Raw genomic sequence first — 60,948 nt, 5'->3', positions numbered from 1 at the left:
CTTGTTCCATTGACTTCTCTATCTGAATTTCAGTACTATTATTACTGACTCTTTGGAGTTTGGAAATCTTTTAGAGCAAATCCTCAATATTTATTTTTTTTCAAGATTTTTTGAGTGTTCTAAATCATTTGCATTTCCCTAAACATATTGAAATCAGCATGTTACTTTCTAAAAAGAAAAAGCCTGCAAATTGATGAACTGTTTATCAACTTGGGTCAAATTAATATCCTAACAATATTCATCTTTAGTCTTTAAGCTCTCTCAGCATCCTTTTTAAATTTATAATTTATCTTCAGATAATACTTACGCTCTTCCATCTCTTGCCTTTGTGCTGTTTTTGTCATATATTTTGCCTCTGTCTGGCTTACACATTTCATAGTTATTATTTTGCCATCAGTTAAGTATCTTTTTTTAGTGGTAAAAATCACATAACAGCATTTACTACCTTAACCATTTTTAAGTGAGCAGTGCATGTACCTTGTGCATAAACCCCTAGAACATTTTTATCTTGCAGAACTGGAACTCTGTACCCGCTGAATGACTCCTGTCCCCCTTCCCCCAGCCCCTGACAGCTCTCATTCTACTCTTCGTTCCTACCAGTGTGACTACTTCAGATACCTCATATAAGTGGAAGCAGGCAGTGTTTATCTTTTTTGGGACTGACCTATTTCACTTCGCACAATGTCCTCGAGGTTCATCCACGACAGGCTTTCCTTCTGTTTTATTTCCTTCTCTTTTAAAGCTGTATTCCATTGTATGTATATACCACATTTTCTTTATCCAGCCATCAGTCAGTGGACCTTTAGTTTCCACCTCTTGGCTATCCTGAATGATGTTTCAGTGAACATAGGTGTGCAAATATCTCTTTGAGATCCCATTTTCAATCATATTGGGTATATATAGTGGAAGTGAGATTTACTGGATCATATGGTACTTCTATTTTTAATTTTTTGAGGAACGTTCATACTGTTTTCCGTAGCAGCTACACTATTTTACATCCCCACCAGTGGAGCACAAGGGTACCACTTTTCCCAAACCGTTGCCAACACTTTATTTTCTGCTTTGTTTGTCATTAAAGTGACCATCCTAATGGGTGTGAGGTGAGAGCTCATTGTGGTTTTGATTTGCATCTCCCTGATGATGAGCGATGTGAACATCTTTTTCACATGCTTGTTGACCATCTGTGTTTCTTCTTTGGAGAAATGTCTATTCAAGTCTTTTGCCCACTTTTAAGTCAGGTTATTTGGGGTTTGCTGTTGTTGTTGCTGAGTTGTAGTTCTTTATATATCCTGGATATTGCTGCCTTATTAGATATATGGTTTGCGGTATTTTCTCATTCTGTAGGTTGCTTCTTCATTTTGCTATTCCCTTTACTATGCCAAAGTTTTCAAGTTTGATAGTCCTGATTGTCTGTTTTTGCTTTTTACACCCATTCCTTTGGTGTCATATCTACAAAATTGTTGTCAAATCCAACGTTACAAGATTTTTTCCTGTATGCTCTCTTCTACAAGTTGATAGTTTCAGGTCTTAAGTTTAGGTCTTTAATCTATTTTGAGATAGTTTTTGTATATGGTATTAATGTAAGGGTCCCACTTTATTCTTTTGCATGTGGATATCCAGTTTTCTCAGCACCATTTGTTGAAGAGAGACTGTCCTTTCCCCATTGTGTAGCTCTGGCAACTTTGTCAGAGATCGTTTGATCATATACGTAGCCGCGCACTTATTTCTGTCTCTTCTGTTCTGTTGGTCTGTAAATCTATTTTCATACCAGAAACATGCTGTTTTAATTACTGTCACTTTATACTGTGTTTTGAAATTAAGAAGTGTGAACATTCTAGTTGCGTTTTGTTTTGTTTTTCCGTTAAGATTGGGCTATTTGGAGTCATTTGAAATTCCATGTGAATTTTACTACGGTTCTTTCTATTTCTGTAAAAAATGCCACTGACATTTTGACAGGGATTGCGTTGAATCTGTAGTTCACTTTGAGCATATTATGGACTTTTTAACAATATTAAATCTTCCAATCCATGAACACAGAGTGTATTTCTATTTATTTGTGACTTGTTGAATCACTTTCAGCGATGTTTTGTAGTTCTCAGTGTACAAGTCTTTTGCCTTCTTGGTTAAGGTTATTTCTGATTATTTTTTTCTTTTAAAATGCTATCGTAGATGGGATTGTAGTTGTAATTTCCTTCAGACTGTTCATTGCTACTCTACAGATTCTGTGTTGATTTTATACTGTACCACTTCTGCTGAATATTTATAAGTTCTAATAGGTTTTTCATGGAATCTTCCTGTTTCTACATATAAGATCATGTATCTGTAAACAGAGACAGTTTTACCACTTCCTTTCCAGTTTGGATGCCTTTTATTCCTTCTTGCCTAATTGCTCTGGCTGGGACTTCCAATACAGTTTTAAGTAAAAGTTTCAAGAATGGGCATTACTTACTTACCTACCTTATTACTTACCTTAGAGGGAAAGCTCTCAGTTTTTCACCGCTGAGTATGATGTTAGACGTGGGCTTTAATATATGGTTTTTATTATGTTGAGTTAATTTTCTTCTAGTTTAGTTTGTTGAGTGTTTTTATCATGAAAGAGTGCAGGATTTTGTTAAACGCCAACGAAAGCAGACCCTAGCATGACCATTTTGATCAAAGAACCAATGACTGAAGCTTCTCCCTGGCCTGCTGTGGGGTCACATGGACTCTCATCTCTGCTCTCGCTTGGCAGATTGAGTTCTGCTGTGCTTGGACTTAGCCCGTAATTGGTGCCATCAGAGGTGCCCTCAGCCCCACTGCTCAGTTATCGGGCTGTTCATGGGACAGGTTGTCTGAGAGGGGAACGTAGGGAAAGGGAGGAGGACATGATGAGCATCTTCAGTATAGTGTCTTTCTTTTGGAATATATGAATTCTAGGAGGATTTGTTGGCAATTGTATTTTAAAACCATAAGAATTTAATGTTTAGTGAAATTAGTGGAGAATTAGGACATTTCAGTATGTATATAGTTGGAATAACATTTGATTTGGTGTCAGTGTATGAACAATGCACTGTTTCATTTTTCAAGGTTATCAGGAACAAAATTTATATGGTTGATACAATGAATTGTGGATCACTACATCAAAAACTAATGATGTATTGTATGATGAATAACATAACATAATAAAATAAAATTTAAAAAAAATTAATGGTTGATAAAATCTTTAAATGGTTGGTAAGGTCCTATGCCAACAAGGGTACAAGAAAGTGTTGCAGGCAGGATTATGAATTGTTACATTTTGGAGACCAAATTGCATCTATGTATTGAATGTGAAGATTTGTTTCATCACTTTTAACCCAGTGTTTTCACTTTGGGGAGTCTGTCCCCAAAATACAAGTAGATGAAGGCATGTGTAAAATTATATTTTAACGTAGCATTTTTGGAGTAGCCAGAAAAAACAAGCAAGCAAACAAAAAGCCTACAGAACAGCTTGAAACTCCATCAATGGGAAATAATAAATTACAGAAGGAATTAACTCTTTTTTTTTAATCTGCAAAAATACTTAACGATATTTTTACTGAAGCAAATCCATTGCAGTGCAATGTGAATAGTAATCGTCTATTAGGAAGCCTATACATATATAAAATCTGTGTGTGCATACCAACCCTTGACCCAGTGACACACCAAGCAGTGTTCTTGAGCTTGATACATATTTTTCTCATTAAAGGTTCAAAACAAAAATACACACACGGAGGTGTTGGTATACAATTTGTATATGTTATCTGATTCATATGTAATATACACAGTAATAATGTTAAACTGTTGATATTAGTTACATGTAGAGAAAGCGATTGCTGTAGGTAGGAGAAAGAAGAGATCATTAGTTGGTATAGGACTCAAAATTGTATTGACCTAAGGTTATAAGTGAAATAATGTTTAATAAAAAGGATCTTTAGACAAAAATATGGGTTTTGTTGTACTTAACATTGAAAAGATAAAGCTGTGGCATGGGGTGATTTTGTATGTGATTGCTTTAATAGTTTTCCCCTCCCCTAGTTCATAGAAGAAGTCTTTCTAGTGATATGGTGTTAGAAATTGGGGCATAGTGGCTTGTAAAATTGCCCAAAATAAAGAAAAGGTATTTTAAATATGTCATTCATGAATTACCAAACAAGTCATTATGTATAAACATACATATATACATGCATACGTACATCTGTATCTGTAATATATTCCATAAATCCCCTATCTGTCTCTCCACCCCCACTGATCTCTTCTTAGAGAAATGGTAGCATTCTATACATGATTTACTCCACTGTGCGTTTTTCACTTAATACATTTAGGAGTATTTAGAAAAACATAAGAGAAGCACTTTCATATTGTTAAAATTTTAAGGATCTAAGCACAATTAGAATAAATAAAAGTTTATATTGAACGTCAAATTTCTTTTTTTTTAAAGATTTTATTTATTTATTTGACAGAGAGAGAGCGAGCACAAGCAGGGGGAACGGCAGAGGGAGAGGGAGAAGCAGGCTCCCCACTGAGCAGGGAGCCCAACACCGGGCTGGATCCCAGGACCCTCAGATCATGACCTGAGCCAAAGATAGATGCTTAACCAACTGAGCCACCCAGGTGCCCCTGAACTTCAAATTTCAAGTCCTTTTAACAGAGTTTTGAAATTATTTTACTAGATCATCAGCTATAGAGCATCACACAGCGTATACTTGTATCTATATTCTCCAGCTGTTAGAGGTAGAAGCCCATGAGCCCCAGCCCCTCCATCTAGCAGCCAAATAGGAAGTTAGATGAGAATGCCAGCCTGAACTCTTCCAGGTGCACAGCTCTCATTGTCAACAGCCATGGGCACATTGGATAGAGCAGGGAGGCACCTTTCTTGGCCCCTTGGTACATCTGACACCCCGATCAACGGGTCACTCCATGTTGTTTGATAATGTTTTGAGGCAGGATCAGCATGCTTTGTGGATCAGCAGCTCAGACAGCAGGATTTCCCTTGAAATGGAGAGATACAAGGTTAATAGGATCCATGCCTTCAGAGCACTATGATGGCTGGACCTGTCAGCTTCTTATCCTTGTAGGTGCAAAGGCAGTGGGTCCTGTCATTCCACGCCTCATGATCACATATCTTGAAGTCCACTCATTTTGCCAATTAAAAGTCATTTTTTTAGAAGATTTTATTTATTTATTTGACAGAGAGAGAGAGAGCACAAGCAAGGGGAGCGGCAGTCAGAGCGAGAGGGAGAAGCAGATTCCCCGCTGAGCAGGGAGCCCAACATGGGGCTCCATCCCAGGACTCCGGGATCATGACCTGAGCCAAAAGCAGATGCTTAACCAATTGAGCCCCCCAGGTGTCCCTAAGAATCATTTCTGACAATCTTTTTTTTTTTTTCCAAGATTTATTTATTTATTTTAGGGAGAGAGAGCAAGTGCCTGCGAGTGTGGGGAGGGGCAGAGGGAAAGCATCTCAAGCAGACTCCCCACTGAGTGTGGAGCCCCACGTGGGGCTTGATCTGAAGACCCTGAGATCATGACCTGAGCCAAATTCAAGAGTTGGCTGAGTTACCGACTGAGCCACCCAGGTGCTCACATATCTGACAGTCTTTATGTTTCTTATAAAACCTAAGATGTACAGACAAGGTCACTCTATATAATAGTTAACCAACCTTAATTCATTAAATCTGATTAATTGGCATGCATCACGGTTGGCATACTGAAGTATAATAAACTACCAGAAATCTAACATTGTCAATCTAACACATGCTGGTAAGATTTTGATATATGAATTCCCATAAATAGACAACTGTACATTTAGATAAGCTAGCCTGAATTCTTGACTATATAGATATGGCCACATTAAACACATGTGGCCTACACAATGGATACTGTTTATCACCTTCTTTCCATGAATGGAGCATCTACAATACATCTGTCACTGTGCTAGATTTTGGTTCTGTAAAGGCAAATAAAACGGACACAGCTTCTGCCTTCATGGAGTATGGGTAGGTGAACAATTAATAGGTAAATAAACAAACATATGCACATGCAATACAAATATGCAATAAGTGTTGCAGTTGGAAAGAATAGATTTCCCTGAAAAAGAATTGTCTCCCTTCTACTTGGGAGCAGGAAACATCATGTGTCCTTGTTTTTCTTTGTTTCTTCTTCTTTTTTTTTAAGATTTTATTTTTCAGTACTCTCTACCCCCACCATGGCGCTCAAACCCATGACCCTGAGATCAAGAGTCACACACTCTAGGGACTGAGCCAGCCAGGTGCTCCCCTTGCTTTCCTAAATCAAATTAACCTGCCTCAGCCCTCCCTGACCTATCTGGCTGGATTGTCAGTCTGGGTGATTGGATGGAGAATGGTTCTGGTATCAGGGCATACTAATCTCTTTTTGGGGTTGGTTGAAGAGCCATCTGACTTATGGGATCTAAGGCAACTGGAGCAGTGCCTCTGATTTTCTATACATTATGACACCTGCTGGTGTGCTTGCTGTCGAAGCCCGTATCGGGTGATTCTGATCCCGAGAATTCATTCTAGGGCAGTGTCACTCCTTCCATACCAGCCTCAGCCAGGACATCATTTTCCATGGCTTCTAAGGACACCATTTGTCTCTGGTGCCCACCCCCACACAGACGCCCATCAGAGGTCCTCCAGGGGGGCAGACACCCCCTTGCCTCTCCAGTCTCTATTCTGACTGCCTGTCTATTGGAAACTGACATGAATGCTGTATAATTTGAAAACCCACATCAACAAAGCATATGATGGGCACAGACCCTGAAGGGTTAGAGTAGAAAAAAGTTCATCTGCCTTCTGGGAAGAAAAACAAAAGCAAGAGAAAGCATCATTGAAGCTGACCCAGTTGTTTAGGTGGACTGTTTTCAAACCAAAAACTCAGGTGCAAACGCAATGCTATAAACAAGAAGTAATGGCTGAATGAAAAATCTGCTTTTTATATGATGATCAGCTTTGTATCATCATTTTACTTTTGAGAAAAGGATTGTTATGCACATGGACAAAAGACTGAGGTGTGACCTCCAAAGTTTGCTTTTCCTGGAACTTGTAAATAGAAAACGGTGCTTCACCTTTAGTTTCATTTTGGGGAGGTTACAAAATTTTCATTCCTTCTGAGATGTTAAAATAATAATAAAATGAATAAGCATTCACTTGTCACTTAGATTCAGCATTGGGGTATATTTTGCTTTACTTGTGTCACTCTGTTACATCCATCAAGTACCTGTCTTTTATGTTGAACTGCTGTAAAGTAACTTGCAGTATGATGACACTTTATGCATTAATACTTCATGGTGCATCACCTGAGGACGAGGATGTCCGCCTGCATGAGCACATTATCAGTAATACACCTACGATGATGGACAGTGAAGTAGCCAGTTCGTATTCAGCTCTCCTCATCTTCTTCCCATATGCCTTTGAAACTTTTTTGTTTTTGAACTGGGATCTTCATCTAGTTGTACATTGCATTTGGGTTTGTATTTTATATTACAGAACAAACTATAATAAGTTAAAAATATGCAAAATCACCTTAAAAAGTAGAATATCTATGGGACAAGACTAACAAATCCAGAGGAAAACAATTCTTCAGTTAGAGAGAAGAGTGGTCAGGCACTAGGGTTTAGAAAGTGGAGTTCAGATTGTCGGCACATCCCCTGAGTGACCAAGGACATGGTGACCTAGAGGGTGTGGGTGTTAGAACAGATGTGCTCTTACAAAGGATGTAGGTTTGTTTTGCTAACACGGGTTGATAACAGTAACTATGAAATCAATCCAACTAAATCCCCTGGTCAACTCAGCAGCCTTGTGTTTCTAATTTTGCTTCACCGGTGTGTTTGCAAATGAAGCAGCATATTTGAGAAAAGTTGCAGATCAATGATCAAGAACTGTCTCTAGTTTTATTTTACCATGTAAATAAATAAGCACACATTATTTTTTAAAAGACTTTAGAAATATATATATATATATATATATATATACACACACACAAATATATATATATATTGGTCTTTGACCCCGGATCCTAAATCCCTTGGGATATCCTAGGTGATACCCGTGTCTTCTGTTCTAATGAGGTGGCTCTTGGTGGGCTCCTGGATGGGGCTGGTTACTGAAAAGACCAAGCTAGGATTAGAAGCTTGGGATTTTCTGCACCCTATCATCCCCCTTCTCCAGAGAGGAGAGAGGGGCTGGAAACGGAGTTAATGATCCATCATGCCTAAGGAAGCTTTCATAAAAATCCTAATAAGTATGGGGTTTGGAGAGCATAGAGGTGCTTGGAGAGTGGTGTTCCCGGAGAGGGCATGGAAGCTCTGCACCCCTTCCCACTTACCTTGCCATGTGCACCTCTTCCATCTGGCTATTTCTAGGTATCCTTTATTATAACCTTCTGCAACAAACTGGTAAATAGGAAGTAGACTGTTGTCCTGAATTCTGTGAGCTGCTCTAGCAAATTAACCGAACCAGAGGAGGGTTCGTAAGGACCTCTGATCTATAGCACCTCCATCAGAAGCACAGGTGACAGCCTGGATTTGTGATTGGCACCCTTCCCCAGATAGAAGGTGTCAGACTGAGTTAAATTGTAGGACACCCTGCTGGTTTTGCGGAGAATTACCGATGGGGGAAAGCACCCACACATCTGATGTCAGAAGTGTGAGTGTGGTAGTCATGTGAGATAAAAGAGATACATGGGAAGAAGACAGAGGTTTTCTTTACAAGCAGATTTGAGCAAACACTATGTGTCTATCTGTAGCTTTATTTCATAGTGTAAACAAGTTAATATGTATGCTGTTTTTTAACGTGGTTTTTTAAAGAGCTTTAAAAATTGTCCATAGTTCTTCACTAATCAGGGAAATGGAAATCAAAATGACAGTGACATATCACCTCTCATCCATTAGGATGGCTACTATCAAAAAATAGAACGTAACAAGTGTTTGCAGGGATGTGGAGACCTTGGAACCACTTTGCAGTGTTCGTGGGAATGCAATCTGGTGCAGCCACTATGGAAAACAGTATGGAGGGTCCTCAAAAGATTAAAAATAGAAATATCATCTGATTCAGCAATTCCACTTCTGTGTATATATCCAGAAGGTTTGAAAGCAGGACCTTCCAAGAAGTATTTGCACAAGAACATTCTAGCAGTATTATACATAATAGCTCAAATGTGGAAGCCATCCAAATCGACCATCCTCCCTCACTGATGGGTGAGTGGATAAACAAAATGTGGTATTACATCGGCCAGGGTTCTCCAGAGACACACAAACAACGGGATATGTACATGTATGCACAATATTCTAATACAAATCCGAAAGCCCGAGAACCCAGAGAGCTGATGCCGTAAGTTCCAGTCTGAAAGTTAGCAGGCTCCAGACCCCAGAAGAGCCAGGGTGAGTTCAAGTCTGAAGGCAGGAAAAGACCTATGTCCCAGCTCAGCAGTGAGACAGGAGGAGTTCCCTCTTCTTTGAAGGAAGGTCACCCTCTGTTTTATTCGGGCCATCAATGGAGTAGATAAGGGCCCCCTACATTAATCACAGATGTACATACAATGGAATATTGTCCAGCCTTAAAAAGGAAGGAAATTCTGATATAAGCCATAACATGGATGAACCTTGAGGACATCATGCTCCATGAAATAAGCCAGTCACAAGAAGACAAATACTATATGATTCCACTTATCTGAGGATCTAGAGTGTCAACATCATAGAGACCGAAAGTAGAATGATGGTTATCAGGGGCTGGGGCAGGGTAGTTGTTAGTTCAATGAGAATAGAGGTTCAGTTTTGCGAAAAGTGCTGGAGATGGATTGTGGTGATGGTTGCCCAACAGAGAGAGATGGTAAATTTTATGCTGTATGTTTTTTGTCACCATAAAAAAAAAATGTAGGGCCAGAAGAGGCATTATAGGCAAAGGACAGTCCTGGGACTCAAAATACCTTTCTCTGTACTAAGTAGAGTGGAGTGGTCCACACACACATTGCCACCTTCTGGAGCCTGAGATGATGTATAAATCCTCTTTGTGCTGCAAAATCCATGACATGCAGAGGTTTCCCAAAGTGAAATAAGTTTCCTTGTCTGAGTTTGGGTGAAAATTATAAATTCAAAAGTCCAGCTATGTTAAAGAGAAATTGAAGAGTGCCTTTATAAAGGGTAAGGTGGTAAATTTTATGTTATTTGTATTGTAATGCAATTTTATGACCTATAGTTAATGATTTAAGGTTAGTGTTCTGAAATGGTGAAGGATTTTTTAAAAAACTTTTATTTATTAAGTAATCTCTACCCCCAATGAGGGGCTCGAACTCACCACCTCAAGATCAAGAGTCACCTACTCTATGGGCTGATCCAGCCAGGTGCCTAAAATGGGGAAGGATTTTAATAGTCACCAGCAGATACAGTTTATACTTTATTCGCTTTCACTTGTCATCCTTGGTTAATTATCATGAGTACTGCTGGTTGATAAGTGACAATGAGAATTTCACAAGAATTTTGCACTGCATCGTGATTGCTTCTCCTGAGCGTGGAAATACCAACATGGGTCTGGATTGTGTTTAATTTTTGAAACTATTAGAAACCCATTATTCAGTTTAAAATATGTAAACAGCTGAAGCCGTGAGATAACAGATTATGCTTTTGGTTAAAATTCTGGAAATCACCCTCGTTTTTTTACCCTAGTGGTAGAACAAACAGACCTATTTTTAAGAGGAATAGACAAAAAAAATCAGTTCATTTTAAATGCAGAAAATACAGGAGTAATCAACAATAAGACGAATTTTTACTAACGTATTAGATAAGTTTTATGACTCCCCACAATTATCTAATATAGCTTTTACAAATTTTCTTATAAATTTGTTGGGCAATCAGACTTGGTAATAAAATAGTTTGAGAACATGAGAGTCTTCAGCTTTATATTTTGAGTAGGAAAACAACAAAAGAAGTTGCCAATTGCCGATAAAAGACTAAACATAACGAGATTTAATTTTCCTTGAGACCCTGTCTCTACCTCCTTTGCTACTCTTTCCTCCCCCCATGAGTAAGTTCTCAGTGGCAGGACTGTTGAGTGGAAGTGCGAATGTTACTATGTTACAATGTTACTACGTATTGCCAGATGGTTTCTACAACAACTTTTTTATTTTGCACTTTTGAAAGAGTTCTTTTCTCACATTCTAACTAGCAATACATAATTAACAACTAACCATCAATGCTTATTACCTTTATTAACTTTCACTTCCTGGGTTATTTTGGCTTATTTTATTCCTTTTCTGATTTCTTCAGAATATTCTTGTGTTTTGATGATAGCTTTGTTTTCAGTGCTCTGATTTCATTAGTGACTAATGCCTTGCTGTTTTAATATAAATTGTTTCCCTTCTCGGTGCTTTCCAGGTAGTTTCTAACTTCAGTTTTGCATACCTCTTTGATTCAGATTTTATCTGTGATTGTAGTTTTACAGTTTCTGGGCTTTCTTTTTTTTTTTAAGATTTTATTTATATACTTGAGGGAGTGGGGAGAGAGAGACAGAGAGCACAGAGGGAGAGGGGGAAGCTTATTCCCCACTGAGCAAGGAGCCCAACGTGGGGCTCGATCCCAGGACCCCGGGATCATGACCGGAGCCAAAGGCAGACACTTAACCCACTGAGCACACCGGGGCACCCCTGTAGTTTTACATTTTCAAGTAAACAACTCTGATCAGCTTTTTAAATGATTTCTGTTATTAAACTATAATCAGTGAATGTGATATTTCAGTTATCTATTGCTAAGTGACAAACCACCCTAATTTATTAGTGGCTTATAACAGTGATGATTTATTATTTTTGTGATTCTGTGGCTTTCTGGCAGATGCATCTGCTGGTCCCACCTCAGCTCATTACTGTGGCTGCTTGTATCTGGGCTGCAAGGCTCCAGCTGGCCTCCCTCACACATTTGACACTAGATGCTGACTCTTGGCTGGGACACTGGGGTGCTTCTCCATGTGTCTGCCCATCCCCAGTGGATACACTGACTCTCTTACATGGGGGTCTCAGGAAAGCAGCCCAAGAGAGTGTAAACTGGAACTGGATCGCATCTGCCATATTCTGCTGGTCAAAGCAACTCACAAGGTCAGCTCAGATTCAGGGGGCAAGGAAATAGAGAAACCTTTTGATAGGAAGAGCTAGAGTCTCATGGCAAATGGACTTTCACCAGAGGATTTATTCTCACAGTCTTCCAAAGCTACCCATCACAGCAGCTTATTAAAAACTCTACCTTTGGAGCACCTGGGTGGCTCAGTCGGTTAAGCATCTACCTTTGGCTCAGGCCATGATCCCAGTGCCCTGGAATCTAGCCCCGCATCCGGCTCCCTGCTCAGCGGAGAGCCTGCTTCTCCCTCTCCCTCTGGCTGCCATTCTGCCTACTTGAGCGCGCGCTCTCGCTGTCAAATGAATAAATAAAATCTTAAAAAAAAAAAAATTTAAAAAAACTCTACCTTTTTGAAAGTTGTTAATGTTGACTAAATTTTGTGTTTCTTGTATGTTGGAAAAAAAATCTCTTTTTCATAGATATGAGTCATTATCTTCCTGTTTTTTTGAATATCTTTACACTAATAATGTAATGTTAAATAATATAAAAAAAGAAAAAGAAACTGTAAAATAATAAATATTATAGCATCAGTACTCATAAACCTAAACCCCAGGAGGAACAACTGGAAATACACAAATAAAACATTCGTTGTAGAGACTTTAATCCATCTCAGTCTGTAACAGATTACATAAACAAACAAAGGATATTGTGGACTTTAATAAAAGTATGTGTGTTATAGTCACACAAATGAAAGTATTAATCTACAAAGAAACTTTAATTTTTAGAAACAGGAAGAGGAAATGATAATGCAGTACAATAAGTGAGAAATTAGTAAGAAAAATGAAAAAGAAACTCTGGCAAATTAAGACAAATTACCAAATATCCCTTTTTTGTTTTGTTTTGTTTTAAATTTTAAAGTGTGGGTTTTTTTTTTAATTTTTTTTACTAACATAATGTATTATTTGACAGGTCTGTGAGTCATCAGTCTTACACAATTCACAGTGCTCACCATAGCACATACCCTCCCCAATGTCCATCACCCAGTCACATACCCCTTAACTGACTTCTGAGTCAAAGTAGAAATCCAAACCAAATTGTGAGATTTTCTTGAAAATAGTAATAATAAAAACATTGCTTATCAAATACGATTGAATTTTGCTAAGCAATGCTCTTAGGAAATTTAATAGCCTGTTTGTTTATATCAAATAAGAAAGGAAATGAATGATTTAAGCATTCAACTGAAGAAGTTAGAACAACAAAACAAACTTAAGAAAAGCAGAACGAAGCAAATCCTAAAGATAACAAGTAAAACCATCTGTTGATTACTTAGATAACAGTAACTAAATAAGTTTTAGCTATCTTTTCATGAAATAAAGGGAGAAATCATAAGTAGACAATTTAAAAAAATAGTAAAAAAACAACCACAGATACTAACGTTGAAAACCAGATAGAAACTATTTTGTATAAATCTATTATAATTTGAAATTGTTTGAAAAGGATGATCTCACACAGCGGAATTTAACCTCCAGGAAACAGGAGTTTTCAACCTTTCTTTTTAAATTTCTTTCTTTTCTTTTTTCTACCTTCTCTTTCTTCCTTTCCTTCTCATCCCTGGCACCTGGAGCATTAATGACGGACTGAATGGTATTTCATCTGCCGTGCTTTCCCTGCTTTATTATTTCATTTTTCTTGTACAGAAAAAATATATACAACTCCCATTTCCCCTTATTATTACTGCAAAAATTTGTTCATCAAACCCTCTTACTATCTTTTTGGCATCTGCAGTTGCTCTAGAAACGTCCCATTTGTCATTTTTGTTAGTGTGAATTTGTACTTTCTTTTTTTCTTTGTCTTCCTAAAATTTACTCATTTTTTGTTTCACATAACCAGATTCTTTTATCCTCTCTGTTGTGTGGTTACTTGCTATCTATTCTTTTTTTAAAATATTTTATTTATTTATTTGAGAGAAAGAGAGCACACAAGCAGGGGGGAGAGGCAGAGGGAGAGGGAGAAGCAGACTCCCAGTTGAGCAGGGAGCCCAATGCGGGGCTCGATCCCAGGACTCTGGGATCATGACCTGAGCCAAAGGCAGAAGCTTAACTGACTGAGCCACCCAGGCGCCCCTATTTTATTCATATCTTATCTTCCTTTTATCTTCTATTTTTAAGCTTAATTTGCTGTGGGTTTTTTTTATTATTATTTTTTTATTTTTCAGGACTTTGGGAACTGTATGCTTATTTGCCATTATTTGCCATTGTATCATTATTTGCCATTCTTCTTTGCCACAGTGCTCAACCGGAATACTCTGCTTTCTCTTTAGATCACATAAATCTTCCACCTCTTACTAAAATACACAATCGAAGCTGTCATTTCCCCATAAAAAGAGTTTGAAGTGCATCTTCCAGGGTTTGGCGTATTTCCTGCAGGCCCCACGGACTTCGCTTGTGCAGGGATTTCAATAGGCTTCCTTGGGTCCGTTTCTCTCGGAGCTACCACTTGGTACACACTTTCACACTGGTGTTAGGTCTTTATTGGATTAAGAAAGGTTTTTTTTCCCCCTTCATGGTTTCACATCACTGTGTCTTTAATCCACCATGTTACGTCTCCTCTCTTTTGTACTCCGTGTTCTGAGGCATGACGTCCCCTCGGGCCTGCAGGCCAGTAATTCAGAGCTCCGAAGTGACCATCCTTGCCTTGGATTCATCTCTTAAACTGTTTTACTGGAAAATTATGGGAACCTTTCTCAGTTCCTAAAAAATATTACCTGCAATTGAATCTTCTATCAATTTTAAAAATTCATGTTGTCTGCCCCTACCCCCTTTGTATATGTGCAGGGGGATTTCTGTGTCCTCTTTCTTTCTGGGACCGCTCACCTTTCCTAAACATGTCCTTGGATCCTTTAAAGGCATGGCATGGCTTCAGTCTCATCGGCCCCGCTGGTGGGAAGCCAGCCAGCGCTGTGCCCGCAGAGAAACTGCAGTCTGCCCCCGAGGCACGAGGGCAGGCTCGCCTTTCCTCTCATCTGCTTCCATTCTCCCAGCCCCAGGCCAGGAGGACTAAGTGTCCCCATCTAGTTCCTTCATACGTGCTCAGGGGTCCAGGAAACGTGGCCCGCTCCTGTGGGGCTGATGGCGGCCGCCGCCTGGACCACAGCTCTCTGCTCACCCTTCACGCACAGACCACTGAGCCTCCCGTCTCACATGGAGACTGTAAACCATTACTTGCAAGGAAAGCCTCACACCGTCTTTCTGTCTCAGACCAGTTAGAGCCCCAGGCATCACTACCATCCAGCTGCCTCTGGGCCCCCCTGCCGTTTGGCTCCCGAAACAGGTCCCTGGGAGCTAGTAGGAAGGACAGAAGGATGGACTCACACTGTGTTCCCCTTTGTGGCTCCCCTTTGTGTGTTTGAGTTGCTCCCCTCCCCACGCAGAAACCTACAATTCTGATTTCATATTTTCCCTTCGGAACAGGTGACTGAATGTCCTCTGGTTCCACACAGAAAAGACAATCTGTGACCTACATCTCCACACGGTAGCACTTGTAAAGGTCTTGTTTTCTTAAGTTTCCTAACGCTACGAAATAACCGAAGTCATCAAAAAATAACTTCAAGTAAAACTGGGAAGAAGACTCTTAATGAATGCATCCAGTTTTTTCCAGCTGTGGATGCTGACCTTTTCTCTTTATATTGTAGTTTTTAAAATGTGGACATGTGGAAAAATTCTGAAAGAACATTCAAAACTGTTCTGTACAAAAAGTCTTTAATTGCAGGACTATAAATATCCCCAAGCTAGCAGAATTAGTTAGGACATCTCTGGGAGGCTCAGCATCTAATCATGTAGCAAGTTGGCTTAAAGAAGAAGGAAAATGTATTACTTAATATAAGAAGTCCCTGAATACGGAACACGAAGATTGATTACTTCAGCAGCACAGTCATGGGGTTCGAGACCAGGTCTCTTCCATGACCCGGCTCTCCTACCCTCAGCCTGTCAGCCTGGGCATCCCAGCAATTGCAGACTGCTGGCACCATTCTCTGTTGTCCTGTGAGGACGTGTGACAGAGCGAGTGTTTCTTGTGTTTCTCTTTAAAGATGACGAACTCTTTCTCATGAGCCCACCCCCACCCCATCTGCTTGTAAGAAACCTCGCTAGTACGTCCACGCTTAGCAACCAAAGGCAATGTATGTGGAGTCACCAGAGCTGCATTTCAATGATTAGGATTTAAGCATGCAATTGGTCAGAATCTCACAAAGACAGACATCTAAGCAAAATCAGTTTCTACCCTACCACCCAGCAATGCACTCCTAGGTATTTATCCGAAGGATACAAAAATACTGATTCAAAGGGGCACATGCACCCCAATGTTTATAGCAGCACTATCAACAGTAGCCAAATTATGCAATAACCTCTTCGACCTCGGCCACAGCAACTTCTTGCTGGACAAGTCTCTAAAGGCAAGGGAAACAAAAGCAAAAATGAACTACTGGGACTCCATCAAGATAAAAAGCTTCTGCACAGCAAAGGAAACAGTCAACAAAACTAAAAGGCAACCCATGCAATGGGAGAAGATATTTGCAAATGACATATCAGATAAAGGGCTGGTATCCGAGATCTATAAAGAACTTATCAAACTCAGCACCCAAAAAACAAATAATCCGGTCAAGAAATGGGCAGAAGACGTGAACAGACACTTCTCCAAAGAAGACATACAAATGCCCAACAGGCACATGAAAAAATGCTCCACATCACTAGCCATCAGGGAAATACAAATCAAAACCAATGAGATATCACATCACACTAGTTAGAATGGCTAAAATTAACAAGTCAGGAAGCAACAAATGTTGGCAAGGATGTGGAGAAAGGGGAACCCTCCTACACTGTTGGTGGGGATGCAAGCTGGTACAGCCATTCTGGAAAACCATATGGAGGCTCCTCAAAAAGTTGAAAATAGAACTACCCTACGACCTGGCAATTGCACTACTGGATATTTACCCCAAAGATACAGATGTAGTGAAAAGAAGGGGCACCTGCACCCCAATGTTCATAGCAGCAATGTCCAAAATAGCCAAACTGTGGAAGGAGCTGAGGTATCTTTCAACAGATGAATGGATAAAGAAGATGTGGTCCATATATACAATGGAATATTACTCAGCCATCAGAAAGGATGAATACCCACCATTTGCATTGACATGGTTGGAACTGGAGGGTCTTACACTGAGTGAAATAAGTCAAGCAGAGAAAGACAGTTATTATATGGTTTCACTCATATGTGGAAAATAAGGAATAGCATGGAGGACCATAGGGGAAGGGAGGGAAATCTGAATGAGAAGAAATCAGAGAGAGAGACAAACCATGAGAGACTCTTAGACTCCGGGAAACAAACTGAGGGTTACAGAAGGGAGAGGGGTGGGGGGATGGGGTAACCAGGTGATGGGTATTAAGGAGGGCACGTGATGTGATGAGCACTGAGTGTTATACACAACTAATGAATCGTTGATCATCAAAAACTAATGATGTTTACAAACTAAGTTTCAACTCTTTAATATATCAGTATAATATAATCTATATTCCTTTAACCACAATCAAATTAAAGCATTGTGATATATTATTGCTAGCAAATGTTCTTTGCCCTTCAGAAGGGATGATACCTACTGACTCCTTAATTCCAAATTTTGCTATTTGATTTGCTTTGGGGAATTAATATGTTATTTCAACTACATGGGAATTTTCTCTTGTATGTACAGAATATTATATAGGTTTTAAATTAACTAGATGAAATCTCACATAACCTTGCTATATTTATACATCACATTCTGAAATGTGTATTAAAATATGACATTCTATGTGGATTTTCCCAATTTATAATGAAATTATGACTTTTTTTGCATTATATACATGTGTATATGTAGAGGTCATATTTGTTGATATATAAAACACAAGAACTTATTTCTCTCATAAAAAAACTAATGATGTACTATATGTTGGCTAATTGAACATAATAAAAAAATATATATATTTTTTAAATAGCCAAATTATGGAAAGAGCCCAAATGTCCATTGACAGATGAATGGATAAAGAAGATGTGGGGGGTATATATATACACACACATATATATGTATATATGTATATATAATATGTATATATATGTATATATATAACATGTATATATATATCATATATCTCATATATATATGAATATTACTATATTGGAATATTACTCAGCCATCAAAAATGAAATCTTGCCATTTGCAACGACGTGAATGGAGCTAGAGGGTATTATGCTGAACAGAATAAATCAGTCAGAAAAAGACAAATACCATATGATTTCACTCATGTGGAATTTTAAGAAATTTAAGAAAACAGATGAAAATAGGGGAAGGGAAGGAAAAATAAAATAAGATTAAAAACAGACAGGGAGGTAAGCCGTAAGAGACTCTTGAATATAGAGAACAAACTGAGGGTTGCTTGGAGGGGAGGGGGGTGGGGGGATTGGGTAACTGGGTGATGGGCATTAAGGAGGGCACTTAAAGTAATGAGCTCTAGGTGTTACATGCAACTGATGAATCACTACATCCTACCCCCCTGAAACCAGTACTACACTGTATGTGAACTAACTTGAATTTATTTATTTATTTATTTATTTATTTATTTATTTATTTATTATGAGACAGAGCATGAGTGCAGGCATGCAGGCATTGGTGGAGGGGCAGAGGGAGCGGCAGAGAGAGAATTTTAAGTAGGCTCCACGCCCAGAGTGGAGCCCGGCTTGGTGTTTCAATCTCACAACCCTGAGATCATGACCTGAGCCAAAATCAGGAGTCGAGTCGGATGCTTACCTGACTGTGCCATCCAGGTGCCCCTTGAATTTAAATTAAAAAAAAAAAAATGAAGTAGTGCTCAAGTTAGAAAAAAATCAGGTCCTAGATTTGGGGCAGGAAAGAGTGTTAAGGTGGTGAAGTAGCCTCGGCTGGGCATGCAGACATGTCTGACCTGCACTCCCCACCGCCATCATTTTACTTCTAACATTTATTGAGCAAAATTTCAAATAAGTTATTTTAAATGTTTGCGAGTTCTGCCTTATTAATTTTTAGAGGCAGAGAGTAATATTTCTTGCATGGGTAGAATCACTCTATCATTTCTCCCAATGTTTTTGAGGTGGGTTGAATCTGAGCAGCTTTTATTCAAGTGTTCCTAGGTGTCAGTGTGTGTTCTGTGTCTGTGTATGTGACATGGACAAATTCATTCCTGTATATGAAATAGGTAGATGATTGCAATGACTGACACATATCCATCTTAATACTAAATAAAATTTTATTCGTGTTGGTGTTATAAAGGTAAAGAGGAGCAAACTATACTGCACTATCATTGAAAATATATTGAAGTCAACAGAAATTTCTTGAAAGCACACCCTTAAACACTGTTATTCGAGAGCATTACATCTGAAAGCAGTCCCACAACAAACTAAAGATCCATCTGCAAATGAAAATGAATACTGAACAAAAGTGGATGTTTTTCCCAACAATGACACAATTAAGCTCCAGTAAATGCACATGCTCCTATTTTTTTTTAAGATGTTATTTATTTGACAGAGAGAGACACAGGGAGAGAGTGAACACAAGCAGGGGGAGTGGGAGAGGGAGAAGCAGGCTTCCCGCAGAGCAGGGAGCCCGATGCGGGGCTCGATCCCAGGACCCTGGGATCATGACCTGAGCCGAAGGCAGATGCTTAACGACTGAGCCACCCAGGCGCCCCTATTTTTAATATAACTATTGAGAATTAGGAATCAGTATTGCCAGCATTACTTTTTGTATATGAAATGACCAGAAAACTATACCATTACTTCACAGTTAAGTTACCAAGTGATTAGCATTTAGCCTTACAAATCCATTTCACTGGCTGCATATATATTTCCAACAGAAAACAACGTGATTGTTTCTCAAAAGTAATAATTATTTGTATCCAACTGTTTACCATATTTTGAGCACTTTAGGAAGCCGGTTTTACCGAGATCTATTATTACCTACATCCACATGTCTAGAAGAGTTGTCTACCTGCTTGAGTGGTCCAAATCCTCAGGAAAGACAATTTGTCCTCAAAGAAGGGGTATAAGAGAGGTGTCCTAAAGGTGCTAACTCTTCACAATACTATTAAGCCAGAAGTTTCTAATTAAGCTTTTTGAATATTTTTGAGGTTTTCAGTATAAGCTGCAGGCAGCCAAAGAGTGCATGTTTGTTTTATTCTCTGGTTCACACCCTTGGATAAACTCGTAACTTAAATTCTTTTCACATATACTCTCACACGTTCGTATCTGCCCAATCCTGAGTGGATGGGACAAGGAACATGGATTCATGTATTACATCTGGTAGAGCTGTATTACCCGGGAATGTTTTCTATGCTAGGTGAGAAAAAGAAGTGGGTAAAAATAGCTCCATCCTGGCCGAGAACACTCTGTGGCTCAGGTACGCTGGCTTCCTTCCCTGAATAAACTTGTGGCATGGCGTGTTATTCAGTGAATGGCATGCTATTTGTTGAACAGAATTTCAGTTAAATTATTGTCAAACCATTTCCTCAGCAGGAAACAGATCCTTGATTTATGGAGTAATAACTTCCTTTTGTTCCTCTAGTAAGAAACTCGGGAGCACATGACTGCCACTTGGTTTCTACCTGTCTCCAGAGAAGTTCAGTGGTGGCATCGCTGTGGGCGACACGCACGTGGCCTTGGCCGCGAGCTCACACCTGGGTCGGGGAGGCCGCTGCCCGCTGTCCTCTCCATGCTTAGGGCTGCCCACTGCTTGGTGCGAGAGGAGACGCGTGTTGCACGCCGACCTGCGCGGAGGCTGCTCAGTGGCTCTCTCCGGAGCCCGTCGGCCATGAGGGTCTCTGCCCCAAAGGGCGACGGAGGCAGGGCTCATTCTCTAACACAGTCAGATTAGTCCCTGTCTTTGGACTTTTTACAGCAGAATGTGGAGAAGCGTGGCCCCCCCGGAAGTGGAAGAAGGTCGGCTCACAGGGAGACGCAGTGGCTGCAAGTGTCCTGAGTTAAAGAAGAGAGCGATGGGTTTCTAGCTGTGCCTTGAATTCCTTTATTTCTGTGTGTAGGTAGGTAGTACTAATACACGGGACCTGCGTGAGTCTCCCTTACTTCCACCCAGAGGGTCTGAGTCCCCAGACGAATTCTGTTTTTTTCTGGAACGTGACCTACTGTGTGTCACCCAGATGGGCCTGCTGACGGGCTGGGACAGGAGATGCGGTCACCTGACGTCTGGCACACACAGAAGACAGGCGGAAGGACGTTTCAGAGATGTCTGAAAGAACTTTGTGAAGTTTTCCTAAAGTTCTTTAAAAGTCATTTAAAAAGGTCTTAGAACTCATAGACACAACGAAAAAAAATAACAGTCCTAATAGGTAAAAATGAGTGTCTGATGACGTCACCCGTAGCGTGGGGAAGCCCTCGGGGGGGCTCCGTGGCCCCTGGTGACGGTGAGGAGGTGCCGACTCCCCGCAGGCGTCTGCTGTCAGAGCCGGGGGACGGGGGACGCGCACAGAGGCGTCTGCAATAAGAACACTTCACGTAATGGGTGAACATGGAGGAGCAATGGAAGCAGCTTAAATAGAGTTTGTTCTGTGTTCCTCTAAGGCTCGTTAGAACTCTCAGGGACAGCCGTCCTCCCATTCCACAGATGAGGAGACGTGTATTTTGCCCAGAGAGATTCACAGCCTGGCTCTGGAGCCCTTCTCCTTGCTCACACGGTTCCTGCAACTTGCCCTTGGAAGCTGGCACAGGAGCGGGAGGGGGGACGGAGCACACAGAGGACTCGTGTGTCCTGGCCTCGGCTCGTGCCCAGGAATGCCGTGGAGGTGGGAGCTCCTGACCACACACCCGTGCTGGGGGCAGAGCCGCTGAGAAACGTCCAGAAGCCCGCCATCGAGACGGGGCAGGACTGCCGTCTTCGCAGCCAGACCAAGTCCAGCAGCAGAGACTGGAAGCCAGAGTGTCTGCGGGCCGAGTCAGGTTGTTCGCACGCCCGTTAGGCTGGGGCAGAGTCACCTAACGAGGACTGCAGGGAGAGAGCAGCTCACGGGGGGGCTGGGCGGACAGAAGGCTGGCTTTCCCAGACCGCGTTGCACTGAGCGGCCACTTGCAGCTCGGTGGGAGGGCTTGTCGGGGTGGCCAGTCCCAGGAGGGAGGGCACGCACAGGTTTCCCCTCAAAATGCATCCCCCGCGGAGCAAGAACGCCTCCGATGGACTCTAAATACACCTCCCAGATTCGGTCACATTCTGTGTGTTGCGTTGCTGAGACAATAAGAAGGCGACTGTGCCCCAGTGGACTTCCGTGCCTCCTCTGAGGACGGCTCATTCTGTTTCCTACTTAGAGACCGTTCATAAGTCACTCTCCAGCTGAGTACAGTTCAGGGCTGCCACTTAGCTTATCTGACCTTCACATTAATTATTTTTATTACCGCACCAGGAACCTCAGTGTTCTTTTCCCCCTGCCGCCCGGAGCCGTGTGGCCCCGAGTGGGGCAGCCCTGCCATGCTCGTCCCGCACCTGCACGGCCGCAGGGCTCTCCCCAGTGGGCCAGCCCACGCCCCGAGTCCCCTCACGTAGGGGGATGCACGGGGCCCGTGTGTGCGTGTGTGTGTGTGTCTTGAGATGCCATTAAAATTCTTACAAAAACTGAAAGTGAAATGAGGAAATGATTGGGCAATCGGATTGAAGGGCCAGTGCCAGGAAGACCTATCATACAGTGGGGGCCGGGATGCAGCGGGGCAGACGGCGGGAGGCTCAGGAGAGCTCTCCTGCGGGCGACAGCAGGGCCAGGCCCTGGAGTCAGTGCAGGACACCAGCAAGCACAGCTCACAGGAAATGATCCATTCCCTGCGCTCGCTCACTCGAAAGGCCCGAACCTCCGAAGTTCCAGGAGTGCCATGGATGGCTGTGCAGGCCGGCGGTCATGCCTCCCTCCCTGCCTGCAGAGGGGAGAAGAAATGAAACCGAGGGAGTGTGTCTCCATCCTCCCCCTGAAGGAAAGCCCCTCTGTCCCGTTCTCCAAAGATGGAGCGCTGCTGGCCGTGACCCTGCTGCTGGCCCTGACGGCCAGCTGCCTCTCGGTGCTGGCTTTCTGCAGGGTGGCCGCCCTGCAGGCCGAGCTGGGGAGCCTCCGGGCGGAGCTGCAGCAACACCAGGCAGAGCGGCTGCCAGGCCCCCCCCAGGCCGGAGCCGCAGCCCCCGGGGCAGCCGTGCGGGAGACTCCAGCTGTCACCTCGGCCCTGAAAGTGAGTTTGCAGCAAGCAGCTGCAGCCCCAGGCGTGGGCTCGCCCCGCACCGCCGCCTCCCGCACCTCAGATGTCTTTGCAGTAACTTGGGGTTTCTCTCTTCTTAGGGGATCTTCGCACCACCCGATGCAGGAGAGGGCAACTCCAGCCAAAGCAGCAGGAACAAGCGTGCCCTTCAGGGTCCAGAAGAAACAGGTAAGTTTCGGGCACAGAGGCATTTATGAGTCAGGGAGCCTGGCGTCCACAGGTGTGGAGGGTGGCCTCCGCTCTGGGGCCCGAGAGCGGACCAGTGCACGGAGACTGTGAGAGTTGCATCTAAACCGGAGGGGGCTTCCGGGCGCAGCGCGTGCACAGCACGTTCTGTCCTGCAATGAGCAGAGCCTGAGGGCTGTCCTGTCCCACAAGCAGAGTGGAGGAGGAAAGGGCCACATAGTCTTCCTCATAGATCATGCCTGTGTCAGAAACTTGTCTAGCTTCCAGGAAGAACTTCCTTGTCTAGCCCTCCAGGAAGAAAGCACCGCATGTCTACCCGAGTCAGAGAAGGCCAGGTAAAGGTAAACACTTCTCAGGGCGCATGGCGTGCCCTGCCGCCCAGGGAAGCTCATATTGCAGCAGGTGTGCGTTTGTGATTTTTTTGTTTGTTGCCTTAGTTTTTAAAAAGTTCATTTTACACACACATGTACACATGCAGAGATTTTAATGCTTTTCCAGGAAATCCACAAGTTTATGATCTTCTTGTAAGAGTTCTTGAGTGATTCCTGCCTTTGTTCATGTCCCACTTATTCCAAAGAGTCTTACAGATTCCTGAAACCTCGGATTGGGCAGGGCCTCCCCAAATGCTCAACTCTACTTCCTGCATTTCAAAGAAGAAAAGGAGTATTTACATTATATTCAATAGCAGCACACCTTAAGAAATCCTTGGGATTGTTTCTCTTTTATTTTGAAGGAACATGTTTGGAGCACAGAATGTGCCAGGCAGGCACATGCTGGGATAGTTATTGTCACCGCTACTGTGTCCTTAACCCTCCCATTGACCGTGAGGTGAGCAGAACAGGTGCAGTTCTGTACATACAGGTTTGCACTTGTGAAGGGAAGTGCGTGACTTACTGACTAGGTGCTCTTCTGTCAGATAACACTCACACACACACTCACACACACACTCACACATATGCTCTCATCAGATGCTCGGGCTGGAAACGTATTTTTCACTAACTGCCTTATTCATGGACAAAATTCTTACCTATTTCATAAAGACCGTGATTTTAACATATGCTTTGTGTCAATTATCAGAAACAGTTGGATTGAAATGTATATAAACTAGGAAACACTAATCCTTTTACTATAACACATAAATTATTTTCATACTTTGCATTTTGTCATCTGTATTTCCTACATAATTGAAAAAATACAGCATATATATAGTATATTTTTGTGTTCACTTATCATTATACAATAAGCATTTTCCCTATTTCTAAGTAATTCCATATTAGTTTGCTATATCATGCAGTTATTTAACGTGACCATTTCCAAAATTTTTGTGCAGATCTCGTTTCTGAGGAATTATATGTTCCATATAAATTCTATAGATAGACTATCAGAGCTAAAGAGGATGAACATCTTTACCACCCTTGCTGCCTCTTGCCATGTTGCTTTCAAAATGAGTTATAAATGTATGCAGTCAGAAATGCAGTGGACAAGTTCTCCACATTCTTACAGCGTTTTATCTTTTAAAATTTATTTTGGCTAATTTAGTAGTTGTAAAACAGTATCTCAGATGTAATTTGTTGCTTGCTTGCAAATAAGAATTAATTTCTTTCTGCATATTTGGTTAACTTCTAATTTTATGTTCTGCTAATTTTTATTTATAACTTCCCTCATTTGTCCTAATTTTTTTTTGTAATTTTGAAGAAACTATATTAGACATTCTGCCTATCAAAATTCTGCTGTAAATATTTTCGCAATATTTTGCTTCTTTTTTTAACTTGTACAGAGATTTTACATCTGTGTATTTAATGTGATAAACTTTTCCTTTTGATCGTCTCTAATACATTAAAGCTAAAAATGTATTTATTCATAATCTCTTATATAGCCTACTCTATTCGCCGCTACTTTGACTTTTTTATAACTTAGTGTTTTAGTTTGGTACTTAACTCCTTAATCCTCCTGGCGTTCATTTGGTAGATCTTGTCTACTAGCTTTAACTTCCCCTTTATTCTTTTATTTTTTCCTTCCAAATTACTGCTAGATATCTCAACTAAATTTATTGGACGATTCTTTTTAACTTGTTTGCATTCGAAAGCTTATTGTATTATATTAAGTTTCTCATATATAGTTGAATCTATTTTGGACTGTTTTTTCATTGATTTATTATTCTATTTATCTGTATTAAATAAAATATTTTAAGTATTTTATAATATAATGAGCTTTAATATCCAGTAGGGTCAAAGTGCCTTAATCTTCTTCAACCTCTATGCTAGTATTTCCCAACCTCTGCACATTAGTTTTACAAATAAACCTTAACTTTACCATCACAAAGAGGATATGGGCTCTTTATAGCAGATTTAAGAAGAAAGGACATTGAGTAAGAAATTAATTAACTCCTGGAGTCCCACGTCCCCAAAATACCCTCTATTATATTTTAAATTTTCGTAACGTGCAAATTTTTACAAATTTATGATTTTGTAGCATCCAAAAGTTATATGCTGATTAAAAATTTTCCCTAAATAATTTGTAACTGTTAGAAAGTTTGGAAAGTAACAAAAAATTCTATCAAGTGAATCAAAATTTACCCAGCTTCCAAAGTCCAGATGTAATTGCTATTGTCATTATCATGTTTTGCGTGAGATTTTTATAGACGTTTTATATAGTCCATATATCTATGTAGTATACATAGATACAGTATGTATATGAATTTATCATATATGTGTATAGATAACATATATATGCAATAAACAGTATATCTCTCTCTACACACGCACACACACACACACATACACACACACTCGTAACATTCATAGATCTGAGATGGAAGGCTTGAAGAGGAGAACCTCAGTGACAGGTCATATTTACTATTCCTCATTCATGAAACTGGCTTGAATGTTGTTTTAGATGCCATCCTTTTGTGCAGGGAGAATGTATTTTGTTTAGCACTACAAAATTAATGTGTCCATAACCAAGAAGTTTCTCTGAAACTCCTTGATTTTTTTTTTTGTCTGTTTGGTACTGTCCTTTTTTTGGAATTGAGAAAATTACAGTTTGAATTTATGCAGCTTTCTTTGTTTTTTTCGTTTCTATTCTGGTTCTGATTTATTTTTTGAAGATATTTATTTGTGTATTTATTTGAGAGAGAGAGAGAGACCATGAGCTGGGGGGGGGTGGGGGGCAGAGGGAGAGGAGAAGCAGACTCCCCACTGAGCAGGGAGCCCGACTCTGACTCTGGTTTAATCCCAAGACCCTGAGGTCATGACCTGAGCCGAAACCAAGAGTTGGACGCTTAACCGACTGAGCCACCCCGGCGCCCCTAGTTCTGATTTATTTTAAGTAAGACTCAAAAACTTTAGGTTGTCCCTGTTACTTTCAAAGTGTCCGGCCATTCATGTTCTTATTTATTAATTTTCTATATACATTCTAGAACCATTGACATTTTTTGTTGGAATTTTATAAAAATTGTAACTCTGAAGAAGAAAATGGAATTTTTACATGGTTTAATTTTATATATCCAGGAACACTTAATATCTTTATTAAATATCAAATTTTAAATTTCCCGATTAGATAGAATTTTCCTTTTATAGGTTTTACTCTTCTTTCATAGTTAAGTGTCAAAAACGTTTTGTTGTGATTTTGGAGTCCTGGGATTTTCAAATAGGTTGTTAAACTGTTTTAAAATGTACAGAATTTTCAACAAATAATGCAGCATTCGATCAATCTCATGGTTAGTTTTAAGCCACATCAACACACTTACTGGATTTATACTTAATAGAATTATAGTATTGTTTTAGATTTTGTTTTTAGGCTACTCTGCTTTCTGCATATTCTGTCATTTTATGTCAAAAAGTTTCAGAGCTAAGTACTGCTGAATAACACTCCAGAATGTTGCCCATTTTTATTTCTCTGTAAATCCAGCCTAAATTTCAGCAGGCACTTCAGTTTTATTGTGTGTTTGTTCAATTTGTAAGTAAACTCCAGTGTGTTGGGCTAGAAAGCCCCACGTCCTCAGCACACAGCACACCTGGTATTACATATATCACCTGGGGGAGGTTTGTACGTGTCCTGTCTGTCAAGCTAAAGAGGAGAGGATTCTGTGCTCTGGGTCTTGTGTCTTTGGCACATTCATCATGATACTTGTACACACTAGGTGTTCTGTGAATGTTTGCTGATCGATTTTGGGCTCACTATGAAGTAAGATGCAGTGATCTGGCATCATTGGAAGGGGGGATTTTCCCGTATTTCTTTTTTTTTTTTATTATGTTATGTTAGTCACCATACAATACATCATTAGTTTTTGATGTGGTGATCCACGATCCATTGTTTGCGTATAACACCCAGTGCTCCATTCAATACATGCCCTCCTTAATACCCATCACCAAGCTAACCAACCCCCCCCTCCCCCCTCCCCTCTAAAACCCTGTTTGTTTCTCAGAGTCCATAGTCTCTCATGTTTCATCTCTCCTTCCGATTCCCCACCTTCATTTTTCCCTTTCTTCTCCTAATGTCCTCCATGCTATTCCTTATGTTCCACAAATAAGTGAAACCAAATGATAATTGACTTTCTCTGCTTGACTTATTTCACTTAGCATAATCTCCTCCAATCCCATCCATGTTGATGTAAAAGTTGGGTATTCATCTTTTCTGATGGCTGAGTAATATCCCATTGTATGTATGGACCACATCTTCTTTATCCATTCATCTGTTGAAGGGCATCTCGGCTCTTTCCACAGTTTGGCTATTGCGGACATTGCTGCTATGAACATTGGGGTGCATATGGCCCTTCTTTTCACTACATCTGTGTCTTTGGGGTAAATACCCAGGAGTGCAATTCCTGAGTCATAGGGTAGCTCTGTTTTTACTTTTTTGAGGAAACGCCACACTGTTTTCCAAAGTGGCTGTACCTCTTCATTTCTCAGGTTTTGATTGGAGGCCGTGTTATGCAATTTTTTAACTTGACATTTAAAACAGCTAATTCACCAAAGAATGAGTTGGATAGCAAGGCTGGACTTGCTGGGAGAATTTGGGGGCCCCTTGCCTCAGACTTTCTTGGTTCACTAGGTAGAGGTACAATTTGGGCTCACTGAAGAGTCACAGAGAAACTGTCATATTCAACAACCTGTCTAACTAATTTTGTGGATTTCTTGTTTTATTTAATGTTTTGGTTTTAGTTGAAGTATTATTTACATACGGAAAAGGGCACAGATCGTAAGGGTACGGTTTGGTGAGTATTCACAAAATGAACAGCAGTAGATGAAGGGGCGGACGTCACCATCAGCCCACATGCCCACTTGGTGCTTCTCCAGGCCCCCCAAGGGTAAATGCTGCTCTTAAGTAGTTGTACGGTTTGGGTATTTGGCTCCAGTTTTGTTTTTCTTAATTGTGTTTCAAATGGAGGTCTTATTAGGGTTCTGTGTTTCATAAGATAATTTCTGATTGTAATATAACAAACAGAAATGTGGGGAAATCCAGGATCAAAGAATTGCCAAATGGCTCATATTAGCCAAAAGTTCACTTTTCAGCCCCTAAGTGTATTTGGAGATATTCCCAATTAAAACTAATAACTAAAGTGATCTGGCTTTGAAATATTCTTGTTAAAATTTCTTCACAAATGGAATCATCATGATCCCTACTGTCAGCTCTCAACTAACTATTCCATCCACTTAAAGAACGGAGAGATAACCATACTAAGAGCCCATCAGGAGAATGGGTTCTTTCAAGTGGATTCCCACTGAGCTAAAACAAGGTTTTGTTAATAAAATCAAGTAACCTTTATATTTTCCCCTTGTTATTCAGTAGGGAATTTAAAAGTTATTAGAATTGCATGTGTTTTAGATTATAGAAATACAAAAATTACTTTTATTGATAGTGTGTATCATACTCATCTCAATTATAAGACTAAAAAGGTGTTGAAAACATGAACAAAATACAAAAACAAGAGTGGAGGAAAATTATCCATATTTCATCTTCTAAATATTTGTTGTAAGATTTTGGCCAATCTACTTTAAGTTATTTTTCTCCATTTTTAAATAAACGTTCTTGGTTTGGGATTATTTTAGAATTGCAGAAAAGTTACAGAGGTAATGCAGAGAGTTGCCATATGCCCCCCACCCAGTATCTCCTGTTGTCTTATATTACCATACTTTGTCACAACTAGGAAACCAACACTGGTACTTAACAAATAACTGAACTCTATTTTTGAGTGTTCTTTCTTGAAATCCATAGTCCATCTCCTTTGCAAGGAAAGATGGCAGGTCCAATGGGTCTGTAACATCCAGTCTTTGTTCATGGACATTTCTGGCTTTGCTGTATCTTACAAGACTGTAAAATGAGTGTTGAATGCATATGCAATATAAAGCTCAGTCATCCAGTTTGTACCAAAATTAAGTTAACTGGAACCTCTTCCCCAGTAAGGGTGTGTTCCTTCCTAGAACAGAAACAGCCGGTTGTTGTCATGGTGATCTTTGACCAGAATCTTCCCTGAGTGCTATGCCCCCCCCCCCCCCCGGCTGCTTCAATAATGACTTCTTTTTCAGTGTTGCAAGAGCTGGCTTCTGTTCAGTTTCCAAAAAAACAATAAAATAAAATAGGGACCTCACAACCAAATCTCTGAACCCTGTTCTTGTCAAGTTTAAAGTTTTGAGAAACAGAAGAGCCAGGAAATGAGTCAATCAAAGCAGCCAAAAGTGATGTCGTGTATCTTCCATGGAAGCCACAGGCCCCTTAGGTCTCAAGCACTGTTCTAGGTGTTGGGTGTTGATCAGAAAACACAACAGATAAAAGTTTCCTGCCCACTGGAGATTACATTACAGCAAGGTGGAAAGACACAGAAAGTAGTCAATAAACACAATTAATGAGTAAATTACAGTATACTAGAAAATGGCAGACATCATGAAAAAGTGCAGTATCTCGGGCAGGGGTTCACAGAATGGGCAGCGTGAAGGGCGGGAAAGAGGAAGAGCGTGCGTCAGGGAGGCCGGGGTTAAGTCTTTGTTTCTCCTCGAAGGCTCAATAATTCTTTACACTTCCAACTTAAAAAAAAATGTGCAGAAATGGGTTGATATTTTAAAAGTAAATTCATAATGTTGAGAAATGTGTTCTCATTAATAGTCCTATAGGAATGGATAATACTAGTTGTACTGTTCATTATTTTTGTAAGTCAAGTCCTATTTAAAAGAACCATATTGGGCAGCTGCACTTTCATTGTGGTTGGATTTTCTTTTAGAAGGTATTCTTGGGGCTCCTGGGTGGCTGTCAGTTAACTTTTGGTTTCCACTCGGGTCATGATTTCAGAGTCCTGAGACCGAGCCCCACATCGGGCTCCGCGCTTAGTGCCAAGTCTGCTTGAGATTCTCTCTCTCCCTCTCCTCTGCCTCTCCCCCGCTCGCGTGCACATGCTCTTTTTCTCTCTCAAATAAAATCTTTTTAAAAATTAAAAAATTAAACAAATAAAAGGTATTCTCATTAAGAGTTAGAGAAGAAACAGATTTTGCTCAAAAATAGAGGAAACATCCAGTGTGCCAAGGTCTGAGGTGGCACTCCAGAATATACAGAAAAGGGGAGAGAGAAACTAAGCTATTGGATACGTGGCACATACAAGCTCTGGGTTGGGCTCTGTGGGTCTATGATACCATTTACCTTCTCAGTAACCCCTATTAGGTTGGTGTTATTGTCTTCATTTTAGATGAGAGAATTAAAGCCAAGACATAACCAGTCCCTTACCTCAACAAGCTAAATACTGAGTTGGAGAAATTAAAGAAAATTAATGTAAATTTTAAAATAATAATCAACAAGCTCTTTAGTCTTTACAAAGCACACGTAAATTATGACTTCAGTTGGTCCTCACAATACTATGAAGCAGATATTGTTATTATATAGATAAGAAAAAGATATTTTAATATTAATGTTAATCTCATGATTAAACAGCTAAATTGGTTTGAGAACTAATGTTTGGATTCATTATATACTAACTACAAATTCTGAGTTTTTTTTTCCATTGTGCGAATTGTACGGGCTTAACGTTTGAATAATACATCAGATTTGACAAAAACTGTTGGGTCCCCAAGAGGCCTAGACTGTTACTAACATCAATACCAACAGGAGGCCATCTAGCAATGGTATCCTAGGATGTGAGTTCAGATCACAGACTGAAAGATGATTGACACCATGATGGTTAAGAGCTGAGCTGGGTTTTGAAGGGTGAGTTGATTTGGGGAAAAGGAGACAGTATCCCATGGCGTGGGAACAGGGATGCAGCGGGAAGTAGAAAACACGCAAGAAGAGGCCTTATTGTAGTGGGTGGATGGGGCAGAGTACAGGCCAACACCTTGACATTGTTCCTTTGCTTGGATTTTTGCAAAGGAAAACTGACGGAAGTGTTTTTACAAGTTCATGCTTCCTCCTCCTCGTCCTAGGGCTGGGCCATTTGGGATAGATGGGAGACCACTGTAAATAGCTACCTAATGCAGCTTCTAACACCGGCTGAGAAGTCACACTTCACGGCTCAATCTGTTTCTCTTCCATCTGCTGCACTAGAACTTCTTCTGGGAAATAGAGAGTAAGAAATCGTAGAGAAATACTACATAATCATTTGCTTCAAAAAAAAATATTATAGTGTGCTTCGGTTCTACAAATGAAAACTCGAAATCCTTCTTGTTGAGGGTTATTATGGAAAATGTTTTTCATATAACCCTGGGCCCAAGGATTTATTTTTTTTTTATTTTTTATTTTTTAAAAGATTTTCTTTATTTATTTGAGAGAAAGAGTGAGAGAGAGAGAGAGCACAAGACGGGGGAGCAGGAGAGGGAGAAGCAGACTCCCCGCCGAGCAGGGAGCCCGATGCTGGACTCGATCCCGGGACTCCAGGATCATGACCCAAGCCGAAGGCAGTTGCCTAACCAACTGAGCCACCCAGGCGCCCCCCCAAGGATTTATTTTTAGAAGGTCCAAATATCAGTGGTTGTTTTTTTTTTTTTATAGAACCTATTTTCCCTAAAGCATTAATTTAGTTTGATTTAACGTGTATTATAAAGTTGGATATAAGGATGAGGTTTCTAAGAACCAGTTGGAAAAGGTGGATATTGTTATGATGTCTGTTTTTGTTCTAAACTGTTGCACAGATTTTCTTTCTTCTTTTTTTAGTCTGATGTAAACCAGACACTGTGCAAATTTATAAATGATGGTCCTTAATATCAAGTGACTGAGCCTAGAGAGAGAGACAGTAATAGAAACAATTAGGATGTTTAGTGAAATGTTATTTCAGTAGATGTGTGCACAAAGTGTAGTGGGAGCCAATATTTAGCTGGAAGGATGAGGGAAACTTGATATTTGGTCTGAGCCCTGAGGGATGGATGGGTTTCACTAGATGCCAAGGCGGGAATATGTAGCCAAGGGAATGGCAGACACGCAGTCGCGGTTGGAGCTCCCGTTCTGCGAGGGGTGGAGGGGCTGAGGTCCCGGGGTCATGAAGGTAGCTTTGGGTTTTGTGTACAGGGGAAACCCACTGAAGGAGTTAGAAACATTAGAAGGACAAGATAAAATTCAGGTTTAGGAAGGTCAATCTGGAGGAAACACAAGCAGTGGAGTAGAAATGGCAGGAAAGAGAAGAGGCACAGCTTGGTGGGCAAGTGCAATTGTCCAGAGCAGTGAGGGTGGAGATCTAAACATGGCTGCCATGCGCGTCTTGTCCTTGTTTATTATTCTCCCCCTGCCTCTGTCTGTCTGTCTCTCCCTCCTTTAGCCATACTTGCCGTGTCCCTCCAACCTCAGCCTTTGTGTATACTCATGACACTTTCGTCTGGAATGTTCCTACCCCCTTCTTTCTTCTGACTTTAGTTTAAGCATCCCGTTCTGAGAAACCTTCCTGATCTCTCTTGCAACTTCAATTCTGTATTTGTGATGCTGATTCATACCTGTTCTCCATGGGGGTAGGGATGCTCCAAGGGGGTAAGGATTGTGTCTCCTCTGTTTCTTTTCTTTTTTTCTTTTCTATCTGGAGCCAAACACATGACCTAAATTTAGTGTTCAGTAAAATTATTGAATGAGATAAATGACAGACAGAATCCAAATTGAGCAAAAGTTGAAAATTCAAACCATTAGAACTGGGTTATTTGCCGGGTTTCAAGATTACAGGAAGGAACTGGGCATGTTTACAAAGTTTCTCGGTTGGGCAGCTCAGAGGGTAGTTATAGCCAGTAAGAGAAAACAGAAGAGTGAGAGGTGAGTGTGTGTGCGGAAGATAAATAGATTTGGGTCATGTTGAGTTTGAATTATCACTGTGACATCCAGAGAGAAGTGTCCAAGGGGAGGTTGAAGGTGTAAGAGCCAATTGTGCAATTCTCTGGTAGCTTTCTTCAAGCATTCAGATATATTTCTATCTTGGTTTTCACCTGCCTTGACTTCAAGTATGTTTGCATGTTGTGTCATGAAACTAATTTTCTTCACTGGTAAGTTACTGATATCCAGTGCTTTATGAGTGTATGCCATTAATAATGAGAAATATTCTAAAGTAATGCAAAGAAGTCATGGCAAAAGAAAAAAAATAACATGTCCCATGGAGATGGTAATGCAACTACAAAATTAATAATTTTAAATTAAAATAGTTCATCAATTATAAAATGAAATAACTTATGAAGTTGGCATTTTGTTTTCCTGGGTTTTGTTTTGTTTGTATTTTTACTCTTGGTGTTTATGAGGCAAGACAAAGAGCTACCCTTTTACATATCCTACAGTGCTTTAGACATAAAAGATACTCACATTATGAGTGGTGCGTGACAATATCCAGTTAGTGCTTAAGACTCTGCACATGCTCTCTGTCTCTCTCTCTCTCTCTCTCTCTCACACACACACACACACACACACACACACACCTTCCATTCAGATATCTTTCTTTACTCCTATTGACTATTGTGATTTCTATATTATTTTATCAACCTCTTTCCAAAACCCCCAAAACCAGCCCCCCTTTGGTACTGCCTCAAGGCCATAGTAATGCTACCATCTTTCTGAATTATCCAGAATTGAAAATTTGTTTTCATTATTAGTTTTTAATTCTTCAGACACATTCATTAGTCACAAACCTTTAATTTTTTTTCCACAATTTACCTTGGATGCTCTATTTATATAATTGCTTCTGGGATCAAATAATCCTTATATTATGTTTACTACCAGTCAACAGCTGAACCTTTGCTTTCGTTCTCTCTGCATGGCAACTGATTCTACACAAGAACACATGTGTGAGCTTTCTAAAGCACAACATGTATCAGGCGGGCCCCTCTCAAGATTAAAAATTCCTAATTTTTAAAAAATTTTCTGGTACATCAAATACATACTTCTCAATTTAGCTCTCTAGAAATACTTTTAAAACTCCATTAACTCGTATTGGCAAACTGTTTATCACTGGTCAAATAAAACTCTATAATCCAGTTTTTTGCCCCTAAATTCTTATATTCCCATTCCAGTAGAAATGTTTATCCCAAAATCATGCTTTCTTCAATTTCTTCATAAATCTATGTCCCTCATTAGGTCAATATTTAGATCTTTATGGGATTTCTCCTAGTTAGACTTTTCTAGCCACTGATTATTTGTTCAAAACTAGTTCAAGAGAAATCAAACTGTGTTTCTCATGACTTCCATATACTGAATTGTAAGGTATACAGAAATAGGAGATTGGCATCGCCTTCAAAAACTCTGATGCAGTAAAGTAAGAAGACAGAAGGACAAAGAAAGAGACCCAGGAAAATGCAGGAAGGACATCTCATCCAGACTAAAGAGCTTGGGAGTAGCTTGAATGAGATGAGTAAGAAGGACTACCAAGAATGAGTAGGTGTGCATCATATGGATGGGGCAGATGTGTTGAGAAAAGCTATGTGTTTCCACTGGAGTTACGTGTAATCTGCAATAATTGCATTATTTATGGTAGTTTATATTAGGTTGAGTTTTGTTGAAATAATGTACAATAAACCCAACTCCAGTTTGAAAACGTTTAGTTCCGATACAGAAAATAATACAGCAGATACTAGCAATCCCATAAACATTCAAATCCCTTTTCCTAATTAAATGGTGTTTGAATGTAATATAAGTGTCATACTTCAACAGATGGCTTTCAAACTCAAAATGTTTTCCGTATGGAAAATATTTAAATGCTTTTCTGTGAGGTTGGCTGGATTTTATTATATCAAATATTGAGCAATAGCAAATTATTTTTGTTCTAAAAACTCTTATTTTAGGAATTCTCTTTTGTAAACTATTTTTGCCATCAATATAATATTTTTGTTTTAGAAATATTTTACAGGGGCGCCTGGGTGGCTCAGTCAGTTAAGCGTCTGCCTTTGGCTCAGGTCATGATCCTGGGGTCCTGGGATGGAGCCCCGCATCGGGCTCCCTGCTCAGCGGGGAGCCTGTCTCTCCCTCTGCCGCTTCCCCTGCTTGTGTTCCCTCTCTCTCTTTCTCTCTCTAATAAAAAAACATAGAAATATTTTACACAAAGTTTAATGTTATGAATAAATATTAAGCTGTAAATTTGTACTTACCAAGATTAATTATCCTTTTTTCAGACATTATTATAATATAAAAATATATATATATAGAAATATGTGTGTCCCCATCAGACACAGAAAGGTTTTAACGCATGTTATCGTGTTGTTTAGTTAAAAAGATAAATTATCTCAGACTCTCCAAATTCCCTTCAGTTGTAGTAGAGGGAAGGTTGTACGCAAGACTTTTGAAAACCAAATACAACTGATGAGCATTGTAATTGTTACCAGCATTGTGTTTCTTACATTAGACTGTGCATTCTCAAAATTCTCGTGGCTGGCTGTCTATGCTACTCGGAGATATGAAAAAGCAGTATTGCTATTTTGACTCACTTTTTGTGAGCAATAATCTATACTTTAAGATCAGATCTGTGTTGAACCGGAGAGTCTTAAAGGATTGTACTAGAGACAAGATGATAACGGACATCGGATTTCCTAAAACGGAAGAAAGTGGAAGAGGTAAACAGCACTGCTGAGGTTGATGGGACCTAAGCAGCATCTCATGAGGCCAGAGTGGGCGGTCCTCAAGCTTATTTCCAGCAACACTCCTTCCAAAGCCCAGTGACTTTCTCTGGAATAAGAAGAGTGAATGACTAGCACTGGCTTCAGCAGGTGTAATTCAAACACTATTATCGAACTTTTATTTGAATAATCCACTTTCCTTTCTGAAGAGTATTTCTTGAAATACATTTCTCTCCCCGCAGTGTGTTTTCTTCTAGAAGTTCGATTTCTGCTACTACATGATGGAATAGATTTATTGTTTTTTTAACATGTAGGTTGTAGCTAACTCCAGTGGGGCTGCAGAGATTAAAATTCGGATGTTTTCTTAGCAGTTTAGTAGTGTCAAGGCTCACTCTAGGGAAATCTCTTTCTCTAAATAGAATGTGTAAGTCTCCTATGGGGTGTTGGGTAAATGGTCAAGGAAAGGGTTCATTGGAATCGTGAGTAACATCTTACAGTTTTTCTTGTTTCTCTTTATCAGGTTCATCTGGCCTTCACAGCCTTCTAGTGCCCTTCCTTTATGTGCGCAGTTTATTGGGTTCAATACTGTGAAGAACAATAATGCTAGCACCTCCCACTATAACAGCCAAGATTGATCTCGCAAGTATTGTGGGCCAGGAATAGTTCTAAATATGCCACATGCATTATCTCATTTAATCTCTGCATGCACGTGCACATACAGCCCAGGAAAGAGGGAACATTTGGAAATTTAACCTTTTTGTCAACATCCTTTTCTGTGTGGAGGGAAGATTCAAGGTTCCCATGCTCTGCTTGAGCCTTGCATCCCTCACAGAGCTTATCACGATGCCCTGTGAGCAGTAATTCCTTAAGAAGTGTTTGTGAGAAGGATAGGAGCACGTTTAAGGGAGGGCTGGTAGCGCTCCTCGAGAGACTGCCCCTGCTCTTTAGCCTCTCTCTCTGCTGTGGGTGTTTTGTTTCTCCTTTCTTTCGCGCCGTCCTTATTCACGACCCTTCTGCCTCTTAATGATGCTTTTACGTATTTTTGGTGGCAGAAGGTCTGCCATGGTAACAGTGCTAATGAGTCACATTTTCCCTGTGGCACACACATGGCCATCGTGGTTTTGCAGATCAACCAAAGAATCACGGAGTCGTCCAGAATGTTCTGCTCCTATTGAAATGAGCAGATAAACGTAAAAATATGTTAGAAAAGTTTCAGAGTTATAAAGGAATTGCAGCTTTTTAAAAAAGATCTTGTATGAGAGAGAGAGAGATCGAGCGCACGCACAAACGGGGGGTATGGGGCAGAGGCAGAGGGAGGAGCAGGCTCCCCACTGAGCAGGGAGCCCCACGGGGGCTCGATCCCAGGACCCTGGGATCATGACCTGAGCCAAAGACCTACGCTTCACCGACTGAGTCACCCAGGCGCCCCAAGAATGGCAGCTTTTAACATTATATTCCCACTTTGAAATACCAAGGGGGAACTTCTTAACAGATTTTCTGATGTGCTTACTCCCTGCAGCAGTATTCTTCGAAGGCCTGTGTGTCTGCAAGCTTGGGAATAGCTTGTAAGTCTTACATCTGTTATTAGGTGCTGTGCTATTAGGTATCAGAACTCAGAACGTTTTCAATTAATAAGGGAAGCAGGAATTCACCGTGTCAAACTCTTAAAATGTGAACATAGAGAGGCATGTTTTTAAAGTACTTCTTCAACTCTGAATAAAATACTTGCTAGATAATAAGAGATCTCGACTCATATTTTCTTAATTTAAAATAGGCACACTTAAACTGCTTTGTCGTATTTCCCATAGATATTTACTGGTCTTTTTCCCATAGACAGTGTTCTCGTTTTGCTTTCACCTGGAGGCATCTGTCCTTATTTAACAGAATAGTTCTCTGTTTCCTTGAATGCTAGCTGGAATATCGTACACGTGATATGTGATGCAAATTGATGCTTCCCAGAAGCTTTACTGATTATGCGGTTTCAGGGAAATCTCCCATTTTATTTTTAAAGATGCTCTCTCTCTTCTCTTCTTGGTCCAAAATATTTTACCCAAAGCCTGACTTTGGCTCTGGAGTGAAACAGGCCTGGCTTCAGTTCTGGCCCCATCACTTTCCGCGACAGGCCCCAAAACAAGCCGTTTATACTTGCCAGGACTTAGTCTCCCGTATGTAGTTTTGAGGATTTTTGGGGGTTGCCTGTATTTATCTGCTCAGTAAATGTTAGCAATTGTTTTTATTTTCAGGAATGGTAATTTTATTAGCAGTAACCGTGAGTTACTATTTAATGTTGGCTTTTTTTGTTTGTTTCTGTTTTTGTTTTTTTGATAGAGAGAGAGTGGGGGTGAGGCGGGGAGGGGCAGAGGGAGAGGGAGAGGAAGCATCTCAAGCTGGGCGTGGAGCCTGACGCTCGGCTCGATCCCACGACCCTGAGACCATGACCTGAGCCCAAATCAAGAGTCAGGTGCTTAACCGACTGAGCCACCCAGGCGCCCCTTAATGTTAGGCTTTTTTTTAAAACAAAAAATCACTTTATAGTATTCTGATAGTTTGGCTTATACGTGTGACAGACTTGAAAGACACATGATAATCACTAAACTCGCTTTCTGTCCAGGCATGACACCTTAAGGCAAGTTAGGTTGAACTATCAGGATGATATACTTACCATGTTTCAACAGCACAGAGTTTCTCTAAACCGAATTTCAAGTCCATACTATATTTTAAGTAAAATTTATAATAAAAATCTGTGTGCAGATGTCATAAAGCAGTTTTAGAACAATGAGCAGGCTCCGGAGGAAGCATAATTGGTTCCGTGTTTCTGGAAGAACAGGTCTATAGCTTTGTGCGGTGCGTTCAGGCATCTCACTCCCTACGGTTCCTCTTCAAGTAACTAAAAGGATGTATTTTTGCTTTTCAGTCACTCAAGACTGCTTGCAACTGATTGCAGACAGTGATACACCTACCATACGGAAAGGTAATAAGATCGTCTCCCGCAGCGTTTCCACTTACAGTTCAATCACTTGTAAGACTGTATTCAGACTTCATCTCAAATCAGCTGTCTGCCTCCAAACTTCTCAGAATCAGATGTAAAATAAGAAACTTCAATTTATTCAAAATGATCGGGGAATAAATATTTAGGCTAAGGTAATAATCTAACAAACAGAATTACCTTAGAGACACGAATACTTAGAGATTTAAAATAATTAGCATTTGATAAAGCCAATACTAAGCCAAATTCAGGGTTTTTTTTTATTTTTTAGAAATCATTTTGGCTTCTCAGTGACTCAGGATCATCTTCACAAATATTAATTGCCCTATTTTATTAGGTTTTAGAAATCATAGTAGGATGAAGATGAAACTGAATGTACCATAAACATTTTATATTAATTATTAGTAAATATGTGCAAATGAATATAACACTTTTATGATAATCCAATGTGAAATGATTACTTTATATTTTGCATGTATTGGTTAAAGACATACAATGTTCTACTTACTGTGTGGGCCGTGGGGCTTAGCAAAGAATAAAATGTATATTGTTCCTCACTTTCATGGAATTTACCTGTTGATGAGGGGAAACGGGGAAAAAAGCTAATGAACAAGTGAAATGTAGAATGATAAAATTAAGTGCTATGGGGAAAACTCCAGCGGGGGGGGGGCTAGGGAATGTCTGGGCTGTAAACCAGAACAGGGAGTTCACAAGTGTCAGAGGGTTAAGCTAGGGGCCGGGAATGGGGAAACAAGAAGGAGCCCAGAAAATGAGTTTGGATGGGCCTTTGTAATGAGTGCCAAGAGTACTGTCTTGCATCTGTATTTCTCTAAGTGGCTTTAATTATCCCAAATGTAACATAAGTACTAAACTATTTGAAATTCTGTTATTATTTATCGCTCTACATTTTCCAAAGTCTTATGTTTGCAACTTTAATAGGCAGCAGACTGTTTAGTAAGAATTAAAAGAAGTCAGAAGAAGACCTTGAGGACCAAAGATAAAATTTTTGAAGTATAACTTAGGAAAAGTTTGTTTTACACATTTGGCCAAAACAAAAATGCTGTCCGTCACACAGAAAGATGAAGCTGCTACTTGATCGTGAATGTGAGTTGCACAGAGGATTGTGTGTGATCTTCCTGGTTGGTGGCTGCTCTCCCCCGACCTTGGGGTGCTTATCTGCGTGCTTTGCTCCTTGGATGTATAGGTTAGCCTGGTGATACCAGCAGGCCCTGAGCAGCACGGAACTGTTAGTGGGCATGGGCACATTTTAGCACCACTACTTGCCTGCGTCCCGCAAGGTCGGGTAGGTTGTGTTTCCATTTTCACCTGTCTCACGATATTTTTAATTCTACTTTTCAATTTCATGTGACCTGTTAGTTGAGGAGTGTGTTGCTTAATTTCCATGTAGTTTTGAATTTTCCTATTTTTCTCCTGTTACTGATTTCTAGTTTCATGTCATTGTGGTTGGAAAAGATACTTGATGTGATTTCAGTCTTCTTAAATCTCTTCAGATTTATTTTGTGCCCTAACACTTTTTTTATTATGTTCAATTAGCCAACTTATAATACATCATTAGTTTTGGATGTAGTGTTCAATGATTCATTAGTTGCGCCCTAACATTTTATTTATCCTGGAGAATTTTCTTTGTGCACTTAGGAAGAATGCATATTCTGCTACTGTAGGATAGAATATTCCATGTGTATCTGCTAAGTCCATCTGGTCTGTAGTGTTGTTCAAGCACACTATTTCCTTATTGATTTTCTTTTGGATGACTTATCCATTATTGAAAGTAGGTATTGAATTCCCCTACTCTTATTGTATTGCTGTCTATTTCTCCCTTCAAATCTGTTAATATTTTCTGTATACATTTAGGGGCTCCAATGTTGAGAGCATATATATATATATATATATATATATATATATATATATATATGAATGTATACATTTGTTATATCCTCTTGATGAATCGATCCACTTGTCATCATATAATGACTTCTTTGTCCCTTGTGACATTTTTTTACTTCAAGTCTATTTTGTTTAATATAAGAATAGCCACTTCTTATCTCTTTTGTTTACCATTTGGATGAAATATTATTTTCCAGCCTTTCACTATGTGTGTCCTTAATGCTGAAGTGAGTTTTTTGTAGGCAGAATATGGTTGCATTTTGTTTTTCTTTCAATTCATTCAGCCAATCTATGCCTTTTGATTGGGGAATTTAATCTATTTACATTTAAAGTAATTATTGATAGGACTTATTATTTTCCTTTTGTTAATTGTTTTCTGGCTGCTTTATAGTTCCTTTGTTCCTTTCTTCCTCTCTTGATGTCTTCCTTTGTGGCTTGATTATCTTGTGTACTGATATGTTTTGATTGCTTTCTGTGTGTATTTTGGGTATCTACTACAGGTTTTTAAATTGGTGTTTACCATGACACTTACATAAAGCAACTTAGTTGTAGTAGTCTCTTTCAGGCTGATAACTTAACTCTGATTTACATCTTTTTATACTGTGTGTCTATTAACAAACTACTGTAGTTATAATTCTTTTAATACTTTTGTCTTTTACTTTTATACTAGAGTTCAGAGTGATCTATACTCATTATAGCCATTTCTTTCAGGTTTACTGGAGATTTGTCTTATTCCTTTGATTGTGTTGGGTTTTCTTGATCCTTCATGTTCTTTGCAGAGCTGCTTTGTTGCCTATGAAGCTATCTCTCCTACTCCTCATGGACTGATTTTGACTGGGATACAATTTTACTGGTCAGCAGTGCTTGATATTAGCCACGGTAAGGCCTCAAGGAGCAGGGCCCCCTTTGCTTCCTCCCTCCCCTCCTGGAGGAAAAGAATCTGTTCTCTGCTTTTCCTCAATCATGCAAAACAAAACAAAACAAAACAAACTGCTGGCTATAAAAGAATGTCTTCCCCTTTTCTTTGTTTCTAACTGTCACAGGGACCAAGCCCTTTTGGTTGTTCAGCACAAAGTATGGGGCGAGATGGAAAGCAGCTCCGCAGAAGGCACTCTGAGAGGCCATGTGGCCAGGTGCACACTCAGATCTCACCGTCCCTCCGTGGGGGAATCACAGACCGAGGCTGTCTTCTTGGTGCCGACCGAGGCCTGTCTAGGGGAGGGACTGATGTGAATAAGTTGAGATTGCTCCTCTTAGCTATATAAATGTGACTGCTTCTCAGTTTGTGCTTTACTACTTAGCTTCTACTTCTTAGCTGGATTCTGAATTTCTTTTCAAGGTATTTGGCATTTTCAAGGTATTGTTAAATCAATGTTTCTGTGGAGGGATGATGTGTAAGGCTTACTACACTGCACCTTGCTGACATAATCCTTCATTCATCCCACTGTCTTTTGCCTACACGGTTTCAAGTGAGCAATAAACTGTTAATATTATTGAGCATCCCTTGTACTGGAAGAATTGCTTCTCTCCTGCTGCTTTCAAGATTTTCTCCTTGTCCTTTCTTTCAACCACTTAATTATAATTCACCTTGGTATGGATCTCTTTGAGTTTATCCTTTTTATTTTTTTAAAGATTTTATTTATTTATTCGTCAGAGAGAGAGAGCACAAGCAGGGGGAGCAGCAGAGGGAGAAGCAGGCTCCCCACTGAGCAAGGAGCCCAATGCAGGACTTGATCCCAGGACCCTGAGATCATGACCTGAGCCTAAGGCAGACGCTTAACGGACTGAGCCACCCAGGCATCTCTGAGTTTATCCTTTTTAGAATTCATTCAGCTGCTTGGATATGTAGATGCATTCTTTCTTCAAAGTTAAGAAGAGTTTGGCCGTTATATCTTCAAATACTCTTTTTGCTCCTTTCCCTCCTCCTTCTGGCACTCCCATAATGCAAATGTTAGTCTGATTGAGGGTCCCCTATGTTCAGTTCACTTCCTTTCATTTCTTTTCTTTCTGCTCCTCAGACTGGATAATTTTAATTGTTCTATTTTCAAATTTGTGGATTCTGCCTTCTGCCTGCTTAATTTGCTCTGTAACCTCTCTACTGAATTTTTTAATTTAGCTATTTTACTTTTTAGCTCACAAGTTCTATTTGGTTCCTTTTTTAACAAAATATTTTTTATCTGTTTACTGATAGTGTCTGTTTGTTTATATATAATTCTCCTAGTTTTCCTAGGTTCTTTGTGGTTTCCCTTAGCTCCTTAAGCATATTTAAAGGATATAAATCTTTGTCTAGTAAGTTCAACGTCCTGGTTTCCTCAGAAATGGTTTCTGCCAATTTCTTTTTTTTTCCTGTGAATGGGCCATAATTTTCTGTTTGTTTTGTATGCTTTTGTCAGTCTGCTGTCCCTTGTTCCAGAAGGCTACAGGTAGTGTACATCTTTAAAGTTTTTGGTTGACACCAGCCTGGGGACCTGCTCCTATCTGAAAGAAATCTCCAGACAGGAGCGCCTGGGGGGCACAATCAGTTAAGCATCCAACTCTTAGTTTCGCTCAGGTTGTGACCTCAGGGTCGTGGGATCAAGTCCCGCATCAGGCTCTGCACTCAGCACAGAGTCTGCTTAAGACTCCCTCCCCCCCTCCCCAGCTCTCGCTCTCTAAAATAAATAAATAAATATTTTTTTTTAAATGAGAAAAAAAAAAAATCTCCAGACAGGTCAAAATGCATAGCCACAATGATTTGGGAACAAAGTAAGTATTATACCCACCAGCACCAGCAAGACGCCACCTAGAACCCAGGCCATCATGTCCATAGCTGCTGCCATGCTGGAGAATGGGGGATGGTAAGTGAGGAAGCAAAAATACAATACTTCCTTACTGAAATTTAACAGCCTTTTTCTTTTTTTATTAAGTACTCTCTTGGTTGCTGTAAGTTTTTTTATTAGATTTCATATATTCAAAGATGTTGATTTGGTAAGTTTTGCCAGCTTAAGTGCTATTTTGGTGGAGGAACTTATTCTATAAGCTTTTTACTTTGCCATTTTCCGTGACATCACTCTGACATCTATAATTACCTCTTTAGGGAATATCTATTGACCACTCTAGGCTAGAATAAAATTAATATGATTCCTCTTAAGTCTCTATATTCTTCTTGTCCCCCACCGTACACTTTTTGGGTGCTAATATTATATTTCTAAATGTTTGTGTATGTACTATTAAAATATTTATGTTTCTGTTCCTTATCTATCAACTTTAATACACAGCCTGGGAGCCCCAGGTATTACATATGGGGCCATTATCAATATTTTTCCTACTCTACTTCTCTGTATTTATAAATTTTATAATTTCTACATTGTCATGACATAAAACTGTTTCCTTCTTTTCTTTCAAACCATTCTCTTTATGTGCTTTTGTCTTGCTTGGTTTTACAGATAAATATATTCAATACCCATTGCAAGTGCTTTTACTGTGCTTTCCTCATTCACATCTTAATTTCCTGAATTTCACTCTTGACTAGTTTATTCAAAATGGGCTCATGAGAAAAATGGTCACCAAGTTTCTGCATTGATAAAACTTTATCTTTGTAGTTTCTATACTTTAAGGACAGATGGCTAGATGCGAAATCCCATTTCCCCTTTCTTTACTTGAGTTGTAGGAATTTCTCCACTCTTCTTTGGCATTAAATGCACTTTGAAGAGAACTAAGGTAAGAGAAATTTTTCTTCTTATGAGTGGCTTGACTTTCTTGCCTGATTACATAAAGAATTGTTTATTTACCTTAAAAAGTCAGTATTTATTTTACGCTGCATCTCAGGGTTGACTGCTGTGGTAAGTAACATAACAGCTCCCAGAGACGTCTGCAGCCTCATCCCTGAGACTTGTGAGTATTGTAGGTCACATGGGAAAGGGCACTTTGCAGATGTGATTAAGAAATGTGGGGCAACTACCCTGGCTGATCTGGGTGAGCCCAGGGTAATGACAAGCATCCTTACAGAGTGAGTTGGTTGGGTCAGAGTCAGAGAGGTGATGTGAGGATGAAAGTGAAGTTGGGAATGATGAGACTGGTGCCTGGGAGATGGAGGAGGCCAGGAACCAAGGAAAGCAGGCAGACTGTAGGAGCCAGAAAAAGGCAAGGGATGGGCTTGGCAGCTTCCAGAAAGAACACAGACTTGCCAACATCTTGATTTTTGCCCAGTGAGACTTCTGATGTTTAGAACCGTGAGATAGTAAATGTGTGTTGTTTTAAGCCACTGAGTTTGTGGTAATTTGTTGCAGCAGCAACACAAAACTAATGAAGCTATATGGAATCGACTTCCCTGGCCCGGGGTGCACCTCCCCGTCTGTGGTTGCTCTGCTTGACTTTTTGTTGTTGCTGGTTTTGTCTACCAGGGTTCCAATGACGTGTATGCTGGTAATTCTTGACCTGTCTTACAGGTCCTATATATTCGATAGTTCTCTCTCTATATATATATATATTTTTTTTTTTCAAATTCTAAACTCTTTCCACCTTACTTTGTTTTGTGCAAAACCTGTTTCCCATTCTGAAACTTTTATTTTCATTTCAGTGATTTTTTTCCTCCTCGTCTTCCACGTTCTTTTAGCCAACATGGGCATTTCCTGGACTGTGAGTTTGTTGGAGATTTCTATGTGCATATGAGGGCTTCTTCACCATTAGGGAGTTGATTTTTGCTGGCTCTTTGTGAAGCTGGCCCCTGTCAGGACCTGTCACTGTTTTCCTGGCTTCCCACGCCCAGCCCCAGTGCGATCCCAGGGACTTCTGGCAGCCCGTACAGCTACTCTGGAGAACATGCATCTGTCTGCTTCTTTCACATGACTGAACAGGAGGTAAAAAAGGACAGACGTTATTTCCACAATCGTGTTGATAGCAGAAGTCTCTTGTTTATTTCTGCCTTGCCATCTAATTATTTCGTACAGGCAATAATGAAATTTACTTTTACTCTCCCAATAGAATTTGACACTTGATAACTCCCTTCTTGAAACATATGCTGCCCTTGGGTTATTTCTCTAATAATTTCCTTACTCTTTTGGCCACTCCTTTTTAAATTTCTTTGCAAATTACTCCATAATGTATCTCCGCAGTATAGATGTTCTTCAGTCCTCTGATATAGTCTTATTCTCTTTTCCTTCTTCTTATTCCTTTGGCGTTCTTAAATACTCCTATGTTGTCCCTTAGCATGTATGTGCTGATGGTTTAAGTGTAGATCTTTAGCCCAAACCACTTAGCTCCAAGCCTATATATACCTCTATTTAACACCTCTTTCTTTACACCTTGGTGGAATCTCAGCCCGGACTGTAGGACTTGTCCCCAGATTTCCTCCTATTTCAGTGAGTGTGATGACTGTGTCCCCGGTTGTTTCAGGCAGAATTTGGGGTGTCATTCTTGACTGGTCCCTCTGACTCAGTACATCAGTCTCAAACTCTATCAGTTATTCCCCATGAACGTAACCTGAATTAATCTATCGCCCTTCGTGCCCATCTCACCATCCTGTTACAGATCCCCATCATATCTCTCCTCTTGGCTGGTTTCCTTGGCCCCCATTCTTGTCTGGTAGACACAGAGTGACATTTCTAAAGCAGAATAATCATTTCTCTGCACTGCCCACAGGCCAGCAGGGGCCTCCAAAGGCCCTTCGTATGGCTCAGCCCCCACGGCCCCGCCTGGCTGCCCGCGCTCCCTCCTGGCCCCCCTGCCCTGCCCCAACGACAGAATCAAACCTGTCATAACTGTGCATCTCCATGCCAAACAGCACTTGTTTTATATAAGAAATTACTGCGGCTTGAATTGGTTGATATAATCTGCCTTTTAAAAAAGCATTATCAATATCTTATCCCCTAAAACTATTTCCAGCAGCTGTGTGATGATAAGATTAAAAAATCAAGAGAAGCAACCAAATACGATAGCTATGATTGACCGCTGCTCTCTGTAGCGAGTTTTCAGTTACCGAGGGAGGTAACACCAGAAGTATGAATGTTTGCAAGGAAATCTATCCATAAAGTAGAATAAAAAACAAGTATTAATGAAATATATCTGATTTTTCTTTCTTTTTTTTTGGTTCAAGATTTAATTGGGCATTTTATTTTTTTTCAATTTTTTAAAATTTATATTCAATTTACATCATTAGTTTTTGATGTAGTTTTCAGTGATTCATTAGTTGCGTATAACACCCAGTGCTCATCATATCTGATTTTTCTATAAAATGTTGTCAACAGAAAATTTATGTTTTCACATAAGTCAGATCAGGAAAGAGCTACTCTTTTTAAGAGCAGACACTTTTCAAGTATATGTGTAAATTATTTTCGCATGTTAGTTCTGGCATTCTGTTGATTTAATTTCACATATTGTATACATTAATTTTAAGTTTTCAGAAACATTTAAATACATCAAGTATTTCCAGCTCAGTGGAGCTGGGAAGTTCAGGCTTTATACACCGCAGCACATCTGTGCTTTAGCTGTGGACTAACAAAGATAAGCAGTAATACTCTTGGAGTTTACTTACAAATTCTCAAATATTTATTGGTGGTGATGCGTTCTAGTTTAGAAAAGCATCCTATGGAATAGGCATTTCATGCATATTTTCTTGTCAGCATTTATCCATAGTCTAATTAGCGTGCTAAAAATCTAAGTTTTAAGATGTAGAAACATGTTACAATATTTATGCTTAAGTTTATAATTACTTTAGCTTTTAATGTATTGTTTCGTCAATTTAAGATTCACCCAGCACATACTCACTGAGCACAGATGCTGTGCAGGGCTGTGTTCTTGGCATTTGGCCTCATGCAGTGTGACTTATGGGCGCATGCACGCACGTACACGTGTGTGTGTGTGTGACGTGTGTGTGCAGGGGGCAGAAATACAGACAGTACATAAAAACCAGTAACCATGGGCTGTCTCTAGTAAGAATATTTCCAGCAAGATAGGACAAAATGCCAAAAGAAAATGTCAAGAGAACAAAAGAATATATGTCTAGTAACTACTTGTTCTTCTTTCTATTCTGACAATGCAGCAGTGAAATTTGGTAAAAACCAGCTCACTAATTTTATAGGTGTACGTATGGTGTAAAGAAATAGGAAGTCAACTTAAGGTATTGAAAAAAAAAGTTTAGTCAATAAACATCTCCAGCCAGAATGTAAGCAAGCAGTTTTGGAAACGTGCGCTTTCCTTTACCTTGCGAGTACATACTACCTCTGTGATGATGTTCCATCTCACACAGTTCCAGCGACCAGCTCATAAAATGCTTTTAAGAATAAATTAATAAATAATACGAAGCTTTGGAAACACAATGGGATGTTTGTGGGCAACTGCGTAGGACACCCCCACTTTGAATTTGTTTATGTTTAAAGTTGAGGTAGTTAATTCAGTGACTGTTCAGCCCGCCGTCGGCCAGCCATCATTTCAGGCCCTGGGAAATAGCAGGGGACCGGACTTCGGGGGTGCCTGGACCCGGAGAGGTCCGAATCTCAGACGTGTGCTGTTTGGAAGGGAGAAAAGGCCCGCCTGGGTCAGAGCATCCGGCCGGTGTCCTCACGAGCACGGGAGCGGCCCTCTTTCCTCATCAGTTGTGTTTTACAGTAATAACAACACGATAAATCATTCTTCCTCATATTTTGGTCACTCTGCATTTAAAAGTGCCTTGAGCACATGATCTCCTTTAAACAAATGTCAAACGACGGATGATGAGCTTGCCTCTGTGACTTGTCACTGAGGGAGACCTTTCCTCCAGGGACTGTCCCCTTGCAGTGTGGCCCCGGGGGGCTTTCATCCAAGCCCAGTTTCCTCACAGACCTTCTTGGGAACAGCAGAGCCAGGTGATCAGGCCTGCCGAATCCTGGGGGGCCTCCCTCCCCGTAGGAGACAGAGGCGCATCCTGGGAGCGCACAAGAAGAGGGACGAGAGCCTTCTGTCCACAGGCACCCGTGGCTCCTTTCGTGGTCTCCCTCACAGCTGCCCGCCCTCCACCTGTGGACTTGCCGACTTGGAGGACTGATGTAGGGGACGGAATTCAGATTCACAGTGTCCTCGGGTTCTTTACTTCTCTGAAGTATCCTGAAAATATGGGGTCCTTGTCTTATACTCTCCCCTCAATCCTATTAGGAAAAAGTTCAGCTATGATGGGTTTGCCTCGGGGGAGCTAGCTGAAGGAGGCACGTTCCCTCAGCAGTTGTATTTATGAGTCTGAAAGCATCACCAACCACCACATCCTACGGTGCTACCCCCTTGCAAAAATCCACAGGGAAATTGCTCTTTACACTCAGTCGAGGACAAGTTGTTCTGCTCTGATCTTCTGGCATATTGTCCTGGGACTCTGAGTTCTATTATTTCCCTTTTTGCTATGACCAAGGTGAAGCCTGGGGACATGTGTGGTCCAGCATTACCAATTATAAGGGAACATTTTTTAGACTATTTTAGACCACAGTTTCATTTCACTATTCTCTCCTTGTATTACCACTTCCCTAATCTTCTTTTCACTCGGTTTATGCCATTTTATTTATAACCCCCGCATTCTTAACCTAGCCTCAGGGTTCACAGTTTACTCCAGTATTTTTACACGATGGTGAGAAATCCAGTGAATTTAACGCTGTGAATTCACGGGAGAGGAGTATATAACCTTCCTCACAGGTGTTTGTCCCAGAGCACGTGTTCAGCGCGGAGACTGGGTCCCCTCCTGCCCACCCATTTCTGTAACCACCAGCAGCTCTGTGCCCCCTTCCTCGGGCTCGTGCGCTCGGCGGCTCCCCCGTCACTCCCCAGGGGCATCTGAGGGGTCACGGAGGAGAATTTGTGTGCTGACCAGTAACCACTTCAAGTTGAATGTCACAGACGAGTCCCGCCGAGTTCCTTGACCCTGTCCAGTAGAGATTGTCTTGGTCACTCCCTTGCTGACCCTAAGCGCTCTTCTGGTGCCTTCTGGGGAGGGGGCTTCTTCCCCTCCTTCCCCGCCTTCCCCCATGCCCTGCGCTAAACTCTTCCCATCCTAACTCCCTCCTATCCAGGAACCAAAGGAAAACCAGAAAATCTCCGTCATTCAGAGACATTTGGTCCATTTGGTCCTATGCAGACCAGCTCTTCTGTGAACATGGCTGAGACGCACACAGGACTGGAAGAAAACACAGACATTTCTTAGGACGTGCTTGTCCTCGGGTTCCCGAGGGGCGCGGGGGCTCATGTGTGAACCACGGCTGAAAGACCAGTGGAGAGTCCTGACTGGTCTCCTTTGCCTCTTTTTTTTAAAGATGAAATTCCCTAAGTTTCAGACTCGGGCTTAGCCTCTGAGCAGAGGTGAAAAACTGCTCTTCTCACAAGCCTTCTCTCTGTGTCACAGGAGCATACACGTTCGTTCCGTGGCTGCTGAGCTTTAAAAGAGGAAGGGCCCTGGAGGAGAAGGAAAATAAAATACTGGTGAAAGAAACTGGTTACTTCTTTATATACGGTCAGGTAGGTTCCCCACCCACCTGCTCCCTCTGTCCCGGGTCTCGCTGCCATGCTCCCTTCTGACCAGCATCTTTGTTTGTCCCTCAGGTTTTATACACCGATAACACCTTTGCTATGGGACACCTAATACAGAGGAAGAAAGTCCACGTCTTTGGGGACGAATTGAGTCTGGTGACTTTGTTCCGATGTATTCAAAATATGCCTGAAACACTACCCAATAATTCCTGTTATTCAGCTGGTAAATAACAGTTCTGTATAAATAGAAAGACATTCCTCGATATACTGTGTGGTGTTTATTCTCTGGAAGGATGAGTTAGTTCGTTTGAGTCGAAACGGATAAAATCATTACTAACAGTTTTATTGTTCTTCGGTAGATAATACTGTGTAAGAACACAGGAGTGATTGCCATGTGCCAGGCATCCTTGTCTTCACCTGGCCTGGGCTCCTTCGTATGATCCCCCTGTTTAAGGGAGGTGGCATCTAGACACAGAGAGGTAGTGCACCTTGTGCCCGATGGCACAGCTTCCAAGTTCCAGAACTTGGATTAAACCAACCGGTCTGACCCCAGAGTGTGAGCCCCCAAAGCTTTTTTTCTTTGTGTTTTTGTTTTACGTGCTGCTGAAGACATGCCCTTGACCGGATCGAGAGTCCGGTCAGGTTGCCCAGAGGCTTCCTCCCCTCTCCTTCAGGTGACGTCTGGTGCACATTTGACTTTGAGATGGAAACGAGCAGGAGCAAGGCTCCTTCGGCTCAGGGTCAGTGAAGATGCGGAGAGAAAAGAAAGAGAAAGGGAGGGCTTTGTCCACTTCAGCTCTTCGGGCTATAATTGCCAACATGGTCTTTATTTTATTTTGAGGGTAAATTCATCAAAGCTGCTGTTAGGGGGAAAAAAAACCCATATTTGCCTCTAACACATTTATTCCTCTCTGGTGACTTTGACAAATCCATTGAGAACCCTGAGGAATGTCTTCAGTTCCAGACAGTTCCCTGAAACCCAGGCATGGGGCCTGGCCGCCTCCTCTGAAACCCTAAGTTTCGAAGGCATTTGCTACCAAGTGCACAATCACTCAATCAGGAAGGAAGGAAAATCGGAGACGATTGTCACTGTGGACCCGCGGCCATAAACAGCTGTAAGGGATAATGAGGAAGTGTGTTGAATTGAAACTCCCTCATTTTCATAAAGAGATGTTCCCCTGCGCCCAGCAATAGCCAGTGTCCTGGCGTTGCAGAAAACCCACAGAACGGCGCGGCCGCCCCGTCTGCACTGAGTCCAGACTCAGCGGTACTTGCAGGGCCGCGCTGGTCACTGCCCCTCCGTGCTCACGCTCTCGGCCACACTTCCCAGGGGCCTCGCCTTTTAAGACTAATTCACTAGACCTGAAATCTGTGTCTCAGTGCCGTAGCTCACTGTTAGGTGTGAGAAGCGTTCTCCAGGACATTCCAGGTTTGCGATTCTCATCTCTTCTAGCGCCAATCTGCTTAAAACCATTAAAAGCTACCTATTAGTACATCAGAGCATGCAGTGCTCCCGTACATAATAACCTGGAAGAAAATGCAAATGGTCCGTTTGAGGAGCCCAGCATAACACCAAGCACCGCCCTTACACAAAGCTGGACCTTACTCACTATTTCACTAACAAATCGAGTGTCTGTTGTAGAGGTTACAGCTGGTTGCTGTAATCTGGAAGAATTGAAATAGCCAAAAACTCAGTGTTAAGAGTTTCAAACAGAACCTACTTGAAAATCGTCGGTTCACACTGACCTTATTTTGAGAGTTAGTATTACTTAATGCTCCGTGATCGCTAACCTTTGTCAAAATATTAGATTCTCTTCATTCTTTATGATAACAACTGATTTATTCAACAAGTAAATTCCAGTCTATATTTTTTCATGTAGTCATCAAATGCTTTGCTAATCCTAAAACGTGTGCACATTACCCTTCACGATACCTGAAACTGTTCTTTTGTTTGTTGTCTGTCTTAGTCCATTACAAAAAAAACAAGATCCCTGGAGACAGAATCTTTTGTCATTCTGATCACAGCCCTGTGCGTGTCTAGAAAGGTGTCTGGTACATCGTAAGTTTCGATAAATAAAGACTGACTGGCTGTTGCCTGAGGAGATCTGGGTGCTTTGGGCTTGATGATGGATGTTAACATACATAATATAGTCGTGTAAATACATTTTCACGGCATCTTCACAAAAATGCAACTACTTTTTAAATTGTTGGTTGAAAGTATTAACAACTTCAATGTTATTTTGTTAGTTTCTTTGCTTCTTCTCCCCTGATTGTCCTTTCTTTCCCTTCATGTTTGTCTTTGAAAATGGGGTCCCTACTGATGTACCAAGTGTAGTTCCTGAATTGTATTCTGTGTTCCTGAATCACAGAACACATCATTGTAAATTAGGCACATAAAGATTTATTGGTCAGTTTTGAGAAGCTAAGTATTTTATTGCTTTTGATTACGAGGACAAATATGGTCATTTAAGGACACATGGAAATATAGAAGGCTATAAAAAATAATCCAAATGACTCCTAACCCCATGGTCTGGACTCCAGAGAAAAACTATGTTAACCGATGGGCTTTGCTAATATGTGGTGTTTTGTTTTTTATTCTTAGTAATATACACATTTTAAATGCACATTTAAGTGTGTATTTATGCAGCGTCTATGTGGTAAATACATACTGCATAGTGTGTGTGTACTTTTTGTATTTCTATTTTGTATTTTTATTTAACATCCTTATTTTTTGTATTTCTATTTTTTATTTTATTTAACATCCTTATTTTTTTGTATTTCTATTTTGTATTTTTATTTAACATTTTAAACACTATTATAAACCATTTTGTTAATAAAATGAAGCAAAACCACTTTTAACCAGACAATACCCCAACGAGGGATGTGCTATGATTTACTTAACTTTTTTTCTTCAAATAAGACATTGGTTTCTGTTCAGAGTCTCCATTTTATAGACAGTAGGTGATAAATACATTTATATCTGTTGTAAATCTTTCTGCTCATTTGCTTTAGCTTTTTGTTTTGTTTTGTTTTTAGGCTGGTAGAATAGTAACTGGACTAGAAGTCCGCTGGAGTCACTTGAAGTGTGAATGCCTATGTTAACATTTTTCCAAAATAACATCGTTTTATTTAATGCACCCCCCGACCCTGCCTCCCATATTGTACAACCACTTAAAGCCCCTGTAAATCATTGTTTTCCAGGCATCGCAAAGCTGGAAGAAGGAGATGAGATCCAGCTTGCAATACCACGTGAGGATGCTAAAATATCACGAGATGGGGACGGCACGTTTTTTGGTGCATTGAAGCTTCTGTGACCTACTTACACCTTGTTTGTGGCTATGTTCCTTCCTTTCTCTGTACCTCTAAGGAGAAGATACTTAACTGGAAATACCAAAAGGAAGAAAAACAGTAGTTACCATAGCCTTTTCTGGGAGCTACTTGTTTTGATTTGCTGATACTAGACCAAAACAGGAAATTTAACAGACAACCACAGCCAAAGGGTGTCATGTGAATTACAAGAACTAGGGCCCGTTTAGGGAAAGCTAGAAGTAGGCTTCTCACTGTAATGCCATGTTGAACGACTTAAGTCATGGCTTCTTGACCTGGATAGAGCACAGGTTGCAAGGGGACAAAAATCATTTCTTCCAAAAAGGCATTCCATTATCGACTGCGGAACTAAGTGTCCGTGTCTGTCGGACATGAGGACATTCTTGGGGAATCTCAGGATCCAACCTTTCTCTTTATGTTAAGTATGCCCCTCTCCTTTTGCAGTTAGCATTGTGGAAAGTAAAACAAAAAAAAATTATAGAAATCTTGCATTTGACATATGAAAAAGTAATTAAAAGCTTACATTGAAATATATTAAGCAGTTGGACTTAAAATACAGGTACTATTTAAATTCTTCTGGTTTACTTCAAGTCTGCAGTTTTTATCTGTAATATTATATCACCTGATGGACCACCAGATATTTTTCACAGGAGGGAAGTCACTCTCTCGTGTGTCTATCCCTAACATGTATTTTTTTCTAGCTAATTTCAGTCACTTTAGAAACTTAACCGGGGGGTAATTCCGATTCTTACGCATATGAGCATGAAGTGAAAAAATAGCTCTAATTGTTCTTATGTAAAAATAAAATCTCCACTAGAAGTTAATGAATACATTTATAATGAATCTATTTGCCCTTTATTTCCTAGTCTTCTGTTTTAAACTGCTGCTATTATCCCAGCCTTTAAAACATACTCATGTTATTAGCTTTACAGAAGTTGAGGTTTCATTAAAGTTCCTGGCATCCTGAAGGGTGTTTGGTGCCTTGTGCTTGTTACCTGGCTGAGGATATGCCAGAGACACCACCCTCCTTTCCATCTAATAGAGAATCGTATTCACAAATGCGTCTTTAGGACATCAATCTCCCTTGTTCTGCTTGTCTTTTTTGTAAATGTCATCGGTTTAAAGAGTTTACTTTATTAAACAGTTTCCTTCTCTAGTTTAAACAGTAGGTGGAAAAAATAGACCCTGGTCTACACTCATTTTCTCCAGTCCACATTGAAATGTGTTTAAGAATATGCTTTTCAAAACAAAACAAGAGATGATTTGTATTTTGTGTCTAAGATTAAACTTTGTTTAAAGCTCTGATGACCACAATTTTGGCTTTCTGGTTAAAATCAAATATATTTTGCAACTTACTGTGTTTTAGAAAATTATAATTAAAAAGTATAGGCCGAGCAGGAGTCCTGATCTAGGAGGTGAGTCATAGTCCTAGTGTTGCTGCTAACTTGAATCACCAAATAAAAAAACTTTGTGCCTTTTGCCTGGCCTTTTGATTGAGTTTGGTTAACACCACTCATATTTTGGTTTCTCTCCACGTACCTAAATGCCATTTTAAGGATTCAGTGCGGGGGCGCCTGGGTGGTATAACCTGTTGATCCTCGGACTCGGTTTCGGCTCAGGTCATGATCTCGGGGTCATGAGATCGAGCCCCGCGTCTAGCTCTGTGCTCAGTGGGGAGTCTGCTTGAGACTCTCTTTCTCTCCCTCTGCCCCCCCCCCACAGGCACGCTCTCTCTCCCTCTCTATAAAATAAATACATCTTTAAAAATAAGTAAATAAGAATTCAGTGCATACTCATAAAACATTATAAAGTAATATGTGTTAGGGTAGGAAACAAAGCATTTGCGATTGTGAATATCTTACATGTTTCGAAAAGAATTTGTTCACGTCAACACTATAGAGACAGATACAAAGCAAGGAATTCTTAGAGCATATGGGCCGAGAAGATCGTGCTCCAGATCGGCAGGCCTGCACGCCAAGCCCCTGTGGCCTGCAGCTGCCTCCGGTTCCTCTTCCATGACTTAGCACAGTTCATCAGCAGATGATGCATTCCGCCACATAAAGTATTCCTAACGTTTATTTTGCTTTGAGTTTAAACCAGCGTTAAAATGTGAATCCCGTCTTCCTCGAGTGTGAAACTGTGAGAGAAGTCAGATTGGTTCAGGAGGAGTTTATTTAGCAATGAGGAAACGCGCGAAGAGGAGGTAACCCCGTGGTGGTGGGGTGGGGGTCTCCACGGGAGCACCGGTGGTCCAGCATCCCTTTCCCTAGCTTTCTCCCAATTTGCTTTAGGAGAAATGATGTTATAGTGGGATTTCCTATAACAGATCGTTTCTAAGGTTAAGTGTAGGGGCCCAGACCCGAGGCGCTTGTCTTACATGCAAACTCAGGAAGGGTGCTGATAACTAAGTACTGAGGGTGTTGACTTGCTCACCTGTGCGGGACGGATGGACGAGCCAGCAAGCCCCCCGGCCAAGTGACAGGCAGCCCCACCGGGCCCCTGGAGAGATGGGCGCTCCTTCTCAGCCCTGTGCGGAGAGGGGGTCTTCCCAGCCTGGTTGGTTACGGGGGGCGCAGTGTATCGTTAGAAGATCTTCGTGGATCCCCTTGTAACTTGAGCTACGAATCGGGCTTGCCTGTCCCGGGAGAGAGGCTGTAACCCGTGAGCCCCGCTCCGACGCGGGCAGCTGCTCCGTTCGCTTGGCTCCCGGTGGCTTTACGGTTTTTGACTCGGTTGCTAATATCAAAATCTAGGCCCATTACATGAAAACAGGGCATTTAAACTTTCTATGAACATTCTCTGAAAGTATCTGGGAAGACCTATGTACACATTTCTGTGGCATTGATACCTAAAAGTCGAACTGTCGTGACAGGCTGTGCCTGGGTTCAACTTTAGCAAGTACTGCCAGGAAGATCTCTGAATGATAAACCGCGGAAAATCGCACAGATCCAGGCTACTGGAGGCGACAACCCACTGGGCTAGTTCCTGTCCGCCCACTGCGGCCACGTGGGCGAGCGCTGGGCTGCAGACCCCACGTGACTCTCTGTCCACCTGTCATCGGTCTGGCCCCCCACGAGGATGCCGGCGATTATCAAATACACTCCACTGCTGATTATCTGTAATCACTTTCACAAATCAGTTCTGTAACTTTGTATACATTGGATTAACTTTTACAAACTAATCATGGTTAAAAGGGAGTGGCCCAAGATCCTGGTCTTGCTGATATCCTTTGGGGTTCCTCGTCTTCCGTGGGTGATGCACGGGAGTGAGGGGCCCGTGCGGGGTCAGCGATGCCACACAGCGGGGCCGTCGTCCCTGCTCAACTGTGGCCAGACCAACTTTCAGGCTTGGTTTGAGGTCCTCACCTTCACCACCGTCCTTCTTCAAGTCAACTAAGTCTTGTGTTGTTTTAAAAATGATGCAATGAAATTATGTTTAAGATCACTTAAAAATAAAGACAATCAAATAAAATCATATACGTATATTAATAATGTAGCACCAGTATGGATTTCTTGCTTATATAGATTTATTTTTACAATCCTATGCTGGTATGATCCTTACCAATACTTAGAACGATTTATTTAGAAGATAGCCTACCTTCTCTGCTCATGTAATTTCATGCATGTGGAAAGTGTGGGGCAATTGTTCTTTTCTTGTTGTTTAATCTTTTTTTTTTTTAATGTCCTGCTGCAGTATCACACTGTTTTTAAAACTAATCACAAGGATGGGAACTAATGGGCTTTCAGGGAGGAGAGGGGAGCTGCATCTGATCCAGAAATGGTTGATAACGATGCTTTGGATATTGAACTGTCCATTGAGACCACCCAATGGTTACTTAACTTGTCATTTTAGAGGAATAAACAAAGGAGAACTACAATACAAAAACAGTGATACACCTCATATGCAACAGAACAATTTCTGTGTCTCACTTTTTCCCTCTATATAAAACTAGCAATTTTTTTCACAAATGCGCACACACACACACACACACACACACACTGGAAAGCAGCCCTTGAAGATGGAGCTGCTTCTTGGCCACTCCGCAGGCTCCTAATCTTGGTTTAATCCTCTGCTGCCCCATCTTGAGATTTGTAATAATTTTTGAGCAAGGGGTCCTGCATTTTTGTTTTGCACTGGGCCCTGGAAATTAGGGAGTGGTCCTGCTTGAAGCTCTTGGAGAAGGAGTACAGGATGCTAAGTAAGGGCACATCTCTAGGGCTGTGCCTCTGGAGTTCATGTCCCTGTTGGGCTGTTCTCTGGGTGTATCGTTTGGGATTCGGGGATAGCAGTACCGCTGAACTCCCGCAGCTGCTGGGAGAGATAAAGGAACATGTGAAAACACCTAGAATAGTGCCTGGCATATTATACGTGCAGAATGTTGTTGCTTGAAAGATACACACATATACACAGAGAGAAGGGATTGCAATTGGAATTCAAAAGAAGTAAAGAGACATGCACTGTTTGGTTTTATTTTAGCAAAAGATCTGAAAGCTAAATTGGCAGGAAATTGAAGAAATCTGGTTTTGTCGTTTGGTTTTCAGATATCTTGAATAGACCAAAAATAAAAAGAGAAGAAAGAAAGAAATGAGAAAGAGAAAGCAGCCCCCACCCCCCCCAGGGTTGGGAACACCATGCCGGCCCTTCTTCAGGTCCCAGAAGGACACCTGCCTCTACCCCACGGTGCCGATGGGACAGAAAACGGTTCTGACTACATCCTGCCCTGGAGGTTAAGCATTTCCAGGATTTAGGGGACAGGTGGGGCAAGAGTGTCAGTGTGGGAGCCAAGGCTGCCCTAAGTTTAACCCGATAGGAGTGAAAGAACCAGGATCCAGGGGAGCAGGTGGGAGTGGCAAGAAAACAGGGTGGGGGGTTGATGAGAAGGAAAACGTCCACAGGAAAGAGTCTCCTGGGCCCTGGGGGTGCCCATACGAGCCCAGCTTGCAGGTGTGAGCAGGGACAAGGGGTGTAGACAAGGGGACTCCGCTCACACCCCCCTGCATCGCCCCGCACACGGCTCTCTCCTAAACGCTGAGGGCCAGTTGATCCTCGTTAAGAGGTCTCATCGGGGAGGGAGGCCCCGTTGGGGTCCGCGGTCACCAGCTGGAGCAGGAGTGAGTCACATGGGAATAAAAACAGCCACATTTTGATTTGCATTTCGGATACGTCTACTGCATCATACATGAGATTTGACTCCCTTGGAAGTTAAGACAAACTGATGGTTTTGTTAAGTGTAAACCTCTGAGCTGATAGGACTGCCAAATGAGAGTGCAAAAATCACAGCAAAAACGAGCAGGATGTTTGCTGAACAGCATCGCCTGCTGAGGACTCCTCTCGGCCCCCTTGGAGGCTGTCCTCCAGCCTCGGAGCAAACTCCCCCGGAGAAGGCAGCCTGCCTCCGTGTCGCCCTCCGTGTATCCGTGTGTCCTGCGCTCGGGACACCTGTCTCACCACGTGTCCCGGGAGATGGGAAGGGCGCGCGTGCGCACGCCGACGCTCACCAGGCGCTCACCTGCACCACTCGTGCAAGTCTGGGAAGCTGCAGGCGGTTTCATTTCCGAAACTGCAGACTGACTGGCATCCTGGCTGCTGGCTGATGTTGTCCTGGGGAGTGGGTCCCACAGCTGCTCAAGAAAGTAGAGCCCCCCCCCCCCCCCGCATATGCGGTGAAAGAGACCCCGCACTTCCCAACGCAGCACCTGGGTGTGAAAAATACGGACGCTCCCAAGTCATGAAGCATAAAGAGAGTAGAAATTTCTATACAAGAGGAAAAAATAAAAAATAAAGACACCCCTCCCACACACACACACACGAAATCCGAAAAAAAAGAGACTAAGAGAAAGAGGGAGGAAGGAAAAAAAAGAACGAAGAAACATTTTCAATATGCAAGGAGCTAGAAGATAAAATCAATCAATGGATAGAACTTACAGAATTTTTTTCTTTTTAAAAAAATTTTATTAAGGTACAAATTACATACTATAAAATTTACTCGTATAAAGTGCAAAATTCAATATTTTTTTAAATGAATTTGAAAAGCTGTGCAGAAAGTTACAGAATTTAGTTAAAAACATTAGGAACTTGAGATTATATTTCCAGGAAGGAAGGGGAGGGGCTCCGAGGAAGATTAAAACAACAACAACAACAACCTTTTAAAGAAAATATGCGAACCATCCTTTTTTATTTTAGAGTAGGTTTAGGTTTACCAAAGTTTACAAAAGGAGCACAGAAGGTTCTAGATATACCTCACCCAGGTTCCCGTACTCTTCATGTCCTGTTTCTTACATCTTCACAACCAAGAAAGGACCCCTACATATTACTATTCACTGAACTCCACACTTGACTAGGATTTCATTATGTTTCCACTGCTGTCCCTTTTATTTCCAGAAACCAGCCCAGGGCACGTCCTTGCCTTCAGGGCTCACGTCTCCTTTGCTTCCTCTGGTCCAAGTTTCTCAAATTTTCCTCGGTTTCATGGCCCGCGCAGTTTGGAGGAGTATTGGCCCGCTGTTTTGCAGGAGGTCCCTCAGTCTGGGTTTGTCTGATCTTTTTCTCAGGTCGGAACCTAGCTGATAGGCGTTTGGGGGAAGAATCCCAAAGAGGTGGAGTATAAAATAAATCCTATAAAATCAGAAATACACGATCGTCTGGCCAGGTAGTGTTTGCCAAGTTCCCAAGGGACTACTTTTAAATTCACATATTTCCTCTAGTATGAAACTATTAACTATACATGCTGCATTTATTTG

At 41.0% G+C, this 60,948-nt stretch overlaps 1 protein-coding gene across 1 annotated transcript; it reads left to right on the top strand.

The window, feature by feature from the left end:
- Window positions 1-22,761: 22,761 nt before the first annotated feature.
- On the top strand, window positions 22,762-54,978 carry TNFSF13B (TNF superfamily member 13b). Its single transcript, XM_032402632.1, has 6 exons — window positions 22,762-23,332; window positions 23,440-23,527; window positions 39,446-39,502; window positions 50,757-50,869; window positions 50,954-51,104; window positions 54,083-54,978. The coding sequence occupies exons 1-6, from the start codon at window positions 22,985-22,987 to the stop codon at window positions 54,193-54,195; spliced, it is 870 nt and encodes a 289-aa protein (XP_032258523.1). The 5' UTR covers window positions 22,762-22,984; the 3' UTR covers window positions 54,196-54,978.
- The last annotated feature ends 5,970 nt before the right edge of the window (window positions 54,979-60,948 follow it).

Source organism: Phoca vitulina, unplaced genomic scaffold (genome assembly GCF_004348235.1).
Source record: "Phoca vitulina isolate PV1807 unplaced genomic scaffold, GSC_HSeal_1.0 scaffold5, whole genome shotgun sequence".
Classification (NCBI taxonomy): domain Eukaryota; kingdom Metazoa; phylum Chordata; class Mammalia; order Carnivora; family Phocidae; genus Phoca; species Phoca vitulina.
Note: the sequence above shows the minus strand (reverse complement) of the source record. Positions and strands in the feature narration are given on the sequence as shown.

Excerpts from the sequence above, each read along its gene's own strand:
- TNFSF13B (XM_032402632.1), top strand. The coding sequence starts at position 22,985 with ATGGATGGCTGTGCAGGCCGGCGGTCATGCCTCCCTCCCTGCCTGCAG. Across the intron at positions 39,503-50,756 it reads TACACCTACCATACGGAAAG|GAGCATACACGTTCGTTCCG; the intron begins GTAATAAGATCG and ends TCTGTGTCACAG. Across the intron at positions 50,870-50,953 it reads ACTTCTTTATATACGGTCAG|GTTTTATACACCGATAACAC; the intron begins GTAGGTTCCCCA and ends TTTGTCCCTCAG.